This window comes from Musa acuminata, chromosome BXJ3-11, assembly GCF_036884655.1.
Source record: "Musa acuminata AAA Group cultivar baxijiao chromosome BXJ3-11, Cavendish_Baxijiao_AAA, whole genome shotgun sequence".
Classification (NCBI taxonomy): Eukaryota; Viridiplantae; Streptophyta; class Magnoliopsida; order Zingiberales; family Musaceae; genus Musa; species Musa acuminata.
Window position 1 is genome coordinate 11,118,209 of NC_088359.1, and position 72,089 is coordinate 11,190,297.

General features: G+C 39.3%; 2 protein-coding genes across 7 annotated transcripts; both read right to left on the minus strand.

The window, feature by feature from the left end:
• Window positions 1–18,289: 18,289 nt before the first annotated feature.
• On the minus strand, window positions 18,290–39,010 carry LOC135586371 (endoplasmic reticulum oxidoreductin-1-like). Of its 6 annotated transcripts, XM_065174456.1 has the most exons (14): window positions 38,565–39,010; window positions 38,341–38,472; window positions 29,199–29,405; window positions 28,978–29,108; window positions 26,076–26,331; window positions 25,848–25,958; window positions 25,358–25,476; window positions 25,137–25,241; window positions 24,850–25,052; window positions 24,652–24,775; window positions 23,746–23,922; window positions 20,338–23,660; window positions 19,586–19,639; window positions 18,290–18,900 (listed from the first exon to the last, which is right to left on the minus strand). In XM_065174456.1, the coding sequence occupies exons 1-11, from the start codon at window positions 38,800–38,802 to the stop codon at window positions 23,776–23,778; spliced, it is 1,773 nt and encodes a 590-aa protein (XP_065030528.1). In that variant the 5' UTR covers window positions 38,803–39,010; the 3' UTR covers window positions 18,290–18,900; window positions 19,586–19,639; window positions 20,338–23,660; window positions 23,746–23,775. The 6 variants fall into 6 exon arrangements, with proteins under 6 accessions (XP_065030528.1, XP_065030529.1, XP_065030531.1 ...); XM_065174457.1 differs by lacking the exons at window positions 38,341–38,472; window positions 38,565–39,010 and adding an exon at window positions 29,485–31,062; XM_065174459.1 differs by lacking the exons at window positions 28,978–29,108; window positions 29,199–29,405 and having other exon boundaries at window positions 23,746–23,916.
• Window positions 39,011–40,937: 1,927 nt separating this feature from the next.
• LOC103972769 (NADH dehydrogenase [ubiquinone] flavoprotein 1, mitochondrial) lies at window positions 40,938–47,566 on the minus strand. The gene is made up of 2 exons (XM_009387121.3): window positions 47,386–47,566; window positions 40,938–42,689 (listed from the first exon to the last, which is right to left on the minus strand). Exons 1-2 carry the CDS (start codon window positions 47,407–47,409, stop codon window positions 41,226–41,228), a joined length of 1,488 nt encoding a protein of 495 aa, XP_009385396.2. The 5' UTR covers window positions 47,410–47,566; the 3' UTR covers window positions 40,938–41,225.
• Between the last annotated feature and the right edge of the window lie 24,523 nt (window positions 47,567–72,089).

Sequence of the window (72,089 nt, forward strand, 5' to 3'; positions counted from 1 at the left end):
GTTAAGTTTCCAAAATCGATTTTACGTTGGAAATGGTTTTTATCGTACGAGAGATTTGACGAAGTTGACATTTTTATCCACTGCACTAATTCACCCCCCCTCTTAGTGTCGACCCTGATCACAATTGGTATCAGAGCCTCATTTTTCATATTTGGTTTAACACCCAAATTGAAATGACTCTTTTCGGTAACCAAGAGGGTCACTCTCTCATTCGTCCTCCCTTTTTCAATTGGACAGACTACACTTATTGGAAAACTCGAAAGAGAATTTTCTTGCTTTTGTTGGATTTGAATTTATGGCACATTGTCGAATCCGGTTTTAAAAGGTCTTCTCTTCCAATGAAAGATTGAAATGATTTGGAGAAGAAGGCATTTTCTTTAAATGCTAGAGCTATGAACGCTCTATTTTGCGCCTTAGACAAAATCGAGTTTAATCGGGTTTCTACTTGCGAATCGGCTTTCGACATATGGCACACTCTTGAAATCACACACAAAGGCACAAGTAGTGTTAAGGATTCTAAAGTTAATTTTTTAATGTATGATTTCGAGCTTTTTCGAATGAAGCCGAGTGAAACTATTGTTGACATGTACACCCGTTTTACGGATGTCGTCAATGGTTTAAAAGCTCTTGGCAAATGTTTTTTGGATTTTGAACTTGTAAACAAGATTTTATGATCACTTTCTAAAACTTGGGACCCTAAAGTAAGGGCCATACAAGAGATTAAAAACCTAAACAACCTTCCACTCGAAGAACTAATTGGGTCTTTAATGACCTACGAAATGAACAATGTGGCAAAAAGGGAACTCGAGAACAACCTTCCAAAGAACAGGAAGGATTTGGGACATAGAACATTTGAAGACCACTCAAGCATAAGCTCAAGTGATGGTGAACATGAACAACTCACTAAGAAATTTAAAAAGTTAATGAAACAAAAATTAAAGAACAAAAAAAACGAAACTACTTGCTTTGAACGTAAGAAGAAGAACATAAATTGGGATGAATCGAGATCCTCCGAAGACGAGGAGAAAATCAACAAAGGCGAGATGGCTAACTATGCCTTAACGGCATTCGACAATAAGGTAATCGAAACCCCCTTAATTTACTTTGAAATTACTTGATGCTTTCCATGATGCATTTTTTTTAGAATTATTTTTTCTTGAAAATTGCATGTTTAAAAATGAAAATGCAAAAATTAGGATCATGATAGTAATTTCGAAAATGATAATTACATGTTTAATAACAAAATAATTTTGGTTGAAAATGTCTCATGCTTAATGAAACCATGATCGATGAATATACTTTATGCTTAATGATTTCTTTGGCTTGTATACCTTATCATAATAAATGTTTGTATCATGCTTGATGATTTTTATGCATAAGGACTTGAAGTAATAATTTGAAATCATATGTCTTGGAATTGTGTTACACTTTTTGATCTTGATGATTTTTTATTTTTCCGTTTTAAACGTTGATGCATGGTTTTAACATAAGAACAAATATTTGAGCATGCTAATATAAAATATATCACACAAATTAAAACTAAAGAAGTTTAGATATCTTTAAGAATCATTCAACATTATATTCAACGAAACCAAGCTTGATGTCTTAATGAAAACGTAATGATGATTTGAAAGCATGCTTAACAAGTTTATATTTCGAACTTATGCATGATAGTTTTTGCGATCTTTAAAAGTTCTTTTTGTTTGGTGTTAATGAATAATGCATGGATTTGAAAGAAAAGAACATGCTTATATGAAATCAATCACTTAAAATGTATTACATAAAAAGGAAAATATATTATTGGATTTAAAATCATGAATCTAGTTATGTTATGAATTTTGTGAACCATGAAATTGATTTTGATGGTTTGAATTTAATGGGTTTTATTGAAATCACGATCTTGATTTCTCGAGATTTATAACTTGAAATCTTTAATGAATCAAGATTTCTTACTTTTTATTCTCTTGCATTTTGAGAAAATTTTTAATATGAATAATAAAAGTTCTTATGCATGAATTGAAATCTTTTTCTCCTACGTTTCCTTTACGATTTACTAAAGAGAATATCTTTTTCAAAATTCATGACTTAAAATTTCATATTTAATATATTTTATTATTTATCTCCTAAGATCTCTCTTTGAATATTTAAAGAGGAGAATTTTCTAGATGAATCATGATTTTAATGATTGAAGATTTGATATGCATGAATTGAGATCTTGCTCTCCTATTCTTTTTGCTATTCACTAAAAAGAAGACTAATTCTAATAAACAATGATATCCTATTTGACATCTTTTAAGGTTTATGATTTAAATTTTATTATGTAAAATTCCTTGTATTCATGAAATATTGATCTCATCACCCAACTAATTCTTCTTGATATTCTTTATGTGATGATATGAATGCATGAAATATTCATAAATTTGTAATGATGCATGCAATACTTATGATAATGATGTATTGCATATGATGTGTATCATGAATGCTTTAAATGATGAATGTTTGGCATCATGATCAAAATATTAATAAATGCTTAATATGCATGATATGCTCATAATGATGACTAATTTATTTGGTATCGTGTATGAAAAATGAAATGTAAGCTTTTTGAAATTGTGCATGTTTTAATTTGAATATATAATGATGCACAAATAAGATTGATACTTACCTTTGTCATAATTTGAATGTATGAAATAAAAGGTCTTCCCTTCTTTTTGACAATGACAAAGGGGGAGCAAAACATGCTAGAACGTAAACTTGCTACCTTGCTAATCTCAAAAAGGAAGCAAGAAGTGCTATCTTGCAAATCTCAAGAGAAGCAATGTTTGCCAAGTTACACATTTCAAAAAGAGGCAAAATAGTCCATCTTACACATCTCAAAAAAAATAAAATTTTGCTAACTTTTTTACGTGTAAAAGTTGATAGCTTGCATATTATAAATTTGCATACCAAAAGTGCTATCTTGTCTATCTCAAGATGCAAAATATGCTTACTTGCACTTTGCAATGGAAATAAAATTGTTAGCTCAAACATTACAAAGGAAGCAAAAATTGCTAGCTTGCAACTTGCATATTTCAAGAAGCAAGTGTTGCTTTCTTGAATCTTTAAATTTGCTAGCTTGTATGAAGTAGAACATGCTATCTTACTACCTTGCATATCTATAACTTGATAGCTTGAATATTCTAAGCATGATGTTATACTCGCTAAATTTTGTTAGCTTCAAATTGCATGATGATAAAACTTGATATTATGTTTTTCATGCAATAAGTTGAATTTATATCTTTCAAACACATGATAGTGGAACTTCTCCTTTTTGTTGATGACAAAGGAGGAGAAGTATGATCATGTTATGCATGATGACGTGTTGCAAATATTCATGATGAATATTTGCAATGACTTGAATTCGGCTTGAATTCAAGGTTCTATCAATATGGCATATTGATAGAGAGAGTTTGTTTAAACTCCGGGAGTTAAGGTTAACTCCGTCGTCGATTGGTTGTCATCATCAAAAAGGGGGAGATTGTTGAATCTCGTATTTTGATAATGAAACCAATTGATATGTATTTATATTTTAATATACATTTTGAGTGACGTAGGATGCTTCGATCAGGATGAGATAATTAAAGCAGGAAAAATCATGTTGGGCCGGAGGAACATGTCAGAAGATTGGACGTCGGGCTAGTGGATCGGTCGACGTATCGATAGAAGGCTTCGGGCCATGGATTCGGGCATCGGGCCAAGAAGAACGGATATTGCACCAAGAATATCGGAGTTGCAGAGTCAACTGGCCGATTGGGCAATAGGCCGCAAGAGAGGACGATGCGCCAAAGAATCGGACGAAGCGTCGAGGGACCAATGACATGCCGGACAACTTGATTAATGCTTAGTATTAATTGTCTAGATCGAAGTGTGTTTTTACATGTGTAGGATTAACTACGAGAGCAAGGCATGAAGCAAACTGAAGTCCTAGAGTCAAGGACGCGACATCGTTGGGAGTTTGAGAGTTCGTCAGAAGTCCGGACATTTGTCGGAGGTTCTGGCGGAACCAGCCGAGAAGTCACGGAGCTTGCCAAGAAGCTCATCAGAACTCGCCAATAAGATCGTCATGAAGTCTAGGAGCTTGCCGGGAGTCCGCCGGAACATTGCCAAGAGATCATCAGATGTTCGTCGGAAGATCGCCGGAAGCTCGCTGGAAGAACCAAGACTTACGGACATATTTAGCTTAGAATATGTTTTAGGAATCGTAGTTAGCACGTAATTGGGCTTGGATTTGGGTCAACCCAATTAAGGGCCAGCTAGGCCCATGTAATCACTGTATTGGGCCCAATAAGAAGCCCAAACAGTGCCTTAAGAAGACTCACCGTCGTGGCACAGTCTTTGAGACTATGTTAAGCGGTGGTATCGCTACTTTGGGCGGTTGTACCGCCCCTGGCAGGGTGTCAGGCGGTGGTACCGCTGTTGAATCTCGTATTTTGATGATGAAACTACTTGATATATGTTTATGATTTAATCTGCGTTTTGAGTGACGCAGGATGCTTTGATCAGGATGAGACAATTAAAGCAGGAAAATCATGTTGTGCCGAAGGAACATGTCAGAAGATTGGACGTCGGGCCGGTGGATCGGTCGACGTATCGACAGAAGGCTTCGGGTTGTGGACTCGGGCATCGGGCCAAGAAGAGCGGGTATTGTGCCAAGGATATCGGAGTTGCGGAGTCAACAGGCCGATTGGGCAATAGGCTGCAGGAAAGGACGATGCGCCGAAGAATCGGACGAAGCGTCGAGGGACCAATGACATGCCGGACAACTTGGTTAATTGCTTAGGATTAATTGTCTCGATCGAAGTTTTTATTTTTGTGTGTGCACGATTAACTACGATGAAAGAAAGACAAGCAGCAGGAGTTGCGCCGGAGTCAAGTTCATGATCACATTGGGAGTTCGAGAGTTCGACGGAAGTTCGGACGGTCGTCGGAGGTTCTGCGAGAACAGATCCGAGAAGTCCAGAAGCTTGCCAAGCGAAGCTCGTCGGAACTTGCCAAGTGGATCGTCGCAAAGTCCAGGAGTTTGCCGGAAGTCCACAGGAGCATCACCGAGGGTTCATCGGATGATCGACGGAAGTTCGCCGGAAACTCGCCGGAAGAAGCGATTGACGCACCGAAGCAAAGCTGCAGAAATTGTCTTAGATCTAATCGTAGTTAGCACGTTGATTAAGTTGGAAAATGGGAGGTGATCCCATTAACTTAATCTTGGGCCAATTGGGCCCGAATTCGGACTGGTTTGGGCCAAGTTTGGAGCCCAACCAGTGATCTGGAATAGTGCCAGGAGGTGCAACCGCCTAGGCCAGGAGGTGGCACCGCCTGGGCTAAGCCTCCCAGCGAGACTGGGCGGTGCAACCTCCCCAGCCGGGAGGTGGCACCGCCTGAGCTCAGTCTTCGAGCAAGACTGGGCGGTGCAACCTCCCTGACAAAGAGGTGGCACCTCCTGAGCTCAGTCTTCGAGCAAGACTGAGCGGTGCAACCTCCTTGACAGAGAGGTGGCACCACTTGAGCTCGGTCTTCGAGCTCTGCCAGGCGGTGCAACCTCTCCAGTCAGGAGGTGCAACCGCCTGATCCCGGAATTCCGGGATTTGATCGTTTTGAGCTCCAAATTTGAACTGGGTTGGGGCCTATAAATTCCCCACCCATTCAGCACTGAGACAGCATGAACTTACCCGAAATCTTGATCTTTTCAGTGGTTCTTAGAGCTCAAAACTGCTAGTTTTCCTCCTCCTTCTGTTCTTCAAGTTTGAGTTGTAAAGAGAGGAGAGAAAACATCTGTAAGGGTTGTCTCCTAAGCCCGTCAAAAGGAGTGAATCTGTAAGAGGGTAGTTGGCCTTCGCCTATTGAAGGAAGGCCTCTAGTTGACTTCGGTAACCTCATCGGTGGAGGAAGCCAAAAGTGGAGTAGGTCAAGACTGACCGAACCACTCTAAATCTCTGGTTTGCGTTTATTTTGAGCACTTTATCATTACTGCAAACCTCCTACATAGCTACTGCTCTCTGCGCTTTTACGAACGAGTTCTGTGTAGTTTACGTTCACGTCTTAATTCCATTTACAAACTGCAAACTGCTCTCTGCGCTTTTACGAACGAATTCTGTGCAGTTTACGTTTACGTCTTGATTCCATCTACAAACTACAAACTGTCTCTCTGCGCTTTTACGAATGAGTTCTGTGCAGTTTACGTTTACGTCTTGATTTCACTTACAACTGCAAACTGTCTTCTGCGCCTTTTTTTACGGACAAGGTTCTGTGCAGTTTACGTTTACGTCTTGATTTCATTTACAACTACAAACTGTCTTCTGCGCTTTTACGAACAAGGTTCTGTGCAGTTTACGTTTACGTCTTGATTTCATTTAGAACTGCAAACTGTCGTTTGCGTTTAGACGCAAACTGCGTTTAGACGCAAACTGCGTTTAGACGCAAACTGCGTTTAGACGCAAACTGCGTTTAGACGTAAACTGCGCTTAGACGCAAACTGCGTTTAGACGCAAACTGCGTTTAGACGTAAACTGCGTTTAGACGTAAACTGCGCTTAGACGCAAACTGTGTTTAGACGCAAACTGCGCTTAGATGCAAACTGTGTTTAGACGCAAATTGTGTTTAGACGCAAACTGCGCTTAGACGCAAACTGCACTTAGATACAAACTGTGAATCAGCTTGTGCATCATAATAGTTTCTATCGAACGAACGCAGCTTTCGGTTTTAATCGCTGTAAAATTTCCGCTGCACTAATTCACCCCCCCCTCTTAGTGCTCTCGATCCTAACAATTGGTATCAGAGCGGGGTATTTCTCATTTCGGATTTACACCCGAGAGAAATGGCTCTTCAAGAGGGCTTATCGATTGTTCGTCCACCGTTCTTTAACGGATTGGACTACACTTATTGGAAAACTCGAATGATAGTTTTCTTGATTTCTCTGAATCTGGATTTATGGAATATTGTTGAAAACGGTTTTCAACTTCCCTCCAAACCGATGAACGAATGGTCGGATTTGGAGAAGAAGTATTTTTCTTTAAACGCAAAGGCTATGAATGCCTTATTTTGCGCTTTGGACAAAAATGAATTCAATCGGGTTTCTTTGTGCGAAACGGCTTTCGATATTTGGCGCACTCTTGAAATCACGCACGAGGGAACTAGTAGAGTCAAAGACTCGAAAGTTAATATTTTACTGCATGATTTCGAGCTTTTTCATATGAAACCAAGCGAAACCGTTGTTGACATGTACACCCGTTTTACGGATGTCGTCAATGGTTTAAAATCACTTGGTAAAAGCTTTTCGGATTTTGAACTTGTTAACAAAGTTTTGCGCTCACTTTCTAAAACTTGGGATTCAAAAGTAACTGCTATTCAAGAATCGAAAAACTTGAACCAATTTCCACTTGAAGAACTAATTGGTTCATTGATCACATATGAAATGACGTGCAATGCACGTGAAGAACTTGAGAACCACCTTCCAAAGAACAGGAAGGATTTGGGACATAGAACATTTGAAGACCACTCGAGCATAAGCTCAAGTGATGGTGAACTTAAACTACAAATGAAACAAAAATTAAAGAGTAAAAAGAACGGAACTACTTGCTTTGAACGCAAGAAGAAGAACAAAAATTGGGATGAATCGAGCTCCTCTGAAGACGAGGAGAAAATCAACAAAGGCAAGGTGGCAAACTACGCCTTTCGACGCTGAGGTAATCAAAATGCCTTTAATTTACTTCGAAATTACATGATGTTTTAAATGATGCATTTTTCTTTTTCTTAAAAATTACATTTTTTTTGAAAATGCAAAAATATGATCATGCTTGTAATTTTGAAAATGATAATGAAAATTGCATGTCTTATGTTAATGCAAGATAGAAATCTAATGATTGTACACCTAGTGAGATTAAATCTTATTTATGTGCTTGAGAAGCAAGAATGTATATTTTGATGATTTTCATATTGCTTTTCAATGACGATACATGGCTTTTGTCTGGAAGGCTTGATATTTTTCATTGTCTTTGTTTGTTAAGTATGATGTATGATTTTGACATAAGAATAAAGATTTGAGATTTTAAAGTTATACATGATGATTTTTGTGATTGATGGTTTTATGATGAAATCCATTTCACGATCCTAAACGTTGATGCATGTTTTCATTTGACATAAATGAAAAGGCATGCTAACATGAAATCGATCACTTAAGATGAAACACTAAAAAAAAAAGGGGGAGAAATATATGAATTGATGCTATAAACACTATGCTATGATTATCCCATGCTTGCATCACCAAGAAATATATGATTGCTATCATTGCTATATGCCCTGTATCAAGATATCAAACAAAATCTTGCTTCACAGTTTTAGCATTGATATCTTACCATATGATGAAATGCTACAATTGATGAACACTTGAAATGTAATCCTCTATCTTATTGATTTTTCAATAAATCTATGCTTGTCATACATGAATTTATTGAATATAATTTTGAGGATGATTTCAGATTTGACAAATGCTTGATTCGTATTTACGACATAAGATACACTTTAAATATGAATCATGCATCAATCATGTTAAATGCTTCAATCATTTTCTATCTCTAGAGTTCTCGATTTTGATAAAATACAAGTGATAAATTCATTTATGATATCTTGTAAATCACTTGAATTATGAATGAGTTTTTTATGATGTGTTAAAAGAATCACTTAAAAAGAAAATGCTTTTCCCATCTTATCGAGATTAATGATTTCATAATATTGTGTGAATCTCGAAATTGATTTTGATGAAATAGTAATAACGTTATTCATGTTATGAATCTCAAAAATGATAATATGCTTCATGTGATAATATGAATACACGAAACACTTATGATATGATTTTTATACAATTCCGTGTATTCATAAAATATTTATCTCCTCATCCAATAACTTTTCTTGATATTCCTTATGAGATGAAATGAAATAATGCATGAAATACAAATGAGGAGTCATTGATCATGCATGGTAGGATATAATTTGACAAAATTGATACCATCATGATATGAAACATTTATGATTTGCAATTATGCATGCAATACTTGTGCTTTCTAATTATGATGTGATGTATTGCAAATGATGTAAATCATGATGAGTGCTAAGTTACACACTTTGAGAAGAAATTGCTATATTGAAACATTAATGTAATTATGAATGGTGATATGAAATTATGCATGTAATACTTCAACCTATGATAACGATGCATGCAATGATAAAATATGCATGATGAAAAATTGTCTTGACATTCATAACTTGATTATTCATCCTTTGTCATGATTTTGAAATCGTTGTAAAAGGAAAAAGAACTACAAAACTGTATTCTTCCTTTCTTTTTGACAATGACAAAGGGGGAGATAGCTAGTTTGCACAAGTCAAGAAGATGCAAAAACTTGATTGCTAACTTGCTTATTTCAAGAAGCAAAAATTGTCTTCTTGAAAATCACTATCTTGAATATCTCAAGAAGCAAGACTTGCAACCTGCACATTACAATAGGAAGCAATAATCATGAGCCTACACAAGAAAGTTATCTTGCATTTGCTTTCGAAGTTTTTGCTAGCTTGTATATTGCGAAACTTGTATATCGTAAAAATTGCTAGCTTGTAGTCTAAAGAGAAGCGAAAAGTTGCTATCTCAAAAGAAGCATATGTGCTATCTTGCCTATCTCAAGAGGCAAAAATGCTAACTTGCACATCTAGCAAAACTTGACAAATTTGCATATTTCAAGAAGCAAGAGTTGCCTTCTTGAACATCTCTAATTTGCTAGCTTGCATATAGAACTTGCTATCTTGAACATCTCTAATTTTCATACCAAGTGCTATCTTGTATACTGTAAAACTTGCATATCTAAAACTTGATAGCTTGAATGTTCTAAGCATGATGTAACATTTGCTAAATTTTTTGGCTTCAAAACTGCATGATGATAAAACTTGATATTATGTTTTTCATGCAATGAGTTGAACCAATATCACAAACACTTGATTGTGGTACTTCTCCTTTTTGTTGATGACAAAGGGGGAGAAGTATGTTGATGACATGACATGTGATGCATAAGTTTATGCATATGTTCATGTTGACGTGTTGCAAGTATTCATGATGAATATTGCAATGACTTGAATTCAGTTTGAATTCAAGGTTCTATCAATATGGCATATTGATAGGGGGAGTTTGTTTAAACTCCGGGAGTTAAGTTTAACTCCGTCATCAAGTGGTTGTCATCATCAAAAAGGAGGAGATTGTTGAATCTCGTATTTTGATGATGAAACTACTTGATATATGTTTATGATTTAATCTGCGTTTTGAGTGACGCAGGATGCTTTGATCAGGATGAGACAATTAAAGCAGGAAAATCATGTTGTGCCGAAGGAACATGTGAGAAGATTGGACGTCGGGCCGGTGGATCGGTCGACGTATCGATAGAAGGCTTCGGGCTGTGGACTCGGGCATCGAGCCAAGAAGAGCAGGTATTGTACCAAGGATATCGGAGTTGCGGAGTCAACAGGCCGATTGGGCAATAGGCTGCAGGAAAGGACGATGCGCCGAAGAATCGGACGAAGCGTCGAGGGACCAATGACATGCCGGACAACTTGGTTAATTGCTTAGGATTAATTGTCTCGATCGAAGTTTTTATTTTTGTGTGTGCAGGATTAACTACGATGAAAGAAAGACAAGCAGCAGGAGTTGCGCCAGAGTCAAGTTCATGATCACATTGGGAGTTCGAGAGTTCGACGGAAGTTCGGATGGTCGTCGGAGGTTCTGCGAGAACAGATCCGAGAAGTCCAGAAGCTTTTCAAGCGAAGCTCGTCGGAACTTGCCAAGTGGATCGTCGCAAAGTCTAGAAGTTTGTCGGAAGTCCGCAGGAGCATCACCGAGGGTTCATCGGATGATCGACGGAAGTTCGTCGGAAACTCGCCGGAAGAAGCGATTGACGCACCGAAGCAAAGCTGCAGAAATTGTCTTAGATCTAATCGTAGTTAGCACGTTGATTAAGTTGGAAAATGGGAGGTGATCCCATTAACTTAATCTTGGGCCAATTGGGCCCGAATTCGGACTGGTTTGGGCCAAGTTTGGAGCCCAACCAGTGACCTGGAATAGTGCCAGGAGGTGCAACCGCCTAGGCCAGGAGGTGGCACCGCCTGGGCTAAGCCTCCCAGCGAGACTGGGCGGTGCAACCTCCCCAGCCGGGAGGTGGCACCGCCTGAGCTCAGTCTTCGAGCAAGACTGGGCGGTGCAACCTCCCTGACAGAGAGGTGGCACCTCCTGAGCTCAGTCTTCGAGCAAGACTGAGCGGTGCAACCTCCCTGACAGAGAGGTGGCACCACTTGAGCTCGGTCTTCGAGCTCTGCCAGGCGGTGCAACCTCTCCAGTCAGGAGGTGCAACCGCCTGATCCCGGAATTCCGGGATTTGATCGTTTTGAGCTCCAAATTTGAACTGGGTTGGGGCCTATAAATTCCCCACCCATTCAGCACTGAGACAGCATGAACTTACCCGAAATCTTGATCTTTTCAGTGGTTCTTAGAGCTCAAAACTGCTAGTTTTCCTCCTCCTTCTGTTCTTCAAGTTTGAGTTGTAAAGAGAGGAGAGAAAACATCTGTAAGGGTTGTCTCCTAAGCCCGTCAAAAGGAGTGAATCTGTAAGAGGGTAGTTGGCCTTCGCCTATTGAAGGAAGGCCTCTAGTTGACTTCGGTAACCTCATCGGTGGAGGAAGCCAAAAGTGGAGTAGGTCAAGACTGACCGAACCACTCTAAATCTCTGGTTTGCGTTTATTTTGAGCACTTTATCATTACTGCAAACCTCCTACATAGCTACTGCTCTCTGCGCTTTTACGAACGAGTTCTGTGTAGTTTACGTTCACGTCTTAATTCCATTTACAAACTGCAAACTGCTCTCTGCGCTTTTACGAACGAATTCTGTGCAGTTTACGTTTACGTCTTGATTCCATCTACAAACTGCAAACTGTCTCTCTGCGCTTTTACGAATGAGTTCTGTGCAGTTTACGTTTACGTCTTGATTTCACTTACAACTGCAAACTGTCTTCTGCGCCTTTTTTTACGGACAAGGTTCTGTGCAGTTTACGTTTACGTCTTGATTTCATTTACAACTGCAAACTGTCTTCTGCGCTTTTACGAACAAGGTTCTGTGCAGTTTACGTTTACGTCTTGATTTCATTTAGAACTGCAAACTGTCATCTACGTTTAGACGCAAAATGCGTTTAGACGCAAACTACGTTTAGACGTAAACTGCGCTTAGACGCAAACTGCGTTTAGATGCAAACTGCGTTTAGACGTAAACTGCGTTTAGACGTAAACTGCGCTTAGACGCAAACTGTGTTTAGACGCAAACTGCGCTTAGACGCAAACTGTGTTTAGACGCAAACTGTGTTTAGACGCAAACTGCGCTTAGACGCAATCTGCGCTTAGACGCAAACTGCACTTAGATACAAACTGGGAATCAGCTTGTGCATCATAATAGTTTCTATCGAACGAACGCAGCTTTCGGTTTTAATTGCTGTAAAATTTCCGCTGCACTAATTCACCCCCCCCCCCTCTTAGTGCTCTCGATCCTAACAACCGCCAGTCTGGGCGGTGGTACCACCCAGCACTACACCTCAAGCGGTGGTACTGCCAGACCTGGGCGGTGGTACCGCCCAGGACAGTGTCAGTCAAACTGACACTGGGCGGTGGTACTGCCCGTGCCCGGGTAACCCAGGATGAGATATTTTTAGGCTCCAAGTTTTAATCAACTTGAAGCCTATAAATACCCCTCTCATCCCTTGTTAAAGCATACAAGCACAGAAAGTTTAAAAGCAAAGAAACGTTGTAGAAATCCCTTGTGAGAATCCTCCTCAAGTTCTAAGTGTTAGAATTCTGTAAGAGGAGTGTGAGTGCTTGTAAGGGTTGTCTCCTAAACCCAATAAAAGGAGAAGAGGGGTGTAAGAAGAAAGTTAATTTTTGCCTAGTAAAGCAAGATTGTTAGTGGGTGCCGGTGGCCTCGACGGAAGAGGAATCGGAGGAGTGGACGTAGGTCACAATTGACCGAACCACTATAAACTCTCGTCTTCTCTGGTTTGCATTTTATTTCCTATTATTACCTTACTGCAAACCCCTTCAATAGCTTACTGCCTTCAATATATTTACGTACGCTTTCAAGTTAAGTTTCTAAAATCGATTTTACGTCGAAAATGATTTTTATCGTATGAGAGATTTGATGAAGTTGACGTTTTTATCCGCTGCACTAATTCACCCCCCCTCTTAGTGCCGACCCTGATCCTAACACACCAAGCACACCTTGCCAAGAGAAGTGCATTTAGTGTGAAACATATTTTTTCGCACCCAACTTTCATCATCGGCCACATAAGAAAATTGCAAGCTACGTTGCAATACAATAGACAAACCATGATCTGCATAAGTAACCTCTTCCTCATCTTCATCATATTTTGGTTTATCGTCGGCTTCATCTTCTTCTCCATCACTATGATCTTCAACCAAAGTTACAATCATCCTATTTGGATAATCTAAAGCAATATTACCCAAAACAATACCATTTGAAGCATTTTCAGCCACTTAGGATAGTAGAATTTGGTGTTTTTTTGTTGCCAGCAGATTCTTCACCCTTTTCTTGCACTTTTGATATCACCTTGCTTTGGACAGTAGGCTTGGAACTTTCTTATTTATATAGCCTTCTTTTGAACTGTATCGAGAACTTTTTTTCAAACTTATGTTGCTTTTCAACTTTTAAAGCCAATTTGCTCATATCATTTAAAGACCAATATGGCTGCAGTTGAACCACTTTAGCAATCTCATATTTCGTACCTCCTAAGTATCTTGCAATAGTTTGCTCTTCCGGTTCCACAAACTCTCCTTTTAACATCATATTATCAAAATAGGAGAATTGTAACTTTGGTTGAAGATCATAGTGATAGAGGAGAAGATGAAGCCGACGACGAACCAAAATATGATGAAGATGAGAAAGATGTTACTTATGCAAATCATGGTTTGTCTATTATATTGTAACGTAGCTTGCAAGTTTCTTATGTGGCCGATGATGAAATTTGGGTGCAAAAAAACTTGTTTCACACTAAATGCACTTCTCTTGGCAATGTGTGCTTGGTGATCATCGACAGCGGCAGTTTTGAGAATGTGATTTCTTTGGAGATGGTGCAGAAGCTGAAGTTTGACACAATCCCTCATCCACATCCATACCAATTATGTTGGTTGCAAAAAGGAAATGACATCAAGGTAACTAAAAGATGTTTAGTTTCATTTTCTATTGGCAAGTATTATAAAGACGAAGTGCGGTGTGATGTTGCTCCTATGGATACTTGTCATTTACAGTTGGGAAGACCATGGCATTATGATAAAAGGGTGTTGTATAATGGTTATAAACATACTTATTCTTTTAAAGTGAATGAAAAGAAGATTATCTTAGCTCCATTACAATCTTTCGAAATCAATCCACCAAAAAGGGAAGTTAATGCTTTTATGTCTTATGGTAAATGCAAATGTGAATTAGACAAGGGTGGTCATGTTTTGGCCCTAATGGTAGTAGAGGAAAACGAACAACATAAGGAGATACCATAAATCATGAAATCAATCCTAGAGGAATTTCAAGATGTTATACCGGAAGAAATTCCACATGGCTCTGATACCAAACTGATACCGGTATGATGCAGAATGAGGGGGGGGGGGGGTGTAGTAGAATAGAATTCGAAAAAAAATCGATAGTACAATTTGTCGAATAAAAAAGGAGCGAATTAACGAAACAACTTTGATAAAAACAAAAAGTAACTCACCACTAAGTTTAAAATCACAATGGGATATAGAAAGTTCACCACCCAACGAAAATTAAACAAGGATACAGAACTAGAAAATAAAAGACTCGCCACTCAAGGACACATCCAAGGGATACAGAGTTTATGGGAGCACTCCAAGAGAGCTTATGCCAAAATATCATCAGTTTCTCGAATTTTATAGTGTACTCCTCCACACTAAGATCTTTTTGCTTGAAATCATGGATTTTGAGAAAGATCTTTTGCCTATAATTGTGAGGTAAATATTTTCTCTTCAGCTCCCTTTTCGTTTTTTCCCATATCACGATTTTACTCTTCCCCTCACGTTCTCTTTGTTTCTTCATATTTTTCCACCAAAAAGATGCATTCCGTCTAAGTTTGAGGGCCACAAGTTTGACCTTCTTTTGTTCTAGAGGTTCATAAAAATCGAAAATTCTTTCTACTGCATTAAGTCAATCGATAAAGTCATCAACATTTATTTTACCTTCAAACTCTTGAATCTCCAATCTTGGGTTATATTTATTCTGCCACTCGTCTTGGACTATATTTCTTGTTCGACATCTTCTAGACTCCCTTGGGAGAGGAGGTATATCTTCATCAGAAGTATATTCATGGACATTATTTTCATGCTGGCTTTGTCTACTTTGAAGTTCTTCGATTATTTCATTCTTTTCTTGTAGACTACGCAGCAATCTTCGTAGCTACAGCCTCAATGTCTTAGCATCATCTTCATGGTCGCTATCTTCACCAACTATATCTTTTCCATTCCGCCTTACCATGATCTGTAGCCTTTAGCTTTGATATCGGTGTGATGCAGAATGAGGGGGTGTGTAGTAGAATAGAATTCGAAAATAAATCGATAGTACAATTTGTCGAATAAAAAAGGAGCGAACTAACAAAGCAACTTTGATAAAAACGAAAAGTAGCTCACCACCAAATTTAAAATCACAATGGGATATAGAAAGTTCACCACCCAACAAAAATTAAACAAGGATACAGAACTAGAAAATAAAAGACTCACCACTCAAGGACGCATCCAAGAGATACAGAGTTTATGGGAGCACTCCAAGAGAGCTTCTGCCAAAATATCATTAGTTTCTCGGGAGCACTCCAAGAGAGCTTATGCCAAAATATCATTAGTTTCTCGAATTCTGTAGTGTACTCTTCCACACTATGATCTTTTTTATTAAAATTATGGATTTTGAGAAAGATCTTTTGCGTATAATTATGAGGTAAATATTTTCTCTTCAACTCCCTTTTCAATTTTTTTCATGTCACGATTTTACTCTTCCCCTAACGTTCTCTTTGTTTCTTCATATTTTTCCACCAAAAAGATACATTTCGTCTAAGTTTGAGGGCCACAAGTTTGACCTTCTTTTGTTTTGGAGGTTCATAAAAATTGAAAATTCTTTCTACTGCATTAAGTCAATCGATAAAGTCATCAACATTTATTTTACCTTCAAACTCTTAAATCTCCAATCTTGGGTTATATTTATTCTACCACTCGTCTTGGACTATATTTCTTATCCGACATCTTCTCGACTCCCTTGGGAGAGGAGGTGTATCCTCATCAGAAGTATATTCATGGACATCATTTTCATGCTGATTTTGTCTACTTTGAAGTTCGTCGATTATTTCATTCTTTTCTTGTAGACTACGTAGCAATCTTCGTAGCTACAGCTTCAATATCTCAGCAGCATCTTCATGGTCGCTACCTTCACCAACTATATCTTTTCAATTCCGCCTTACCATGATCTCTAGCCTTTAGCTTTGATACCGGTGTAATGCAGAATGAGGGGGGGGGGGGGTGTAGTAGAATAGAATTCGAAAAAAAATCGATATACAATTTGTTGAATAGAAAAGGAGCGAACTAACAAAGCAACTTTGATAAAAACGAAAAGTAGCTCACCACCAAGTTTAAAAGCACAATGGGATATAGAAAGTTCACCACCCAACAGAAATTAAACAATGGTACAGAACTAAAAAATAAAAAACTCACCACTCAAGGACGCATCCAAGAGATACAGAGTTTATGGAAGCACTCCAAGAGAGCTTCTACCAAAATATCATCAGTTTCTAAAGTTCTTTCTAAGCCCTAAACACCAACATAAGTACTAGTGCATGAAACAACCCTTCATGCATAGGAAATTTTGAAATTAAGTTTTCACGGCTGCTAGCCAACTCCTTTAATGCATTCCTTGGTTATGAAGAAATTATTCATAGCTGCTAACCAACTCCTTTAATGCATTCCTTGGTCATGAAAAAAAACACCTTGAAACAACTTTAACTTTGTACAGGGAATATGCTGATGAGCTATCATATTTGAGTGGGCTGAGTTGAAGATTACGAGGCATCATTGTTGGCTGAAAAAAAATATCATATCATAATCAAGGTTCATATGATCAGATTGTACTAAATTAGACACTCCCGTGTCAGAAGAGGAAGCAAATGAGGCATCTCTTCCTCCTTCGTAGTCGTCAATAACGCAAATGCCTCACTTGTCTCTTCTTCCTCCTCTGACGGCAATGTAGATGCAAAGCAATATCGAAGGAGAAAGAGGAGCTAGAGCGATGCGACACCGACGCAAATGCTTCACCTCCCTCCTTTTCCTCCTCCGGTGTCGCTGTAGATGCCTCACTGCTCTGTCACCTCTTTCTCCTCGTCGTCGATGTTCGAATTGACATCAACAAGGCTAACCATCGTGTCGTTCTCATTAACCACCACCAGAATAGCCACCGACAACAATACCATCCACCACCATCATTAAAATTATTTTTTTTTCTCATTGTTTTCGTGTCATTCATGCATGTGTTATTATATGTTGTATTTTTCATCGATTTTACCGATGATATTAGGATAAATAGGATTAGATATTTTACTTTTATAACCATAAAGATTTCAATATACATTTTTTAAATTTAGAGATTGAGATATTTAAGAGAACTAATTATATGAGATAAATTTTTAAAAGAAAATATTCTGATATCCTACTCAATCAATATAAATTTTAAAAGATAATATTCTGATATCCTGAGGATCATAAAAAGATAATTCTCTAGATATGCATTCATCTCTAAACTATTCAAAATAGACTAATTAGACTAATTTCCTTATATTTTTCATTGATATAAACATTGAAGAAGCCTTATCAAATATATCCTAACATAATTTTGCACCAAAGTCTAGACACAAAGGAATAATAAAGTCTACAGAATAATAAATTCAAGCATTCTCGATGGACATTCAATTTTCAGAAACGACAATATGCAACAATATTAGAGAAAGAGGTTAGGTTGTACAACGTTTGCTCCAATGACACTGCTCCAATGACACTAACAAATTGTGCCATATATTATTTCTAAAGTCCAATGTTCTGAAGCACAAAAGTAGTCTGGATTATCCAATGATACAAATGAAATGAAGACACCAATTTAAACTTTAGAAAGACAAAACCTTCACATTAAGCCACATCTAAAAAGGATTTTTATTTGAATTATTCTTTTCTGTAGCTGATAAGAAACACCTCTCTCAACACAAAAAGAAGCTTAAGCAGACATCAAATCTTCCAATATTAGAACTGTGCAGTAATGACAGTACAAAGAACCTTAAGACTGAAGTAGAACACTCTGGATCTAACTTAGACAAAGATAGTTTAGTCATATGACACTGAAAGCTCTCATTCATCAACCATTTTGGTAAGCTTAAAAACGGAGTCAATCTAAAACACAGACAACTCAAGGATGCTACAACTCAATAAAGAACTGGACAATTGCAGCATTGATGATAGCAATCATTTCTGCAGCATCTCCATGTAGCAAACCAGAAAAGGATTGGACGGGCGCTATCAAAGTCTAATGGCATCGGACCAGACAACAAAGATGAAAATATGTATTAATGAAGCAAAAGGTTGAAAGGAGTGAATAGAGTCCATATTCCATAATCGTATTCCTAATGCACCAAGCAATCTCATCCCTCTGCTGACGAAGCCGAGCAAGTTAGTCAAATATTAGAAGCTCTGGTAAAGGCAAACCGCCAGGTCCAAAGCACTACCAAATGTCCGACCAACTGCTCCTGTCAAAATAGACAAGCATCTGTCAGTTCATAAATATATTCAGCTCCATCTAGAACAATGTCATTAATGAACAAGCCATCAGGGCTAATTTTAACTCAACAGGGTTGAGAACTCCAGCTGCACCCAGGTTTAATTATATTCACTATCTCAGACTCATCCATAGTTTGGAAAAAAATCCTAAAAGAGGATGAAAGAGAAGCAACAAGTATGTTGAATTCTTTCAGGTGACAGAATAATTTCATCAAACATTTTTTATATGGTTTCTTTTCCATTTGTGCTCGTTGACTCACTCTTGCACTGCATAACACAAGCCCAAAGTTGGTCTAACCATATGTCAACACCCATGTCATGGATCAGTGGCACTTTCAAAACCTTTTTGGCAAGGTACGTTGTTACATGTGCCAGCATTGCCAACCAGTATGACTATCCAAAATCCTAAAGAAAACTGATTACCACTTTGGCTTGCACTCAATCTGTTACATTCATAAAATGGATTAATTTCCCAAGTAAAACTATTGACATATGAGAATACCAAGTTATAGTTACATTGAAACTTCATTTATTTCAAAATTGAAGCTCTAGCACATGAATATGAGTGTTCTATTCGTCAACCACAGCAAACAGCAAAACTGCTGTCAAATTAGTCCAGAATGATGCTTTGTACAATAAGAAATGGGAACTTACAAATAAGTGCAAGTTAGCCAATTTGTATTTCTCATCTTCACAGCCACAAGCAACCTGACAACCACACAAGCAATCTCAAATAAGTGAACTATCAAGTTCAGATTCACAGATGCTGTTCATTAATGTTTATTAACAGCAAGTCCAATAACTGGTTACAATATTCCATCTCCTTGAAATGATGATTAATCTTCAGTTTTATAAGTATGACCAATTTCCTTGTTAAAGCAAGGACTCTTATTGCTACCAGCGACGAATCAATAAATGTTTCCCTGAAAATTTTTCAATTAACATGACCATTGCCAAGAATTCTGGAGACAAATCTCTCAGGCCTTCTTAATTAACCATTCAGGTCATGTAATTCTTTTCTTGTTCATACTTCACAAATTAAAATGAATACCACAATGCCATTACCTAGCATCCCTCTGATATCATCTTATAAACAAAGTAAAAGCTTGATGGACACAATTGGCTGAATCCCATGAAACCATTCCATAGAAGTTCACTGATACCTTCTTTCTATTAACTTCGATCTTTGAATGATCCAAATCAATTCTGGCTCTATTGAAACAAAAGATTTTTTTTAATGTGGAAAATATCCATATCAATAATTATGATCTTACATATGGATAATTTCTTACCATCTTGAACATTCGCAACAAAATATTTTCTTTTTGTGTTGGTAAAAAAACATTTTTTTGAAGAGAGGGAGTATTTCACTAATCAAGTCACAGGTATCTGACAAAAACACTTGCCTGCCGGTTTAAGTTCTTGCGTGAATGAAATATTGTCTCATCATCTCCAACAGAATCCTTAAGCCCTTGATAAATGCACCAACAGCTATAACCAGTAGCACCATACTGTTATCACAGTGTTGCAGACCAAAAATCTTCTTGTGGATGTAAAGAACCAGCCAATTGAGTGACTCAGCTGAGTAAACCTACCTTACTTTGGATATGGGTAAGATATGGGTAAATGGGAGAAGGTTGTGAAGTGACTTTGACATCCACACACCCACTCAGATGAATGAAGGACCAACCTGGGTTTCAATAAGCATTTGCAGGTTATGGAGTACCCATCAAGGGTGCTAGTGCATACATACCCTAGGATGATCATAATCAGCTGCACCATACATCTTGGCACTGTGGAATGTGTAACCTGCCTGCCATCCAAGTCAACCACTTCATGTCCCATAATTCCTAGTGCCTAACAGAATATATCAGCAAGGACAACTATTTTTCTTTCAAAGCTCCCAAATCTGCACAAAAAGGAATTCTAAAATTTATCATCAGGCACAAAACCTCTCTGTAGCATTTCATCATGGAGACGAAATGCCTCTTTCAAGTTGTCAACTGCAACATGACCATTTATCAAGGTTGTATATGTAGATCCATCAGGTTGGACTCCTCTGCTGACCATTCTTTTAAATACAGAATCAGCCTCTTGCATCTCCCCTTGTTCACAAAATGCACTCAAAATTACATTATATGAGATAACATCAGGTGGCACCCCTTTGTTCTCCATCTTATTGATCAAATGAAGAGCCTTATGCATCTTCTCTTCTTTGACAAATCCATAAATGAGAGTGTTGTACGTAATTATATCAGGAATGACACTATCATCAATCATCTTTTCTAAGAACTTTTCAGCTTTTTTTGCATCGCCAGACCGGCAATAACCTTTAATAATCGAATTATATGTCACAACATTAGGTGCAATTCTATTTTCTACCATTTCATCCAGGAACCTAAAGGCTTCTTCCACCTGTCCTTTACTACAGTGGTTGTCTATTAAAATGCTGTAGGTAATGTGATTAGGAAGCATTCCCCTTCGACACGTGTCGTCCCACAACTCATTTACTCTTTCCATATTCCCTTCTTTGCAACAACCATCAATCAAACTATTGTAAGTAACAATGTCTGGTTTCAAATTGCTTTCTAGCATTTTATCAAACAGTCTTAAAGCTTTCTCCACTAAACCACCCTTACAGTATCCATCAATGAGAGTAGTGAAAGTGCAAAAGTCAGGGGAAATTCCTCTTTCTACCATCTCATGAAAAAGTTTATCAGCATCCGACAACCTTTGTTCTTTACATATGCCATTCAAGATTGTATTGTAGGTGACAATATCTGGCAAACAACCATGATCTACCATCTCATCACGCATCTTCAGAGCTTCCGTTATCAAACCAATCCGACAAAATCCACTGATAAGCATAGTGTAGATGACATTGTCTGGAACCAAGCCAATGGTCTTCATGTCCCCAAAATATGCAAGTGCTCGATACATATCACCTTTCTTCGAAAACAAGTCTATCACAGAGCTAAAGCTTACTATATCAGGAACAAGTCCACTACCGACCATCTTATCATAAATCCTCATGGCTTCGCTTGTGTTACCAATCTTACAAAACCCACTGAGAAAAATGTTGAATGTAGAAGCATTCGGCACCAAACCAGCATCCAACATTTCCCCCAGCAATTCTTTTGCTTTGTCATATAGACCATTCTTGCAAAACCCATTCAGAACAGCATTATAAGTCACGACATCAGGCTTTAGTCCATTGTCGCCCATCGATTTCAGCAATTGCAATGATTCTTCCAAATGCCCAGCGCGACAGTGTGCATCAATTAAAGTATTATGCGTTACAACATCAGGAAAAATCCCTCTTTTTGCCATCTCCAACAAGAACGAATTTACCTGGTCAAACCTTCTATCCTTGCAGAAGGCATTCACCATGATGTTCAAAGTGTAGATATTCGGATGGACCCCCATTTCGACGATCTCACCATAGATGTCCCTCGCCATGTCGACCCAATCCATCCGGACCAATCCAGCAAGGAGCAAATTGCAGGCGTTGACGGAGACAAAGAGGCCCCGGGCCTTCAACAAGCGGAACGCCTCCGCTGCCTCCCTCGGCTTCCTCGCCTGCACGTAGGTGCGGATCAAGAGGTCGAACACGGCCGAGCCGGGGCCCTCGCAGCGGTCGTAGCTGGTGGCCAGCGCAGCGACGACCTCCGCACGGGAGGCACTACGCCGGCGGACCAGCCGGAGGACGAGGGCCTGGGCCTCGGCGATGCGGCGATTGTGGACGAAGTAGTGGATCATGGTGCCGAGGGTCTCGGCGGGAAGCCTGAGGCCGGGCTCGCGACGAAGCCGGCGGAGCTGAAGCGAGAGAGGAGGCTCCAGGAGCGAAGGTGCGGGCGGAGGCCGTTCGGGAGATGTTCGCAGGCGAGCCGGGCTCGGACAAGGGCTCGCGCAGATGGAGCAGTAGAGGCGGGACATGAAGGTGGGCGGAGGGGGGCGGCGACATGGCGAAGCGGGGGCCGGCTGCGTAATTGGTGGTGAGGAAGAGAAGAGGGAGGATAGACGCGTCGGAGTGGAGGAGGTGGCGGTAGTGACGGCTTTGATTTGGATCGAGGGCTTCATGAGAGGAGAGAGAGGGTAACAAGCGTCTCGTCTTGTGCGTCAACCTGAGACCTATATATGGGCTTAAGCCCGGCTATCCTTATGGGCTTGCAATGGCTACCCTATATAATGGACTGGCTTTCTTTCGATACTTGGACTAGATTCCGGTTGGGTCACGACAACCAAGTTGAGTGCAACAAGCTTCAATTATCACGTCCCCAGATCCATTCGTTCTTATCTCGAACCAAACTCACCTGTCATTAACGATTAAAGATTAATGAATTATTACTTTTATCAAGAATATTAGCCAATGATTCACAGAAACTGTTTATATGATTGCAAGGATAAGACTATACACAAAAGTGTAAAAGATTTTTCACATCATATCATGAACATGATAATACAAAAACATTGCCAAAGACAAACAATTGAATCGTATACAGAATAATTGTGTTGAGCAAATTTGTTTCCTTTTTTTCACATAAAGTCTTATTTTATGATATTACAGCAGGAGTCATCTCCTGATCCCATAGTGCATCTTGATCACTAATATACATTGTCTCATTAAAGCTATCAAAGATGATTTCCTAAACCAACAACATCAAGTTTATATCTTTAAAGAAAAAGTGAAGGATCATGTCTGCATCTTCCGTCATGAAGTCGCGAAAACCTGGCAAGTCAGTAAGAGAGCAAATTGTTGAGAAACGTGAGGTGAAATAAGTTGGAAGAACAAGAGTGGATGGGAGAAGGCTCACCAGCATTAGACCAAGAAAATTCATATTTTACTACCAGGGAGTTTTGCCTGTAGGGGAAGAATCATGCCTTTCCATCTTCTCCATGAGAGGTCCCATGTCATGAACAAATTTTACAGACTGAGAGAGTCGATTTAGAAGGTTAAACAGTGCGATGACTTCATTTCGTTGCAGCTGCAGCTAAATTTCCAATAAGCTGACATCAGAACACATTAGGAAAGTACCTTGATATCTATCTTCAGATACTTCTGAACATTTCATAAGGTAAAGAGAGAAAGACATATCAGGGAAAAAAATAGTTAAAAAAGAATTGTTTTGAGTGAATATAAGGATTATTTCTTAAAGTTCAATTTACCATTTTGTTTTCGATTTATTTTCTATAGATTGACTCTTCCAAGGCTCATACTATGGAAGCCACATATGCTGACCCACGCTTTTCCAAGTTTAAGCTTCCGCCATGACTACTAGTATCAAATAATCAGACAATAGTAGTATGACTAGCTTCTCTCATGAAAAGATTCAAGAACCTAAAAGAATATATCTCAACTGTCAAGTTGCCAAACACAATAGTATAGGTTACCTTTAAAGAGATATAATTCATGTTTTTCAAGATGTTTAAACATATGCTTTAGAAATAAGAAGGCCGAAAGATAAAGAATAAACCAGTCATCACATAAGTCAATAGCAACCACGAGTAAGATCTAAAAATCATAAATATTAAATATAGATTCAACCACTGAGAGGATGCAGAAGATAATTCTTTTAGTTCAAGAAGAAAACAAACATATAAGCAAACAAACAGGAGAAAGAAATGTCATGGAGTCGAAGCTTCTAGAAAACCTTATATATATACACACAGACAAACAAATTAGATAAGTAAAAGTTGGCGAATAAAGGAAAGTAGCATACTGTCTTGTTTACATTGTTTTTGCCATCAACAAAGAATAGAACTTTCAAAGCTGTTGCTAGACCATTGACTTGAAGTTTTCCCCACAATCGGCATTTCTCACATCCCACACAGTTCATGATTGCACTGCAACACAAAATAATTTGTTTAATTTAACAAGCAAGTCCTCATGGTTAACATGTCAAATTTGCAATGCAAACCTGATGTTTCTGAATTGGTTCTGAATCTGCTGCAGAAGATCAGGCCCATTTTGACCTTGCCAGATATTGACTTCATCAAAAGGTACCCGACAAGCAGATAGAAGTTTGTTATTGTAGAGTAGCTGTCTCACCAATGACTGAGTTTTCAAATCTTCCACATGATTGCCAGTGTTGTATTCAGCTTGTTCCAAGTAATCTGCAGCCTGAAGCATCATAAACACATGAACTAATCTCTCTAAATATGGATCATTTAATTCCGATATTGCAGCAAAATGAGATTGACTTACCTTTGTCACTGCCCGCAGAACAAAGAGAAATATAAAATACAAATTTCTGACCCGATCTGGGTGTTTCCATACTCGATCATAAAGCATCTGAACATTTTGCCCCCACTGGGTTCATTCAGAAGAATGAACATTAGAGATTCATGGCTAATAAAAAGCATATTAAGAAAAATGGTTTTCTTTTCTAGCTAACTTATCGTGAAAGGAAGTGTACACAAAGATACCAAATTGGCAGATGAATCAAGGAGATACTCAGATGCTATGTGAACTGAAATTGAAGAATGCAACCCAGAGATTAATTTGTACATCACTTTCTTCTCATTGCACCATTCTTCAGAAGGATCTGGAAAAGAAAATTTTTGAGATAAAAAATATAGTACTAGCTAAAACTTATTTCAGTATGTAAACATTTTAACCAAAACTGAGCAATGCAACAAATTAGTTGATGAAAAATATGCATTCTCATGTTATATACAGAGAATTATCTAATTCATGAGAGTTTCTTCAGAAGCTTAAAATTTTTATAGAAGTTGAGGAATTCCCTAATTCAAGCAATTATTAAAGTTGAGTATGTACAGAAAAATAATGAAAAAAGGACTCGTAACTAATATCAGACAGAACATGATAAGTTCTACTTTATCTCGGTGTTAGCAAAATAAGATAACATTACAAAAATGCCAGGATACGGAGAAAAAAAGAGGACAGATGACTAACATTGTGGACAATTTTCCTTGTAAACAGCAGTCCATATCCTTTGAGCTGATGGACCTGCATAACCAGGGTATCTCTCAGGGTTCAGCTGGAGATTCACATATGTCATAGCTGCTGCAGAAAAATGCAATGCACCAACCAGATTCAAGTTCACAAAGTCAAATACCATGGAGGAGAACAACAACATCTAAAACAAAATGAAGTTAAGAGTAAACCAGAGCTGGTGGGTACCATCATCAGTTTCATCATCATATGTCCAAGGATTGTCAATCTGGATCCATCCTTTGAAAATTGTATCATCAAGGGTCCTATCCACAGCAGCCTGTGGTTTTCCCTCCTGACAAATCACATCGTCAGCAGAAAACAATCTGGATGATTTCTTAAAGGGCTCTGGAAACTCACTTTCTGGACACTCGCATACAGTACAATCCCGGAGATAGCACATCCCATCATCAGGCCAGAATGGGCAATCACACCACAATTTAACCTATCAAACCACCAATAAAACAACTTATTGAAGAAACAAGATTCAAGTTGCAAAACTCGAAGATATCGAAGTAGGGCATAACAACATTTTCCTCGGAAAAAAAGTACAGATGTAGAAAGTGATCAAAGAAAGATACCAGAAATATGAGGTCAAAGCTCGTCTACCAAATTAGACATCAGCAGTTTTGGTTGAAAAAAGGTTTCCTATTATGCTCAGATCTAAGTGCAAAAATAGGAATCCATTTTGTTCATTCAAATAGCCAAAGAAGTTAATTACAACATCTAACAAGCAAAATGAAATCAAATGTGCATTTTATACTAATTAGCTACATAAGTTTTCTTATAAATTTTGGTATAAGAAAATGGAGATACAAAATGTTGTCAAATTACTGCAAAATTGAGTATATCTGCCACAAATTAGTTCCGTACCAAAGTATACCAGTGTTCTTTAGGCAATGTATGCAAAGGAAGAAGATTATAGAAATCCCAAGTTGCATAGGAAACCTATAAAAGCACAATGCACCATTTTAACGAAATTTATCAACAGAGATAACTGAACTATATTGATGCATCTAAGGACCAGTTAGTGATATCCTTCCAATGCGGGGTTAGATGTGTCACGCAATTCCAATAAACAGTAGGTTTACCCACAAAATCAGCCTCCAATCCGTAACTACATCAGATATCCATCAATAATATCCAGGATAAGGCAGAAAAAGAAACAGAAGGATTATACAACAGTTAGGAATTCTGTGGAATATGCCTAATACAAGCCTAGTAACACTATGAGAAAGGTGAAAGCAGGGTCTGCCGTACCGAACTGTACCACCCGGTACGGGCGGTACGTACCGGTCTGAAAGGTTGTCGGTACACGGACCGCCTGTTACCGGTCCGAGTGCACTGTTACACTGTAGCAGTGCTACAGTACTCGGCACACCTGGATGTACCGCTCGGTATACCGTACCGTACTAGTACCGAGCCCAGGTCGAAATACCGGTACGATACGGTATTGCGAACCTTGGGTGAAAGCATGACTAAATAAAGCAAGTGGATAACAAGTATAGGAAAGCATGAAAGAAGGATGAAAGACAATTGTCTCATGAATACTATAGAGCTGTGTCGACTGGTGCTTGGCAACATCCATTTAAAGCTAATGCTTATAAGGTAGCTACAAGTCAAATTGTTGCAACCAAGGTCCGCTATACCGTATCGTACCGGAGTTTCGACCCGGGCTCTGTACGGTACGGTACGGGTGTACCGACCGGTATACCGAGGTGTACCGAGCGGTACACCCGATTTTACCGATTTATCCCTCCAAAATACCTGAAAATTAGAAAAAAAAGTTAGGATAGGGTTTTCAAGTTACAAATAAATATAGTAATAGTATAAGTTTAGCAAAATCAATGTAAATTAGGTAAAAATAGTATCACATATCTTTTTCAGGCTTTGAGGTAGTCTTGTTCGAGGTTCGTATTTCAGCCCGTTATAGATTGAAATATCTACAGAAAAATCAGTTGAATTGTTAGACTATTTTGTTACAATATAAACTCTAAAATTCAAATAAAATAAATTATCACATATCTAGATATATCTGATTGTTGTTCTACCACCAAAACGAACGACGGGCTTCCACGGGTGGTGGATCGGGGTCCTCGATCCGATACATATCAATATGATACGTTTGTTGGACCCAATCATGAAATTGATCTCATGACATAGTATATTGATACACCGTGTGCCATTGATGCATCAATGTGGTGCTGATCGTAGACTGATCGTCATGAATCATATTTGTCCGAGGCAGCTCTTGAGGCATATATTGGTGCTGTTCTGTATAATGTTGTTGCTCAGAGAAGGATGACCAACTATCACCATATTGTTGTTGCCCGTATGATTCTCCATAATACGATGAGCCTCTTTTTGTGTCTATATCATGTATGCTCTATCGTATTTGTTCATATTCATCCACTGCCTTCCCCTTCCGCGCATAAACTTGACCAGTACCTTATCGAGTTCCATGATCTGAATCTTGAGTGACATGTGTAAAATATTGCTCCTCAGTCCATTCACTACTCTCAAGTTGTGTAGACGAGACCAACGACTGCCCGGCATCACCGCCATCATCTGTCGAGGCACTGCTGTCCGTGTTGCTGTCATGTCTCTGGACCGAGCGAGAAAGAGAATGTGATTGTGAAGGTGTCTCGTCGACCAACCCGATTCTTTCCAACGATACAACTGATGCTACTGATGCTACTGCCTTCCCCTTTGCCTTTGCACGTTGGGGGGATGAGTGTGACCGTTGGGTGTCGGTAGTTCCTCGAGCAGTTTGACTCCTACCATGTTGTAATCGAGGGAGATTTTCCACCCGTTGGGGTTGTGCTTCTTCTTCTTCTATTGCCTCGGTGATAAAACGTGAAGGACACTGAGGATCTCCCGCCTCATCAAGTAGAAGATCCTCTTGGTTCTCTGCTGCTTCAATCCAATCTAACATTGGCTCTGAATCTTCGTTGTAGAATTGGAGGTCAATGGGATCAATATCTGATTCCTCTGGCTCCTTATCCAACTCAGCACATCGTAATTTTAACCGCATGTTATAATGGACATATACTAGTTTCTCTAACCGTCTGTAGGAGAGTTTGTTGCGGACCTTCGTATGAATCAATGCAAACGTTGACCAATTACGTTCGCAACCACTAGATGTTGCTGTTTGTGAAAGTACACGAATGGCAACCTTCCTTAAATGTGGTGCATCGCCTCTAAATTGTAGCCACCACTCGACTGCAAAAAGATATAAATAAGATTTTATTAGCATAACAAATAATTAACATTAAATATAATTGATAATCAATATGCATAACTTTTCCTTACCAGGATCCATAGTGTAACGACACGATACAGCTACAACGTTGGAGAATGAACCAACTGTTTCTCGAAATAATCGACCCTCCATAAGAGCATCGGCTGCCTCGGTAGTGTTTGGCAAGAACCGATATATAACATTTTGTAGTGTCGTTAGGAAATTATTTTGCGTTCCGAGAGCATATCGATATTGAATTGCCGGGTTTAGATAATACGCTGCAAAACATAATTTTGTTAGTATGATTTTTTATTATCTAAATAATAATAAATTAAATTATTCTGAATATGAATTTACCTGCATTATGGATATCTTGATCCATATGAACTTCGGTCCAATGATCAATGATTCGTACGTATTGGTCGGCCTTAAAATCATCTTTGAATGCTTTCCTAACCTCCTCTCTTGCTGAAATCAGCATATATTTAAGATACGGCATCTGTGGACGCTTGTCCATATCGACCTTACGGAGGACAATATAAAGTGGTTCCACACCTTTAATGATTTCTGCTATAGTCTCTCAAAATCTAGAGGAAAGAATGGCTTTTTCTGTCTTCTTTCCATCGCTCAATTTCGAATATCTTGATTCAGACCACTCTTGTGAGTTAGTCATTACCTTCAAGCCATGCCTTTTTTGCTGTAATGACTTTAATGTAATAAAATTGGTAGCAAACCGAGTAATTCCAGGTCGAAGTATCTCACCGTTTACATACTTTTGCATTAATGCGTGGACCCAATGATGATTATATATAAACTTTGTAATTGATTGTGCTCGAGCTACGCAATTCTTGACCGAATTCAACTCACCAATATCCTTCAGCATTAGATCTATGCAATGAGCTGCACATGGAGTCCAAAACAAAGTTTTTCTTTTTTCTATCAATTGCAAATCAGTCTTTTTGAAATTCGCTCCATTGTCGATTATTATTTGGACAACATACTGTGGTCTAATCTCCTCTACCATAGTATCCATCAAGCTCTCAATATATTTTGCATCTTGGATCTTTTCAGTAGCATTAACGGACTTATGAAATACCACTTTTCTATTGCAATAAACAAGAAAGTTGATGATACTCATTCTTGTTGGTCCTGTCCAACTGTCACATATCAATGTCACCCCATATTCGTCTCATTGCCTCTTGAAGGATTTGATCCAATCCTTTAGTTCTGCCACTTCCTCATCTAAGTACACGTCGTAAATCTCCTTCGGTGTTGGAGGTTGGATCCCCGTGCCAGACTTTTGAATAGAAGAGATCATGCTCTGATAATATGGACCTTGGGCTGTGTTGGCTGGAATCCTATTAAAGTTGAACCATTTTGAGATTGCCTTCCCAATATCCCGTTTTTTTTATTTTGTGTATGCATCGTCAATCCGTGTCTGTTTCGCTGTTTGTGGGGGATAGGCTTGCGGATCAATATCAACAATATCTGGTGCGGACCTCCTGCCAAGGCCTCTTATAAAACCACGGAGTCCACCATACCTCATGCTACTAGTTCGGCCTAACTGAGAAGGAGCAGTTGGTTGCCTCATGCTGGTTGACCTCTGGATTCCACTACTACTGCCATGCTCCAATTGTGAGTCAGGTCGTCGATGCCTCATTGCTTCATCGACCGTATGCTGATGCTCCAATGATGCACGAATCCCAACTATGAGATCCGGGTCGACTTCATCGCCGCAACCCTCATACCGATCATAAACTGGTACCTTTGGTGCCATGATCCTATCAAATTTAAATCAAATAAACTATAAAGTATAAACATATTAATTTGACCAAATATCGATCATAAATTACTAATCGCAACATTAAGTATTTTTATTAAATCATAACTAATCATATTTTATCATCATAAATATGTTACATGCATAAAAGAAGTATTAAAATAATTAGATACTCTAATTATGCGATTAATATAGTTAATTTTTCACTAATTGCTTCTCTTTCAACACTATAAACATAATAAACACCCTAATAGGTATTAAAGATATTGGATTGACATAAAATCGAACAAATTTTGATTAAATCATCATTAAAATGACTATTCGCAATATTTAATAACTTTAATAAAACATAATTAAACTTATTTTATCATAATATATATGTTAAACACATAAAAGAAATATTAAATATGTAATTTTAATTCAATATGATTCAAATTATGATAAAATCATCATTTATCTACACTAATTATACGATTAATATAGCTAATTTTTCATAAATTACTTTTCTTACACTACTATAAGCATGATAAATACCCTAATAGGTATTAAAGACATTGAATTGATATAAAATCGAACAAATTTCGATTAAATCATCATTAAAATGACTAATCGTAGCATTAAATAACTTTAATAAAACTTAATTAAACTTATTTTACTATCATAAATATTATTCATAAATATTATTCATGATGAAACACACTAATCATAATCTTAAATATCTTAATTACTCTCTAATTAAATAAAACGAATACATACCTCTTGATTAGAAAGTTCTTCCTCTTAATCTTCCCAAATTAGTCTCGATTGAATTTACAAATCGTTGTTTTATAGAGTTTAGGAGAGAAAAAGAAAGTTTAAAAGAGTATAATGAAATAGGGGAGAGAAGAATGGTTTAAATAGGAGGAGAAAAAGCTCCAACGGTTAAATTGACCGTTGGAACACTGTAGCACTGCAACAGTGCGGTAACGATCGATTTCGACCGTTATCGAGTGGTGTCGGATGGTAACGGTCGAAATCGACCGTTACCGAGTGGTACCGGGCGGTACCGAGTGGTGCCGGACGGTAACGGTCGAAATTTCGACTATTACCGCCCGATTTTGCCCCGTATCGCCCGATACGGGGGTTTTTGCTGCGTACCGCCCGGTACGGGCGGTACGCTTCGGTATGGCATACCATGGTTGCAACCTTGACAACAATACATTGAAGAAAAAAAATTCTTTGAATGCCAAGAGAGATAAGTTTAATTCAATGATTTAAAAAGCACTAGGTGCTAAAAAACGCTAAGATCCAAAAACGCCCGAGGCGCTAGGCGCTCGCCCGAGCGAAGCGAAACGCTAAAATATTAAAATATATAATATAATTAATAAATATAATTATTTAATAGTATTAAAATTAAAATAATATATTATTAATCTAATAAATATAAATACTATTATTAGTATACTGTTAACAGTATACAAAAGGAGAAGAAGAAAAAGGAGTGTAAGGGGGTACTAATTGAGAAAAGAGGAAGCGGTAGCGGCAGCGAGAGCGGGAGTGTAAGGAGGCAGCTGTCACGGACTTAGTTGGTTTTGCCTAAGTCGTGCGGCACTCTTGCGTATCCGTCCGCATAGGTCAGCCTCCCCGAAGCCTTCCATGGTCCCTTAGGACCTACAAAAGAGAAAACGGGTTAGAGAGAACGCCTCACTCGGGATCCACAAGCAAACATTCCAGAAAACACTTCATAGACAATGCAAATTATAAACAGACTTTACAAGCTCTGAATAGTTGCACAACAAAGGGTCAAAATGGTCCACTACAGACCGAAAATCTCTCACAAGTGTCAACATGACACAACCTTTATTTACAAGCCTAAAGCGGCCACCAAACCCAACTAAAATGGGACTATTAAGCCTTCGATCGTCCCTCTACATGTTGTGTAAAGAATGAACATACCAAAAGACACGGACATACATAAGCATTACATCAAACATCCTATTTAGAAGTTTGTCCGTGACATTCTCCCCCACTTATTCCTTCGACGTCCTCATCGAAGCCTTTGCCGACACTGCAACTCCTTACCTTTGTTGAGTCTTCAATCTTCTGCTCCAACTGCAATGCGCCTCCTGGCTCCCAACTGCTCTCCGCTGCTATTTTTGAGTAGTCCAACCTTTGATCCGTCATGCTGCTTCAACTCGCCAATGACTCTGACTCTAGTGTGGGGTTGGCTGAGTTGTGTTGATCCCTGTTGGTTCCTGCGGATCCTCCAGATGAAGGAAAAGACCATCCTTACTATGCGTCAGTCTCTCAAATGCCTCATGCTGCTTGAATTGGGTGGATGTTTGTTAGAGCTTTAACGAGCATTGTCTCGCAAACTTCTGAAGTTTTGGGTCCTTCCTCCACAAAATTTGCCCATTGACTCTTCTTTCACTTAGTTGTCACTTCCAAGTAGGTTCGCATCACTTCCGCTTTCGATTAGCATTTCGTTGGGAAATGAAGCGGACAATCTACTCTCAGTAGCACTGATCATCGTTGGTGAGGATTTGACCACTATTGCCTTCCATTATCTTCGAAGGGTCTTTGAACCTGTGCAGAGCTCCTTTGCTAGATAGATAAGAGAATTGGGGTACTCGGTTTCACCCATTCTCTTCAGAGTTGAGAAGGCAAAGGTAACCCAACTTCGCTTGCCTCCTCGAGGTTATACTCCATGCATCGAGTTGGTTACTGGCCTTCGTTTGCTCTTTGCTCACACTTCTGAAGCACTTGAAGTGTTTGCACTCCTTACGTTGAGTTAGTTACTGTGATTCACCTTCTCAATGCCATCGAACTTCTGGAATGCAGGAAGTTTTCACCCCAACTTGGAGTAATTCTCTAATAGATTTGGTCGCCTCTAGGATTGTACCGTCTTCTCCATCAACCTTGCCGCCTACTCCACTGAGTAGCAAAGGTACAGCACCACGTACTGCCTGCTTCGTTCCTTGGTCGTGCACTCTTGCATGACCAGAAGTCCTTCACTTTCGGCTATCTTGATGAGAAGCTCGTTGACACCGGTCTTACGAAGTTCCTTGGCTTCTGCCCTTCAGCCTTGTCTCGGTACTTGGAGTTTGCCTCTGCATGCTCCACCTTCTCGGCCCCTTTCACGATCAAGCGTTCTCCCTCCATGAGAGCAAGGGATCAATGACTTTCACGGAAGTCCCGCCTTTGCGGTACCATGGCGTTGCCATGCCCATGACCCTACTATCCGTCGCCTCACATCTGCATCCCTTTTCTTCACGATCAGTAGATATGTCTCTGTGGCACTCCTCCGAGTCCACCTCCATTCTAACTGATGCTTGATTTTGGGTAGCTAAATCCCTCTGAACTCGTCGTCGCTTCCTCGCTCCTTTCGACCCCCTGCTTCAACACCTCTGTGTTCTCCAAGCAACTCCCTTTGGTCGATGGAAAGACAGACTGCAACTCCCATGCATGGCCTCTGCCATCACGTTGTAGGATTTACACTGATTCTGTTCTCTTTAGCTTCCTTGGTAGTAACATTCGCTTACTCGACCTTGTCCTCTGACTTGCCGGGCTCTCTTAAGCGAATATGGGCTCTGGAGCAGTCCAACTCTCCAGCTGCTTCGATCATACCTCTGCATGATCAAGTCCCTCCCATAGGACTCACTCACTGGTACATGCATTCAAACTTTTTCCTTGGTGGAACACAGCCCCCATATGCTGATAACCAAGGCTTTCATCCGATGCAAAATTCGATGCACGTACGGAAGACTCGCCTCTGCGGTACTATGGCCTTCACTCCTTGAATCCATAGCCCTACTTGTCATCGTGTTGTTCACCGAAGTTGAGCTTCCAGTAGCTCCCGATCATACCTCCGTATGATATAGTCCCTCACGGGACTATGTCGTGTGTATCACATTGCCACGAACTGTTCCACCACGATCCGCTGCACCATGTCACCTCCTGGTGACATCTCTATTGCATTCTGATCCTTGTGGGATGAACTCGAATTGTGATCCCTCCATATGTGGCCTCTGCCAATACATCGCAGGGTCTCTTCCAACTTCGATTTTGTTCGCTCCTTTGGCGATCGACCTTCATCCACCCACTCTTGGGTCACACCTAGATGAAGCACCGCTCTAGGACAATCCATCGCCTAGTAGCTCCCGAAGTCCACCGACTTCACTGAAAATGGTGCACCATTGTCTGGATCCCGGGCCTTTGCCCCTACCAGCACAATCTCCGTTGCGCACCGCTTCCTGCCTAGTAACTTGACTAGCAACACTGTAGCATATTCTTCAAGAGTACCCGCCTCCGCGTCCTCTTGCCCCGTGCCAAGGCCTTTTGAACCCAACTTCGCCTCCGCAAGTTGAGTCGCCTTAGTTCCTTCATCAAATGCTTCTCTGAGGTAAGGTGCATGTGCCCAAAAACTCCCTTCGTCCTTGGCACTATGCAAGAAGAGTCCATTCCATCAGAATGAAGGACCCATGGAACAACATGATCCTGCTCTTGCCTCTGCAAGAGTTCATATCCTTGACCTCTATCCAAGGAAAGCATTGTGCCTCCGCTCCATGTTTCATCTTCTATGTTGGCTCCCTTCATGCGGCTTGGGTACTTCACCAAGTTACACCCAAGTTGCTCCGCTCCTCTTTTTTGCATTGAGTTGATGGTGACCCTCGCGCCCACTATTCCACGGGTTAGCCATCCCTTGAGTCCGATCTCCATATCGACTCCAAGTGTGCCTTCATTTATGTTGCTTTGGGTCACTCCCCCACTTAATCTCGCAATGTATCCACCAATGCACTCTCTCAAGCGAGATCATGCGACGACTCCTCGCCGCTTGCTCGGTCCATTGAGCTTCGTGGAGTTGTTGTTTGTTGAGGTACTCCTCCTCAACATGTGCGGTCCGTCCCACATGATTCTCCCTCTAGAGAGTCGGGACTTATCCCTCCTGGATAATTGTCCCGTTGGAGCAACATCTCTCTTCATTTCGGAGACCACCATCCCCTTGGACTACTCCGATTTGCTGAACAAACTGTGCATTGTTCTGCCTCTTGCAAACGCACTTGCTAGATTGCAACTCCACATCAATACAGCCCCCGCTACACCACTCAAGGCCTAGCAATATGTTGAACTCGTTACACACTTCAGCCTCCTACGGACGTATCCTTCACATGCCGAAGAGAAAGTTTCAATGCTCCATAGCGCCGAGTTTCGGTCGCCTTGGGATGGCTGCGAACATTCCATCGTCCGCATACAAGCCCATATTTGAGTACCGAATTCTTCGAGTTAGCAATTCCCCTCACCTCTGTGAGCTTTGCATAACTTTTTCGGTCACTGAGCAACTCGTTCTACCTTGCATGGCCTCATCCTTTACCACGCACCTCGCTTGTCTTGAGGACCATCAAGTATAGTTGTCAACGTTGAGCCGTAGCTCAAACTCAGCCATCCCAACCTTTGTGCACTCTGCATTCTTCCAAGCTTGCCTGTTCTCGTGGTGCCTCTTGCGCGAAGGGTTGGCCATTCCTCTGAATGTCAATCTCAAATGCCCGCTCGTCCGAGCGACTCCTTTTCCCTATATCTCCATGCTCGTTTTTCCCCCAAACAGTCGCGCGTGTGCTGACTGCCCTCAACGCAGCCCCGCTAGGTCCCCCACGTTTGTATGCCAAGAGTTTCTATGAGTGCTTGTCCCGCTCTGATACCATCTGTCACGGACTTAGCTGGTTTTGCCTAAGTCGTGCGACACCCTTGCGTGTCCGTCCGCATAGGTCAGCCTCCCCGAAGCCTCCCATGGTCCCTTAGGACCTACAAAAAAGAAAACGGGTTAGAGAGAACGCCTCACTCGGGATCCACAAGCAAACATTCCAGGAAACACTTCATAGACAATGCAAATCACAAACAGACTTTACAAGCTCTGAATAGTTGCACAACAAAGGGTCAAAATGGTCCACTACAGATTAAAAATCTCTCACAAGTGTCAACATGACACAATCTTTATTTACAAGCCTAAAGCAGCTATCAAACCCAACTAAAATGGGACTATTAAGCCTTCGGTCGTCCCTCTACATGCTATGCAAAACATGAACATACCAAAAGACACGGACATACATAAGCATTACATCAAACATCTTGTTTAGAAGTTTGTCCGTGACACAGCGACAGCGGGAGCGGGAGTAGCGAGCGGCGACAGTGGCAGCAACAGCGAGCAGTGGCAGTGGCGAGCAGCAATAACGGCGGTGGCAGCGAGCAGCGGCAGCGGCAGTGGGAGCAGGAGCAACGAGCAGCGGGAGCGGCGAGCAGCGGGAGCGGCGAGCAGCGGGAGCGGCAAGCAGCGGGAGCGACGAGCGGCAACAGCGATAGCGAGCAGCGACAGCGGCGAGCAGTGGGAGCGAGAGCGACAGCGGCAACGAGCAGGGTTAGGGTTGGGCAGCGATAGCTGGTATCGATTTTAGTTGGTTCGATTGAACCAACTAAAGCACTAGAGATCGGACCGGACCTAAAATCCTGGTTCAGTTGCCTGGTTTAACCCAAGCGCTCGCCCAAAGCGCCCAGCGCCTGGGCTCGGGCGAGCGCCCAGGCGGCGCCTCTTTGAAGCGTGCCGCCTGGAAGTGAAGCGAGGGGCTCGGGCCTCGCCTCGCCTCGCCCGAGCGCCTTTTTAAATCATTGGTTTAATTCAAAAGAAATTATAGCCTGCAATCAAATTTGTGGCAAGTTTCAATTAAGAAACTCATAATCCATGATAAGGTGAAAGATTTCACTAATACATAAGAAAGGAAAAACCACCAAATACGTTTGCAAGGAGTGGTAATTGAATTCTCAGAGCAGAAAACCAACAAAGACTTGGTTATTCAATGAGAATGGGCATTATGATCCAACCCAGAGCATAATGAAGGCTCCACAATTTTTAGTCCTGACGACATGTAATTATGCTTAAGACATGGTGTTCTTCCTTATGAATTAACATCACACATCTCATAAAGCAGCAACAGAACTAGTAATGTAGTTTCATTAGCACTTACGTATTGTTGTTGTCATGGATCAATAGTCACGATCCAGCCGGTTTAACAGACCCATTCACCTCGTTGAGTATGTACTAACATAACACAAAATCAAATTTAACAGACCCATTCACTTTGTTGAGTATGTACCAACATACTAACAAAATCAAATCATACACGTGAGATTCATCCAATGTTGACTTCATATTATGATGTGCTCCGTAGCCCCATCCATAAGTAATTCCATTTGGTCGAGCCCCTAACCCTATCAAACAATAGATCGACTCCTCTATTATTTGTCACGATCCAACCCGATGAGATAAGTAACCTATTAAATATGGTGATTCCGACCCAAAATGCACAAGCCAATTCATACTTTCACCCATTTCTGACATGGGACTAACCCAGGACGTTATATCAACCCTCACAACTCCAAGGGATCGGACCAAGAAATAAATGTACCTTGAAATAACGAAAGAAGGGAGTCTTCACGAGATCCTGTAGTATCGGATGCAGCACCAGCGCGTTCAGCGAATTCGCTGTCTCGTAATCGCAGCAACAATCCTCCACCAAGCCTGTGTAGCTTCTCGATCCCTACGACACCGTCGTCTCACACCAAATCAGCCCCAGTTGCAACAGAAGCCACCACAACCCACCAAAAGCCGACCTCCAACACGGAAACATACCGGGGGGCATTCGCATGAATTGGTAACGTAGGCAGGGATCTCGAGGGCGTTCCTGGAGCCGACGAAGATCGCGAGCGCGACGGCGGTCAGGGCTCCGACAGCCGCCCAGGCCCATCGCCGGCGGCTCTTCGCGCCCACGCCATCGCCAGCGAAGGTGGCCTCGCCCCTTCCCATCTGAACTCGAATTGCTGCTGCTGATGACGATCTCGCGGAAGGAGGACGAGAGGATGGAAAACATCGCGCGTGGTACCGATCGAGAGGGCGTATATATGCATAGCAGAAGAGTCGCTACAGATGGAGGAAAACGACGGCGGAGGTGTTGGGTTTTCCGAATTGCTCCGAGTGGAAGTCGTCGAGGGAGAAAGGAGGCCGGGGGAGAGACTGAAAACCGGTGGCGGAGCAATCACCGTTTTAGCTTTGGAGGGCCCGAGGTCCGTTTAGGCGAATTTTAGGAAAAAGACCGTCGATTTCGATACTTTTCAAACAGAATCCCTTTTTATAATTTTCCGCATATTACCTCTCTTTTTCGTTATTTCAATATTATATTCATCTTCTATTTCTTTAGTCGATTATTTGTTGGTCTGATTCCGATTCAATACATTGGAAAAGACGTGTAATAATATGCCTTTTTAAATAATAATTACTTATACACATATATTAAAAAATAAATTTAAATATATATTAAAAAATCTTTAAAAAAGAATATTCTAGAAAGCATAAAAAGACTATCTCTAAATATTAAAAGGTAATAGTTTTTGGTTTTAGGGTACTTTACTGTTCGGTTTAAAAACTTAAGATTTAGCAATTACACTATTTATTAAAGCCAATATAACTATCTCACTCTTGGGCTTATCTTAATCAAGGTGTATATTAACTACATCTATATCACGAAGATCGATCTCACAGAATTTGAGTAAAATTTAATCAAGTTACGATCAATTATAAGAATACTTGGAAATAATATAAGTACATTAATCCTAAGTGTTTCTGTCCAAAAATATACCCCAAATCTCCTTCTCAATAAGAATCTTGTAGAACATGAATAAATTTCCATCCGATCTAAGTCAATTAAATCAATTTTTTAATCTTATTTTCGAGTTTCTTTATGCAAAATATACTCAAATAACCTATTCATCATAAAGATTCTAATCATAAAAGACAGATAAAATTCCAGTATAAAAAACTCAGGACTGAATCGATACACTGTTTTTATAAATTAATCTATCATATGCAACACAAAAAAACTTAGAATTGCTTAGGAGCGACACATGCTTTTTCAATTAATTTTAAGTATATATTCTCTCCAAAATAGAAGTTTAGTGTGTGAAAACAAGATAACTTAACACAATGAAAAAGAAAGGAAATAAAAATCAATGAAGTAATAAAGAAAACTAAAATATTTTAAAGTTCATTGGTGTAATTTATTGAAGGAATATTAATATGAGCAAGATGAATGTACGATATAAATATTTGGAGGATGTAAAATTTAAATATTTGACTCGATGTATCAAAATTTAAAATGTTAACTATGATACTTTTAAACTTTGAAAGGTAGATAAATAATTCCGTTTTATCTTACATTGGCATATATATTAAATCTAAACAATGGTCTCATCATAAACCACTAACAACATATGAACTAGCCCCATTAAATACACCGAGGATCTTATTTTAAATTTGGTGCTCTCAAACCTATTAAGGTAGATCTGATTGAATATTTGCAATATGAACCATTTAAGGGAATGGGAAATGATTTTACTTAAGGTAAAATAAATTTCTTAATTTTGGTGCTCCTTATTGGTAAGAATTCTAGAAACACTGAGTTACTATTTTCTTTCACTAATATCACTAATGGAAGCTTCAATTCCTTAGGAAATTGATAAAAGAATACAATTATTACCTACGATTCAATATTTACGTATATAAAAATACAACTATAAATTGGAAATTTTAGATCATTTTATTATTATCTAAGATTTGAACATGTTTAATCCGCACTTCATCTAACAGTAGCAAATTTGTTGAAGCCAGTTATGACCTGAGAAGTGACCATGAGGTTTCACACTCTATAAACTATCATGCAGGAATAGAGCATCAGGTTTTAGACTCCACAGATAACATCAACAGTAAGCCATGAAGTTGTAACAAGAATGCTTGAGACAAGCTACAGTCAAAAGGATTCTGGATTGCTATCACATAATAATATATTATTCTTATTATGTTAAAGAAGTTCAGAACATGCTAAAGCAACAAAAAAGGCTCCAAATAATATTATTATGTTCTGCTGAAGGATTCTGGATTGTTATCACCAGACTGGACTAGATCAAGTTATCATCACTGTTATTTGAAATGTATACTAAAGCAGCCAAATGGTTTAGGAAAGTTGCACAGATTTTATTTCACTGAATTTAAAGTTTTAATGACACAATAAATGAATTCTCAGCTTGAAGGTAGAAAGGAAATTATTCCAGAACCTGAAGTTTCAGGGTTTTGGCCACGGAGCTGCATGAGACCTGCTCTAGGAAAAGCTCAGAAAAATGGTTCTGTTGCATCAAGGACAGTGTCCGAAGAAGCACAAAGGCTGCATTTTTCATACTGCAGTTCATTATTTTCGTACGTAAGCTAAAAAGTAGGCACTTCGACATGGTCAAACCAGAGGACTCAAGCAGCTGCAGCCTCCAAGAGCTCTTTCTGCGCTCTCTCCTTAATCCTCCTTTCTAGTTCTGGCCTAAAATGCCTGATAAGCCCCTGCACGGGCCATGCAGCAGCATCACCCAGAGCACATATAGTGTGCCCTTCAATCTGCTTTGTGACTTCCTGAAGCATATCAATCTCCTCCAGCATGGCATTCCCCACCTTCAACTTCTCCATAATCATCCACAGCCATCCAGTCCCCTCCCTGCAAGGTGTGCACTGACCACAGCTTTCATGCTTGTAGAAGTAAGACAGCCTTGCTATTGCATCCACAACATCTGTGGACTTGTCCATCACGATCACGGCTGCCGTACCCAGTCCAGACTGAACAGCTTTGAGAGCATCATAATCCATCAGGACATCATCACAAATGTGCTTGGGAAGGAGAGGAACAGAGGAACCTCCTGGGATGACTGCCAAAAGGTTGTCCCAACCTCCTCTAACACCACCACAATGCCTCTCGAGCAATTCCTTCAATGGGATGCTCATCTCCTCCTCCACCGTGCAAGGTTTATTCACATGACCAGAAATACAGAATAGTTTTGTACCAGAATTATTTTTCCGGCCAAAGCTTGCAAACCATTCAGGCCCTCGCCGCAAAATTGTGGGAGAAACAGCCACAGTCTCCACATTTGTTACAGTTGTTGGGCAGCCATATAATCCGGCATTAGCTGGGAAAGGAGGCTTCAGTCTTGGTTTCCCTTGTTTCCCTTCAAGGCTCTCCAACAATGCTGTCTCTTCACCGCAGATGTAAGCACCGGCACCATAGTGTATATGCACATCAAAATCATAACCTGATCCACAAGCATTCCTTCCCAACAATCCAGCTTGATATGCTTCTTTTCTAGCTTTCTCCAAAGTCAATCGCTCATTTACGTACTCCCCTCTAATGTATATGTAAGCAGCTGTTGCCTTCATACCAACTCCAGCAATCAAACACCCTTCAAGCAGTTTATGAGGATCATGGCGCATGATTTCTCTGTCCTTACATGTACCGGGTTCACTTTCATCAGCATTGACGACAAGATAAGAAGGGCGGCCATCAGATACCTTTGGCATGAAAGACCACTTAAGGCCAGATGGAAAACCAGCTCCTCCACGACCTCGTAGACCAGATTTCTTGATTTCATTAACAATCCAGTCACTACCCTTAATTACCAAATCCTTGGTTCTATACCAGTCACCCCGCTTCATGGCACCTTTGAGCAAAGGATCATGCAAACCATAAAGGTTGGTAAAAATGCGATCTTCATCCTTCAAACCACCAAAATGAGTCTTTTCTGGAGGTGGAGGTGGTGGTGGGGGCTGAGGTGTATTTCCTGTTGTTGCAGCTTGGGTGCTTAATGACCTAGAAGCAGAACTTAACCTCCAGCCACTGAAATGATGAACCAGTTCAGTCCTATATAGCAAACAAAGGTTCTTGATGGGTGCCTACAAAAAGCATTTGCACAAGTGAGGCAAAATATAACAAACTGCAATAGTGAATAAAAATAAAATGGTATTGCTGGAGAAAATGTACAACGATAGAGAGTATATGCATCACATGGCATCACACAAAATTCTGCCTAGGATGTAAAGAATCATTGAGAACTTACATAGGTGCAAATAGTAAATTATTCAGAACATCTTTTTCAAATGCATATTGTATCTTCTTTTCCAATCAGGCAGCAAACAAGCATTCAGAAACTAACAGATTAAAAAGAAAGTGGTTAAAAATTACAACTACCAGTAAATACCAAGCACCGATTTCAGACTACGATGATGCATCCTCCCTGGCTCATAGTGTCAGCAAATGATTGGCGATGTAAATGGGTATTTGGCTAAAGCCGAATGTGCCATGGCGAGTGCTTGACCCAGGAAGGTGCATGATGATGTAACACATGGCAAATGCATCAACAGGCACATGCTTGCCCGGATAGGTGCACATGGAACAACACATAACAAATGCCTTGCTGAGTTGTGGCTCACTAAAGCTAGGCATGTGTCATGGCAATAATTGCAGGATACATTTATCTCGAATCATGATGTCAGCTCACTAGAGCTAGGCATGTGTCATGGCAATCATCGCAGGATACACTAATCTTCAATCATGAAATTATTAATGAAAGTAAAATATCACAATAATTCAAGGTTAATTCACAAATACTTCATTCCTTTCTTTCTTATTCCCAAAATTCTAGTGATGCAGACCGTTTCAAAAGAATCAAAACATATCATAAAATTGGTACACAGATCTTTCAAAGGTTCCTTTAATACATGCTGGGGCCATCATAAAATTGCCTCCTTTCTCCTGTTGTACTACCTCGTTAAATCTACTGTGAGTGAATTTATGACACTTTCAAGCAAGAAATAGAACAATAATACAATTTTGCATTCATGTTAACCAAGCTCCTTCTTTGCAGAAGTCTTAATCAGTAGAAACCATAACCATTGCCTGAAAAACTTCATATAAGAATACTAAACTGGAACATAACTGGTCTAATTTTCAGTCAAAAAATACTGTGCTTGATCATTGCTTACAATACATAAAAAGATTAAACAAGATCAAGACCTACATTCCCAATTCCCTGTTGAGGCCAAATAACACCCTTTTTTTCCATATTACTCATCTGGATCATATCCTTCATATATAATAAAAGCCAATAACTCTTCCCTAATCAACCTAGTCTTAAAGTTCAACCATAAGCAAATCTTCCCCCACAAAAAAGGATACTGGAAGCAAGAATTGCCATTGGTGATGCTCCATGAAAAAGAATAAGAATTCAATTATAGCATGTGAAAATTCAATTATTGCATGTATGGGGTTCTCAAGAATTACATTCTTCAATAAGAATTTTCCTCCTCTGTTATGCACTTGATGATGATCAATTCTGTAGCAATTGAATTTTTTTTTTTTTTTTACAAACTCAAAGTGGCTTCCGTGAAGGATGGATGTTTTCATTTGATATTTTCTGTATCATATCTGAGAGGCTCTCTCATATTTTTGAGGAAAAAGATTATTTATGAAGGATACTCCAAATATAGATTTTCAGGTAAGGCCCTACAATCTCTTATATATGTTTGCAAATGATCTACTTCACTTTCATGAACCATATATTAGAAACTGAGATGACAAAAAAAAATGCTTTTCATTATAGCAGATGAACTGCTGATAATATTAAGAAATTTGAATTCATTTAAGTAAATTTATTCATTGATGACATTCAAAAGTTATTGCCAGCATTTTCAAGGTGAAAGATATGTGAACAACTGAGTATTATCTTCGGGCTCCACTTTCTGTTGGTAAATCAAAGTAACAACCTTTTTGATCTGTTGTTAATATAGCCAACAGTAATTTAAATGTAAAAAATCAAGTTACATATATATGGTTATTCTAGGAAACTGTAAAGTTGTCTACTTCACAAGTGCAACATTTTAATCCAATATGGAAATCACTATAAAAAAATTACAGGGATCAACAATATATTCCTTTCTTTATCTGTGGACAACTCATTAGAACAATCACTACAAATGCTGAAATTCATAAAAGGTTACAGCGTTTAGGTCTGAATCAAAAAACATATAACAGCACTTCTTCGACTGAAAATGTTCAGTGATTTGCTACTCTAGAAAAGAATGGGTTGTCCGTTCCTCAGCAATATAATCGTTTGGCAATTCTCTACGACAATGGCATCATTTAGTTATCAAGTGTCACTCTCCTTCCAAAATTACATCCAATTCATGTTTCAAATTCACCTTGTCATCTGAATATTCTTATCTTTCAGCAAAACCTTGCTGTTAAATCAGACTGCATTTCCATAAGGTTCTCTTTGTGCCTGTCCTTTCTTTTGCATATCCACAAGAAAGAGATCACAGTTATTGTACAAAGGAAAGTTGAAAGACACTGCCTACATGGTTATAACCATGAAAACAGTTTTTGATGTTTTAATATTCATGTTAATAAAAACCTTAAGTCATAGAATATTATAATATGTGTTGTTTTGTGTTCATAGAGTTAAGGAATGGCCTGCAAATTTTAGAGCAAGGTGAAGCATAGTGTGTCATCTTCATAAGCTATAGATGCATTATAGATACCGTTTTAACACCTCAAAAAGGCTTTCACTCTATATAATAACAATGCTAAAAAATCATTTACATTTTTTAAAACTAGTGACAAGTAGATTATGGCAGGATTAAGCAAGGCTTCAACTCAAGGTCATGAACCACATGAATTCTCTAAATAAAGTTTGGTGAAATAAAGACCCTACATAAAATTGATGAAAAATCTTTAGGGTTAAACCAAGACTTTAAAAAAAAATGAACAATATGATAAACATATATATCCATGGGCTGATGCAAATTATCAAAAAAATAATTAACTTATCTAAGTACAAAGGGCATTTTTGTACAAGCTCTACAATTATATTCAATACTATAAAGTGGAGTAAGATCCAACTAAGGGTTGTTATGAAAGGTTGTCTGCTGAAATGAAACAATATGCTAAATTCGACAGAAGTCCAATGATGACTATTACTCTAGTGAGAAAGAGGATGAACCTATGATGATCACGTGAGATGAAGAAAAAATTATTAATAGTTTTATAGTTTCAATCCTCTAATCTATCATGAAATAGACATTTGTTGACCTTTAAGTAAATATCATAAGATTCCACAATTCAAATTGGGATTTTGACAACCATGTTCTAGAAAATTATTCTTAATCGGTCTACTTACATGGATCCACCATTGCCATAATCATTCTTTCAACTTAAATAAATATGAGTTATATAAACTAACTAGAGGTTCATTCCAAGGAGACCTACTCTAAACTTTGCTTTTGTTGTTGTCTCAAAAATGCTGAATTCTAAACCTCATCGATCCATATTAAACTTAATAATGCACATAAAGCTTTTTGAAGTATTTCACTATGATTTTTATAACTTCCATAAATCTTTTCTGATTTTAATTTTTGCAAAAATACTGCATCTTTTCCTGTTAATTAATTTTGTTCGGCCTTTGTTTGCATTATCAGATCATACAAATCGAGCAAAATTACAAGGAGAAGGAATCAAGTCTCTTGCTCCATCATAAGGAAGAGCTGAAAAGGGTTCAGCTTCAGGCCGAAACTGAAGTGACAGATGTATTTGCAAGTTAGGCTTAATTTAATTGGTAGAGTAATATTAATTCATGCTCGTTGCTTTCTTACTAAGTGCACAATTGTCACCTTCATTTTAATCACATACAATAATTGAACATTTACTTTTAGATCTTATCTAATTTAAGTTATTTCCAACTATGCAATGCAGCAGTGCTACACTTTTTCATTTGCAGAATACAATGGTATTAATCTTGTTTCAATTGCATAGGGACATCTAATTTTAATTTCTTGGTCTGCACAATTGACAAACGATTACACACCAAATCCACTTTGGTGTTCCTCAACTACGATATTGCATCCAACCTTTGCAAGATCATTGTTTTTCAAATTTGGTCCACATGTACATAAGAAAAAAGATCACGTCCTCTAGAACTTCCACAAAATATTTTATTATCCAAAAATTTATCACCTTAGTGTTCAATCATAAGTTGACATAAAACATATGCCTATTCCAATGGAGGCTACCTACTCAAAAACCTTTCCGTGTTTATGATTCATTATGAGGCTTAAAATCGCAGGTGGTTGATATTTTACAAGAAATGGCGCAAGCTAGATTAGATATTCTCAATCTCATCCAGGGCCGAGGGGTACCAATAGGGCTGTAACGGATCAGATAGCAGCTTCATCCACAAACTTGGCATTTACCGATCCTGTTGCTGAGGCAGAGAACAAAAGGTGGAAGAAACGTAAAGGCATCTCGGAAATGCCAAAAAATCTCATCAGATAAAGTAATTAGATCATTCCTGAACTACCAAAATTCCAACCAAAAACAAAAAAGGAACACGCTGACTCAATCACATCAGAATCCCTAACTCCACCATCAACACCAAAAACCCCAAAATCTTCACCAAAACTCAGAACCTAGAACAGGATCAAGGAGCATCGCATCAGATTTTGAGAACAGAAGCAAAGGAATCAAAATCGTCAACCGATGTGATCCAAGTGAACCCAAAAAGAAACGAAACAGAAACAAAATCTGTGAGCCACTTACGGATCCACTTCCAATTGCCGACATGTTTGTCAAAAATAATGCGCTGCCCGCCTCACGCGATCAGTCGATCACTCCATGCAAAAGCGGATTGGCAATCGGAAGAGCGCAACTGGGATCGAAGATTGTCGTGAGGTAGAAACGCCCGGAGCACTAAAAGCTTCGAGTCGACCTCTCCGGTCACAAGGCGCACCTACCAGCTGAACCCCGTTAAATTGAACCGATGAAGACAGTGCCGATCCGATCGAATCCCGTCGGGTTCATTTTTAATTAAAGATAGTTATTAAAAGACCACGTAGAAATTAATGAACCGTGTGACGGTGAACGCCGAACCCGTCAAGATTTTGGTTCATTTACCCGGTCTTTGTGGTTTTTTTTTTTTTTTTTTTTGTTAGAAATGAGTCGGTACTAAAAGAGGGGGTGAATTAGTATAGCGGTAAAAATATCGATTCTAAAAATTTTTCGTATAATAAAAACTAAACTCAGAAGATAATTTGAAATTCAATGCTTATTCGTAAGCGTATGCGTAGTAAAACACAGTAAGAAAGACAATTTACTATAAAAGTAAATTGCAAGAAGAAAACACGAACCAGATTTTTATAGTAATTCGATCGTCGTGACCTACATCCACTATTGGTCATCTTTCAATAGGCGAAGATCAATCAACTTTTACAACTCGATTCTCCTTTCACCGGGTTTAGGAGATAACCCTTATATCCTCACTTACTCCTCTCTCAAACTATTCTAACACTTAGAACTTTGAGAGGAGTTCACACAAGGTTACAGTAGCGTTTCTTTCTTTTTCACTCTCAAGTCTTATGTATTTTAACCAGGGATAAGAGGGGTATTTATAAGCTTCAAGTTGATTCAAACTTGGAGCCTAAAAAGGTCTCATCCCAGGTTTTCTGGGTACGAGCGGTACCATTGCCTATGTTGGGCGGTACCACCGCTAGTTTTAGTCTGACACTGGGCGGTATCATCGCCTGATAAGGGCGGTGCCACTACCTGGCACCCTGCCACTGAGCGATACCACCACTCAGTCTGGGCGGTACCATCGCCTGTAACCTCTCGGAGACTATGTTTGGGCGGTACCACCACCTGACAGTGCTAACTATGAATTCTAAGACATTTACTAAGTTAAACAAGTTCGTAAGTCTAGTTTCTTCCTGTGAGCTTCCGGCGAACTTCCGACGATCTCTCGACAATATTCCAGCGGACTCCGGCAAGCTCCTAGACTTCACGACGATCTTCTTGGCGAGTTCCAATCAGCTTCTTTGGCAAGCTCCTGGACTTCTTGATCAATTTTGGCAGAACTTCCGACGAATGTCCGGACATCCGACGAACTCTCGAACTCCCAACGAAATCACGTTCTTGACTCTGGGGCTTCATTTTGCTTTATGCCTTGCTATCATAGTTAATCCTGCACACGTAAAATACACTTCGATCTAGACAATTATTACTAAGCATGAATCATGTTGTTCGGCATGTCATTGGTCCATCAACACTTCATCCGATTCTTCGGCGTATCATCTTTTTTTGTGGCCTATTGCCCAATCGGCCAGTTGACCTCCACAACTCCGATATCCTTGGCATAATATTCGCTTTTCTTAGCCTAATGCTTGAAACCGTGGCCCGAAGCCTTCTATCGATACGTCGACCAATCCTTCGACGCGACATCCAATCTTCTGGCATCTTTCTCAGGCTCAATATTATTTTTTCTGCTTTAAATGTCTCTCCCTAATCGAAGCATCCTACGTCACTCAAAACGCATAGCAAATCATAAACACTTATCAATTGGTTTTATCATCAAAATATGAGATTCAACGATCTCCTCCTTTTTGATAATGACAACCAATTGATGACGGAGTTAATCTTAACTCCCCCTATCAATATGTCATATTGGTAGAACCTTGAATTCAAGCTGAATTCAAGTCATTGCAAATTTTATCATGAATATTTATAACACGTCATCATGTATAACATGATCATACTTCTCTCCTTTTTGTCATCAACAAAAAGGAGAAGTGTAACTTTCAAGTGTTTGGATATTAGTTCAAATCGTCGCATACTAAACATAATTTTCAGTTTTATCACCATGCAATTTGTAAGCTAGCAAATTTAGCAAGTGTTACATTATATTAGAACATGCAAGCTAGCATATTTTATGTCATTTAAGAGCGTGCAAGCTAGCAAGTTTTCAAAAATAAATGCAACATAGCATTTTTGTTGAAATGTGCAAGCTAGCGATTTTTGCTTCCTTTTGCAATGTGCAAGTTGCAAGTTTTGCTTCTTGAGATTGGCAAGATAGCACTTTTGCTTTTAAGATGAGCAAACTAAAAAGTTTTGCCTCTTTTTGTGATATATACGTTTGTAATTTTTGCTTCTTTTAGATGTACAAGCAAGAAAGTAAGGTTTTACATCTTCTTGACTTGTGCAAGCTAGCTATCTCCCCTTTTGTCATTGTCATAAAGAAGGGAAGAATACAATTTTGTATCTCTTTTTTCCTTTACAATAAATTTTAAAGCACGACAAAGATAAGTAATCATTCTTATTTCAAAATGTCATAATTGAGATAAACCTTGAATTCAAATCAAAGCAATTTTAATCATGATTCACATCATATGCAATACATCACATACATCATCATAATAAAAAGCATAAGTATTATATGCATCATTCCAAATCATAAATATTTCACATCATGATGGTATCAATTTATCAAATTACATCCTACCATGCATAATCATAACTTTTCCCCCTTTTATCATTATAAACAAGAAAGAACAAGGGAAGAACATAATAATGTAAAATATTTCAATCATTTCAAGGCATACGTGCCATAAATACAAAGAAATCATATCATCAAAGATAAGACCACTTGAATACTAAAAGACATGATTCATATAGTAAATCTTCTTCTTTAAATAAAATACTAAGAATAAAAAATTATAGGTGTACAAAGAAGAGATCTTGATTCAAAAAATCTCAAGTAATTCCAAGAAACCAAGATCATGATTTTGATAAAACTCATTCAAATTCAAATCGTCAAAATCATCAAAATCTCAACATTTCTTTCAAGAGATTCAAAATGGCATAAATAATTTTATTGGTCTCTTAGTGAAAAATCGATAAGATAGAGAAAAAGAAAATTTTCAAGAAAAATGCTTTCCCCCTTTTATTTCAACTTATTGATTGATTTCAAGAAAAATGGCATAAATAATTCTTTTCTTTCAAATTCATGCATCATTCATTAACACCAAAAGGGAACTTTCAAAAGATCGTAAAAATTATCATGCCTAAGTTAGAAATATAAACTCGTTAAGCATGCTTTTAAATCATCATTATATTTTCATTAAGACTTCAAGCATTGTTTTGTTGAACATAATGTTGAATGATTCTTAAATATATCTAAACTTTTTTAGTTTTAATTTGTGTGATTGACTTTATATTAGCATGCCCAAATATTTATTCTTATGTCAAAACCATGTATCAACGGAAAGATAAAAAATCATCAAGATCAAAAAGTGTAACGTATAATTCCAAAACATATGATTTCAAATCATTACTTCAAGTCCTCATGCATAAAAATCATCAAGTATGATACAAACATTTTTATTCATTTATCATAAAACATGTAATTTTCATTATCATTTTTAAAATTACTAAAAAGATAAGCATGATCCCAATTTTTTACATTTTCATTACATTATTAAACATGTAATTTCAAGAAAAATAATTTTCTAAAATAAATTAATAATAACTCATGAAAAGTATTATGTAATTTTAAAGTAAATTAAGGGCATTTTGATTACCTCATCGTCCAAAGTCGTTAAGACGTAATTTGCCACATCGCTTTTGTTAATTTTCTCCGTTGATTTTCTCCTAGTCTTTGGAGGAGCTCGATTCATCTTTTGACAACTTCTTCTTGTGTTCATAGCAAGTAGTTCCGCTCTTTTTAAGTTTATTTTTATTCTTTAATCATTGTTTTATAAACTTTTTAAATTTCATGAGGAGTTCAAGTTCACCATCACTTGAGCTTATGCTTGAGTGATCTTCTTTTGTTCAAAGTGCTAATTCCTTCATGTTCTTTGGACGGTTATTCTCAAGTTTGTTTTGTGCATTATGTGTCATTTCATATGTCATCAATAAACTAAAAAGTTCTTCAAGTGAAAATTTATTAAGATCTTTTGTCTCTTGTATTGCGGTTACTTTCAGATCCCAACTCTTATTAAGAGAACGTAAAATTTTGTTTATAAGTTTAAAATCCGAAAACTTCTACCAAGTACTTTTAAACCATTGATGACATCCGTAAAACGAGCGTACATGTCAACAACGATTTCGCTCGGTTTCATTCGAAATAATTCAAAATCATGCATTAAAAGATTGACTTTAGAATCTTTAACTCTAGTAGTGTCTTCGTGTGTAATTTCAAGAGTGTGCTAAATATCGAAAGCTATTTCGCAAGTAGAAACCCGATTAAACTCAGTTTTATCTAAGGCACAAAATAGGGCATTTATAGCCTTTGCATTTAAATAAAAAGTCTTATTCTCCAAGTCATTCCAATGATTCATTGGAAGAGAAGACCTTCAAAAACCGTTTTCAATAATATTCCATAAATTTAAATCAAAGGAAAGTAAGAAAACTCTCATTCGAGTTTTCTAATATGAGTAGTCCTTCCCATTGAATAAGGGAGGACGAATGAGAGAGTGACCTTCTTGATAGCCAAAAAGAGCCATTTCTCTTGGGTGTTAAACCAAATGAGAAATAACGAGGCTCTAATACCAACTGTTAGGAATTAGTGCAGTGGTAAAAATATTGGTTCCAAAAATGTTTCGTACAATAAAAATCGAACTTGGAAGATAACTTGAAATTCAATGCTTGTTCGTAAGCGTAGGCATAGTAAAAGCACAGTAAGGAGGAAAAGGCAGCTTGCTATAAAAGTAAATTGGAAGAAGGAAACACGAACCAGATTTTTATAGTGGTTCGATCGTCGTGACCTATATCTACTCCACCGATTCCTCTTCCGTCGAGGCCACTAACATGCACTATTAACACTTAGAACTCGATTCCAATAGGCGAAGTCCAATCAACTTTTACAACTCGATTCTCCTTTTTCGGGTTTAGGAGATAACCCTTACAGCCTCACTCACTCCTCTCTCAAACTATTCTAACACTTAGAACTTTGAGAGGAGTTCATACAGCTGGCGAAGTCCACGATGGTGTCACCTCTTGGGTCACTGTTTGAGCCTTTTCTTTGGGCCCAACACAGTTCACACATAGGCCCAATTGGCTCCTAATTGGGTTGGCCCAATTTCAATCCTAATTATGTGCTAACTATGAATTCAAAGACATTTACTAAGCTAAACAAGTCTGTAAGTCTAGTTTCTTCCGACGAGTTTCCGACGATCTTCCGGCGAACTTCCGATGATCTCTCAGCAATGTTCTATCGAACTCCCGGCAAGCTCCTGGACTTCTCGGTCAATTCCGGTAGAACTTCCGATGAACTATCATGGACAAACTTCTAAACAGGATGTTTGATGTAATGCTTATGTATGTCCGTGTTTTTTAGTATGTTCATGCTTTGCACAACATGTAGAGGGATGGCCGAAGGCTTAATAGTCTCATTTTAGTTGGGTTGGTGGCTGCTTTAGGCTTGTAAATAAAGATTGTGTCATGTGGATACTTGTGAGAGATTTTCGGTCCGTAGTGGATCATTTTGACCTTTTGTTTTGTAACTATTCAGAGCTTGTAAAGTCTGTTTATAATTTACATTATCTATGAAGTATTTTTGGAAATGTTTGCTTGTGGATCCCAAGTGAGGCATTTTCTCTAACCCGTTTTCTCTTTTGTGGGTCCAAAGAGACCGTGGGAGGCTTCGGGGAGGCTAACCTTTGCAGACGGACACGCAAGGGTGTCGCACGACTTAGGCAAAACCAGCTAAGCCCGTGACAGATGGTATCAAAGTCGGACAAGTACTCATAGAAACACTTAACATGCAAACGTGGGGGACCTAGCGGGGCTGCGTTGAGGGCAGTCAGCATACGCGCGACCGTTTGGGGAAAAACGGGCATGGAGGTGTAGGAAAAAGGAGTCGCTCGGAGGAGCGGGCATCTGAGATTGGCATTCAGAAGAATGGCCAACCCTTCGTGCAAGAGGCACCACAAGAACAAGCAAACTTGGAAGAATGTAGAGCGCACAAAGGTTGGGGTGGCTAAGTTTGAGCTATGGCTCAACGTTGACAACTATACTTGATGGTGCTCAAGGCAAGCGAGGCACTTGGTAAAGGATGAGACCATGCAAGGTAGAATGAGTTACTCAGCGACCGAAAGAGTTGTGTAAAGCTCACAGAGGTGAGGGGAATTGCTAACTCAAAGAATTTGGTACTCATGCATGGGCTTGTATGCAGACGATGGAATGTTTGCGGCCATCCCAAGGCGACCGAAACTCGGCGCCATGGAGCATTAAAACTTTCTCTTCGGCATGTGAAGGATACGTCCGTTGGATGCTGAAGTATGCAGTGAGTTTAGCATGTTGCTAGGCCTTGAGTTATGCAGTGGGGGCCGTATTGACGTGTGTTAGGATCGGAGCGGCACTAAGAGGGGGGGGGGTGAATTAGTGCAGCGGATTAAAACGTTGGTTTCAACAAATCTTTCGTACGATAAGAACGAAACTTGAAAAGCTTAACTTGAAAGCGTATGCTTAAAGTTGCACAGCAAAGGTAATAAGGAACTAAAGCATGTAAGAAGGTTTGCAGTAATGTAAATAGCAATAATGAAATGCAAACCAGAGATCACGCCGATTTTAGAGTGGTTCGGTCAAATGACCTACATCCACTTGCGAGGCCCCTCTTCGATGAGGCTCCCACCTTCCACTAGCAAATCTCTTGAAATGGAAGGGCAAATACCCCTCTTACAACCTTTTACAAGTAGTTTAACCTCTTACAAATTTTCAGCAAGAAAGAAGGAGGAGAACTCTCTAGCAAATTGAAAACAAGAAAGGCAAAGACTCTTCTAAAACTTTTCTCTCAATCACTTGCTGCTCAAAAAGTTGTTTTCTCAGCTGAGACTTGAGGGGTATTTATAGGCCTCAAGAGGATTCAAATTTGGGCTCCAAAAATTTGAATTCTCTTATGTTCCCGATGCTGGTGGTGCCACCGCCCAGCCAAGCGGTGCCACCGTCCAGCGCTCGGGTGCTGGGCGGTGCAACCGCCCAGCCCAGGAGGTGTCACCGCCCAGCTCTCGGGTGCTGGGCGGTGCTACCGCCCAGCCAAGCGGTGCCACCGCCTGGCTTTCCGATTTCACTGGTTTGGCTTAATTTTAGCCCAAACCAAATCTGACTTTGGGCCCAGTTGGCCCCTAACCAGGATATAGGATTATCTCTTAATCCTAATCCTAATTACAAGTGAACTACATAACAAAAACACATCCTAAGCAAGCTTTCAACCGCAAATGTCGAGTCTTGTTTCGGCGAGCTTTCCGACGAACTTCTTCCGATGGACTCCCAGCAAGCTCCCGAACTTGTGATGACTTTAACGAGTAGCCGAGCCTTCTCGGTGATCTCCGTGAACCTCCAACGATCTCTTCGGCGAACTTCCGAAAATTCCGACAGGTTCCCGATTTCTTCTCGATTGGTTCCGGCAACATCTCCGACGATTCTTCGGACTCTTAAACGTCCATCGAACTTGACTCCGGTATACTTGCTTTGTGTTTTCTGGTTATCGTAGTTAATCCTGCACACTTAGCTCAATAATATGGATTAGATCAATTAACCCATCAATTGATTTTATCATCAAAATCCGAGATTCAACAATCTCCCCCTTTTTGATGATGACAATCAATTGATGACGGAGTTAAATATAACTCCCCCTATCTATATGCCATATTATGAGAAGATGAAAACACTTGAATTTCATCCATTGAATTCAAGCATAAACCGATAAGTTCTAACCGTAGAACTTATCGTTATTCTCATTAAGCAATAGTAAATGTGAAACTTCGATGAAAATCATAAGTAAAATGATATGGGACGATTTTTATTACGATAGGAGATAAAGATTTTCAACATGAATTTCATGATATAGATGTAAGGCATGCTTTCAATATGATCAATCAATCTTGTGATATTCTCAAGGATTTTGCAAGGCATTTTGCAAGGCAAATAAGACATTCATACAAGCTTTTGCAATTCATATAAGTCATGCTATCAAAATGGTACAAGTCATCACTTTTCTCCCCCTTTGTCATCAACAAAAAGGGAATGAGACTTGAAGCACATAATTTGTGATTATAACATTGATCATACAAAAATTTTATCATCCAAAATTAAGTATGCTAAAATATTTATGCCGAGTTCATCATAAAGGAAAATTCAACATTCATCCATTTTATCAAATCTCTTCTTTCTATAATAAAAAATTGTAGGTGTACAAGGAAGAGATTGTGATTAAAAATTCAAGTAGTAACTCCAATAAGTCAAGATCATAATTCGAATACAAACTCATTTAAATTCAAATTGTTAACTTGAAACTCATAATCAAGCCATCAAAATCAATTTCGAGATTCACAAAATATCATAAAATCATTAATCTTGATCAGATGGGAGCGGTGTTTGACGCAAGATAGGATAAGATAATTTAACAAGTCATTTAGAATCGAAAGAGAAGGATCAGATTCACCGAGGAACGGAGAGAGAATGAAAAACTTTACGAAAAATCCATTTAAACACGTTTATTCTTTGAGACAATTTAACATACCTAATTCCCTTCTAATAAATTCAAATTGGTCTTCGTTCAAAGCTTTTGTAAATATATATGCTAATTGATGCTTTATGTCAATGAATTCTAGAACAACATCATTGTTAAGGACATGATCGCGTATGAAATGATGCCTAACGTCGATGTGCTTAGTTCTAGAGTGCTGAATTGGATTTTTAGTAAGACATATGACACTAGTATTATCACATTTTATGGGAATGTTTTTAAAGTGAATTCCATAGTCTTCTAATGTATTTTTCATCCAAACAACTTGTGCACAGCATGCACTTGCAGCAATGTATTCGGCTTCCACCGTAGATAGTGCAATTGAATTTTGTTTCTTGGAAGTCCAAGAAACAAGTGCATGTCCTAAAAATTGGCATGTTCTAGATGTACTTTTTCTATCTATCCTGCATCCGCCAAAATCGGCATCTGCATAAGCTATTAAATCAATTTTTTTAGATTTTGGATACCATAGTCCTAGATTTGGAGTTCCTTTAAGATACCTAAATATTCTTTTAACACTTTTAAGATGAGATAATTTAGGATTTGATTGAAACCTAGCGCAAAGTCCTACACTAAACATAATATCCGGTCTAGTCGCGGTGAGGTAGAGTAGACTACCTATCATTCCCCTATATGTTTTTTGATCAAAATTTTCACTATTTTCATCCATATCTAACTTAGTTGCAGTACTCATAAGGGTGTTTATTACTTTTGAATTATTCATGTTAAATCATTTTAACAATTCTAATGTATATTTAGATTGGTTAAGAAATATACCATCACTAAGTTGTTTGATTTGTAATCCCAAAAAGAAAGTTAATTCACCCATTAAACTCATTTCAAATTCATGACTCATACATTTGGCAAATGATTCACATAGTGATTCATCCGAAGAGCCAAAAATAATATCGTCAACATAAATTTGCACAATAAAAAAATTATTTTCAAAATATTTAATAAACAATATAGTATCAACCTTGCCTTTAGTAAAATTATTTAAAATAAGAAAGGAACTAAGCCTTTCATACCAAGCTCTAGGAGCTTGTTTCAAGCCATAGAGGGCCTTAGTCAATTTGAATACATGGTTAGGAAGAAGAGAATTTTCAAATCCGGGAGGTTGTTCGACATATACTTCTTCGGAAATAAAACCATTCAAGAAAGCACTTTTGACATCCATTTGAAATAGTTTAAAATTATTACTACTAGCATAGGCAAGGAGCATCCTTATGGCTTCTAATCGAGCCACGGGAGCGAAGGTTTCTTCGTAATCGATACCTTCTTCTTGGTTGAAACCTTTGGCCACTAATCTAGCCTTGTTTCTAATCACGATACCATTTTCATCTTGCTTGTTTCTAAAGACCTATTTAGTACCAATGACTAAATGGTCACTAGGTCTAGGAACAAGCTTCCATACCTTATTCCTCTCAAATTGATTCAATTCCTCTTGCATTGCAATAACCCAAAAATCATCTTTTATGGCCTCGTCAATGCATTTAGGTTCAATTTGAGAAAGGAAGGCGGCATTAGCATAAAAATTCTTGAAAGAGGAACGAGTTTGAACCCCTTTTGATGTATCTCCTATAATTAGCTCCTTTGGATGAGCATCTATATACTTCCATTCCTTCGGTAAGGAAATTTCGGAAGAAGGTGCATCCAAGTTGCTATTTTGATAAGGAGGTTCATTTAAATTCAAATTATCAAAACCAAGATCATCATCAAAATCATTTTTCTTTAAATTAGAAATTTCATTAAAAACTACATGAATAAACTCTTCTATTACTAACGTTCTTTTGTTAAAAACCCGAAAAGCCTTAGAAACAGAAGAGTAACCAAGAAAGATGCCTTCATCGGATTTAGCATCAAATTTTCCTAAGACATCCCTTTCATTCAAAATAAAGCATTTACAACCGAAAACTTTAAAATAGGAAATATTTGGTTTTTTTGTTATTCCACAATTCATAGGGAGTTTTTGATAAGGATGGTCTTATTAGGACTCTATTCATGATGTAGCAAGCCGTATTTACGGCTTCGGTCCAAAAATACTTAGGTAAACTATGTTCATTTAACATAGTTCTTGCCATTTCTTATAGGTTTCTATTTTTTCTTTCAACTACTCCATTTTGTTGGGGATTCCTCGGAGTGGAGAAGTTGTGATTGTATCCATTAACTTCACAAAAAATTTGAAAGTCACGGTTTTGAAATTCGCCACCGTGATCACTCCGAATTGATGAAATCATGAAACCTTTTTCGTTTTGAGTGAGTTTACAAAATTTAGAGAAGCACTTGAAGCAATCACTTTTGTGGACTAAGAAATAGGTCCAAGTGTACCTAGTATAGTCATCCACAATACAAACACATATTTACTTCCTCCTAGACTTGTTGTGTCAATTGGTCCGAATAAGTCCAAATGGATCAATTGTAGTGGTCTAGTGGTGCTAATTTGATTTTTTGGTTTGAAACTAGTTTTTATTTGTTTACCTAGTTGACATGCATCACATACTTTGTCCTTAGTAAACTTCATATTTGGAATCCCACGTACTAATTCTCTAGATGAGATCTTAGATATTAGTTTCATGCTTGCATGGCCTAATCTTCTATGCCAAAGCCAAGCATCATCATTTAGAGCGGAGAAGCATATTTCATTACTTAGTTCATCAAGGTTGATGGTGTAGACATTATTTTGTTTTAATGCAATCATAGTCAAGTTATTGTTTGGTTTTTCGATAATACACATATTTGATTCGAATCTAACGATATAACCTTTATCGCATAGTTGACTAATACTCAAGAGATTATGTTTCAATCCATCAACTAGTAAAACATCATTAATGGAAAAACTAAATTTGTTACCAATAGTTCCCTTGCCAATGATTTTGCCTTTGTTGTTGTCTCCGAAGGTGACGTACCCTTCTTCTTTGCTAGTGAGCATAGAGAAATGAGATGGATCTTCAGTCATATGTCTTGAGCATCCACTATCGAGATACCATCTCTTGCTTCTAGCTTGTGGGTTTGTCTATAAAAGAGGATGACTTTTAGGTACCCATTTGATTTTGGGTGCCTCAAAAATTGATCCACTAACTTTGTTATTTATTATTGAATCCTTTATAGTCCCTTTAGGAACCCATATTAATTTTTGTGAACTAATTTTCCTAAATGGACATTTGTAGGCAATATGTCCGGATTTGCAACAGAAGTTGCATTTCATATAAGAGGAAACATGTAATGTAGGTCCTTTTATGAAAGTGGTAGGATTTTGATGTAATCCTTTTACAAATCCAATTCCATTTCTATTTGCGACGTGACCCTTGTGTGCAAGGATCATATCTAATCCTTTGCTACCAACCTTAAACTTGTTTAAGGTTTCTTTAAGAAGCAAATTTTCATTTTTTATTGCTTCTAAATGCTCACACTTAGAGCATGGAGGAGTTTGAAGACTATCAAACTTATCTTGTAGTAAAACATGCTCTTTCTTTAAGATACTTAACTTCTTGCTAACAGTTTTACATTCATCAAATAATTCATGAAAAGCGATAGAGAGTTCTTCAAAAGATAAATCTTCATTAAATAAATCACATACCTCTTCTCCTAAAGCCATTAGCGCGTAATGAGCAACTTGCTCGGTGTTGGACTCATCTTCTTCGGACGCGCTTAAATCATCCCACGTTGCCTTGAGCACCTTCTTCTTTGATGTTCTCTTTTTGGCTTGAGGACAATCGTTCTTGTAGTGTCCCGGTTTTTTACATTCATAGCAAATCACTTGGTCCTTCTTTTGTTCAAATTTATTTTTTGTATTATTTTTAAATTTGTTCTTTCTTAAATATTTTTTAAATTTTTGAGTCAAAAGTGCAATGTCATTGTCACTGTCCTCATCACTTGATGTTCCTTTCAAGTGGTCTTCTTGTGATTTGAGTGTCATATCCTTCCTGTTCTTTGGAAGGGAGTTCTCGAGCTCGTCATGAGCTTGACATATCATCTCATAGGTCATTAGAGACCCAATGAGTTCTTCAAGAGGGAATGCTTTAAGGTCTTTGGCCTCTTGAATAGCCGTAACTTTTGGATCCCAACTTTTAGGGAGGGATCTTAAGATTTTAGTTACTAGTTCAAAGTTAGTAAAATCTTTACCAAGAGCTTTGAGTCCATTGATGACATCCGTAAACCGGATGTACATGTCTCCGATGGACTCACTTGGTTTTATTCGGAAAAGTTCGTAAGAGTGCACAAGGATGTTGATTTTGGACTCTTTCACTCGGCTAGTGCCTTCATGAGTGACCTCAAGAGTTCTCCAAATATCAAAAGCCGAATCACAAATTGAAACACGATTAAATTCATTTTTGTCTAGTGCACAAAACAAGGCATTCATAGCCTTTGCATTTAAAACAAAAACCTTCTTCTCCGATTCATTCCATTCGCTCATCGGAAGAGAAGATTTTTGAAATCCATTTTCAACAATAGTCCAAAGCTCGAAATCCATAGAAATGAGGAAGATCCTCATCCGAGTCTTCCAATAAGTATAATCCGACCCATTAAACAAGGGTGGACGTGTGATAGAATGACCCTCATGCATGCTGGAGTAAGCCATCTCTCTTGGGTATTAAACCAAATATGAGAGTGAGCCTTGCTCTGATACCAATTGTTAGGATCGGAGCGGCACTAAGAGGGGGGGGGGTGAATTAGTGCAACTGATTAAAACGTTGGTTTCGACAAATCTTTCGTACGATAAGAACAGAACTTGAAAAGCTTAACTTGAAAGCGTATTCTTAAACTTGCGCAGCAAAGGTAATAAGGAACTAAAGCATGTAAGAAGGTTTGCAGTAATGTAAATAGCAATAATGAAATGTAAACCAGAGATCACGCCGATTTTAGAGTGGTTCGGTCAAATGACCTACATCCACTTGCGAGGCCCCTCTTCGATGAGGCTCCCACCTTCCACTAGCAAATCTCTTGAAATGGAAGGGCAAATACCCCTCTTACAACCTTTTACAAGTAGTTCAACCTCTTACAAATTTTCAGCAAGAAAGAAGGAGGAGAACTCTATAGTAAATTGAAAACAAGAAAGGCAAAGACTCTTCTAAGACTTTTCTCTCAATCACTTGCTACTCAAAAAGTTGTTTTCTCAACTGAGACTTGAGGGGTATTTATAGGCCTCAAGAGGATTCAAATTTGGGCTCCAAAAATTTGAATTCTCTTATGTTCCCGATGCTGGCGGTGCGGTGCCACCGCCCAGCCAAGCGGTGCCATCGTCCAGCGCTCGGGTGCTGGGCGGTGCAACCGCCGAGCCCAGGAGGTGTCACCGCCCAGCCAGGCGGTGCCACCGCTTGGCTTTCCGATTTCACTGGTTTGGCTTAATTTTAGCCCAAACCAAATCTGACTTTGGGCCCAGTTGGCCCCTAACCAGGATATAGGATTATCTCTTAATCCTAATTCTAATTACAAGTGAACTACATAACATAAACACATCCTAAGCAAGCTGTCAACCGCAAACGTCGAGTCTTGTTTCGGCGAGCTTTCCGACGAACTTCTTCCGATGGACTCCCAGCAAGCTCCCGAACTTGTGATGACTTTAACGAGTAGCCGAGCCTTCTCGGTAATCTCCATGAACCTCCGACGATCTCTTCGGCGAACTTCCAAAAATTCCGACAGGTTCCCGATTTCTTCTCGATTGGTTCCGGCAACATCTCCGACGATTCTTCGGACTCTTAAACGTCCATCGAACTTGACTCCGGTATACTTGCTTTGTGTTTTCTGGTTATTGTAGTTAATCCTGCACACTTAGCTCAATAATATGGATTAGATCAATTAACCCATCAATTGATTTTATCATCAAAATCCGAGATTCAACAACATGGAGTCACAATCTAGCAAGTGTGTTTGCAGGAGACAAAACAATACGCAGTTTGTTCAGCAAATCGGAGTAGTCCGAAGGGGATAGTGGTCTCCGAAATGAAGAGAGATGTTACTCCAACGGGATAAATATCCAGGAGGGATAAATCCCGGCTCTCCAAAGGAATAATCATGTGCAACAGACCACACATATTGAGGAGAAGTATCTCAACAAACAACTACCCCACAAAGCTCAATGGACCGAGTAAGCAGCAAGGAGTCATCGTATGATCTCGCTTGAGAGAATGCATTGGTGGATGCATTGTGAGATCAAGTGGGGGAGCAACCCAAAGCAACACAAATAAAGGCACATTTGGAGTCGATATGGAGATCGGACTCAAGGGAGGGCTGACCCGTGGAATGGTGGGCGCGAGGGCCACCATCAACTAAATGCAAAAACGAGGAGCGGAGCAACTTGGGTGTAACTTGGCGAAGTACCCAAGTCGCATGAAGGGAGCCAGCATAGAAGATGGAATATGGAGCGGAGGCATAGTGCTTTCCTTGGACAGAGGTCAAAGACATGAACTCTTGCAGAGGCAAGAGCAAGATCATGTTGTTCTATGGGTCCTTCATTCTAACAGGGCAGACTCATCTTGCATGGTGCTAAAGACGAAGGGAGCTTCTAGGCACATGCACCTTATCTCGGAGAAGCATTTGATGGAGGAACTAAGGTGACTCAACTTGCGAAGGCGAAGTTGGGTTCAGAAGGCCTTGGCACGGGGCAAGAGGACGCAGAGGCAGGTACTCTTGAAGAATATGCCATAGTGTTGCTAGTCAAGTTGCTAGGCAGGAAGCGGTGCACAACGGAGATTGTGCTGGTAGGGGTAGAGGCCCAGGATCCATACAATGGTGCACCACTTTCAGCGAAGTCGGTGGACTTCGGGAGCTACTAGGCGACGGATTGTCCTAGAGCAATGTTTCATCTAGGTGTGACCCAAGAGTGGGTGGATGAAGGTCGATTGCCAAAGGAGCGAACAAAATCGAAGGTGGAAGAGACTCTGTGATGTATTGGCAGAAGCCACACATGGAGTGATCACAATTCGAGTTCATCTCACGAGGATCAGAATGCAATAGAGATGTCACTAGGAGGCAACATGGTGCAGCGGATCGTGGTGGAACAGTTCATGACAATGTGATACACACGACATAGTCCCATGAGGGACTAGATCATATGGAGGTATGATCGGGAGCTACTGGAAGCTCTACTTCGGTGAACAACACGACGACAAGAAGGGTTGTGGATTCAAAGAGTGAAGGCCATGGTACCGCAGAGGCGGGTCTTCCGTGCATGCATCGAATTTTGCATCGGATGAAAACTTTGGTCATCAGCATATAGGGGGTTGTGTTCCACCAAGGGAAAAATTCGAATGCAAGTACCAATGAGTCCCATGGGAGGGACTTGATTATGTAGAGGTATAATCGAAGTAGTTGGAGTGTTGGACTGTTCCAGAGCTCATATTCGCTTAAGGGAGCCCGACAAGTCAGAGGACAAGGTCGAGTAAGCGAACGTTGCTACCAAGGAAGCTAATGAGAACAGAATCGGTGCAAATCCTACAACGTGATGGCAGAGGCCATGCATGGGAGTTACAATTTGTCTTTCCATCGACTAAAGGGAGCTGCTTGGAGAACACAGAGGTGTTAAAGCAGGGGGTCGAAAGGGGCGAGGAAGCGACGACGAGTCCAAAGGGACTTAGCTACCCAAAATCAAGCATCAGTTAGAATAGTGGTGGACTCGGAGGAGTGCCACAGAGACATATCTTCTGATCGTGAAGAAAAGGGATACAGATGCGAGACTTCCGTGGTACCGCAGGGCATGGCAGTGCCATGGGCATGGGCATGGCAGTGCCATGGTAGTAAGGCCATGGGCATGGCAGTGCCATGGTAGTAAGGGATACAGATGCGAGACTTCCGTGGTACCACAGAGACATATCTCGGAGGTGTTAGTAGGGCCATGGGCATGGCAGTGCCGTGGTACCGCAGAGGCGGGACTTCCGTGAAAGTCATTGATCCCTTGCTCTCATGGAGGGAGAGCGCTAGGTCGTAAAAGGGGCCGAGGAGGTGGAGCATTCAGAGGCAAACTCCAAGTACCAAGACAAGATTGAAGAGCAGAGGCCAAGGAACTTCGTAAGACTAGTGTCAACGAGCTTCTCATCAAGATAGCCGAAAGTGAAGGACTTCGGGTCATGCAAGAGTGCACGACCAAGGAACGAAGCAGGCAGTACGTAGTGCTATACCTTTGCTACTCAATAGAGTAGGCGGCCGGGTTGATGGAGAAGACGGTACAATCTCAGAGGCGACCAAAACTATTAGAGACTTACTCCAAGTTGGGGTGAAAAATTTTTGCATTCTAGAAGTTTGATGGCATTGAGAAGGTGAATCATAGTAACTAACTCAACGCATGGAGTGCAAATACTTCAAGTGCTTTAGAAGTGTGAGCAAAGAGCAGGCGACGGCCAGTAAACAGCTCGATGCATGGAGTATAACCTCGAGAAGGCGGGCGAAGTCGAGTAACCTTTGCCTTCTCAACTCTTAAGAGAATGGGCGAAACCGAGTACCCCAATTCTCTTATCTATCCAGTAGAGGAGCTCTGCACAGGTTCAAAGACCCTTCGAAGATAATGGTGTTGAATCTCGTATTTTAATGATGAAACCACTTGATACATGTTTATGATTTAATCTACGTTTTGAGTGACGCAGGATGCTTCGATCAGGATGAGATAATTAAAATAGAAAAAATCATATTGTGCCAGAGGAACATGTCAAAAGATTGGACGTCGGGCCGGTGGATCGATCGACGTATCGACAGAAGGGTTCAAGTCATGGACTCGGGCATCGGGCCAACAAGAGCAGGTATTGCACCAAGGATATTGGAGTTGCGGAGTCAACTGGCCGATTGGGCAATAGGCTGCAGGAGAGGATGATGCGCCGAAGAATCGGACGAAGCGTCGAGGGACCAATGACATGCTGGACAACTTGGTTAATTGCTTATGATTAATTGTCTCGATCGAAGTTTTGTTTTACATGTGCAGGATTAACTACAATAGAAGTAAGACATATAGCAGGAGTTGCACCGGAGTCAAGACTATGATCACGTTGGGAGTTCGAGAGTTCGACGGAAGTCCGGACGGTCGTCGGAGGTTCTGCGGGAATAAATCCGAGAAGTCCAGGAGCTTGCCAAAAGAAGCTCATCGGAACTCACCAAGTGGATCGTCGCAAGTCTAGGAGTTTGCCGGAAGTCCACAGGAGCATCACCGAGGGTTCATCGGATGATCGACGGAAGTTCGCCGGAAGCTCGCCGGAAGAAGCAATTGACGCACCGGAGCAAGTTGCAGTAAATGTCTTAAGAAATATCGTAGTTAGCACGATGATTAAGTTAGAAATGGGAGGTGATCCCATTAACTTAATCTTGGGGTAATTGGGCCAATGACATACCCAAATTGGGCTGAATGGATCAGCCCATTCAGACCGAGATTTCTTAGCCAACGGTGGGACCGCCTAGGTCGGTGGTGGCACCGCCTAGGGCTCAGTCTCCGAGCTAGGCTGGGCGGTGCAATCGCCCCTGACAGGCAGTGGAACTGCCTAAGCTCGGTCTCCGAGCTCTGCCAAGCGGTGCAACCGCCCCAATCAGGCGGTGGCACCGCTTGGGCTCAATCTCCGAGTGAGATTGGGTGGTGCAACCGCCCTTGTCAGGTGGTGGCACCGCCCAGAGGCTCAGTCTCCGAGCTCTGCCAAGCGGTGCAACCACCCCTGACAGGAGGTGGCACCGCCCAGAGGCTCAGTCTCCGAGCTCTACCAGGCGGTGCAACCACCCTAGTCAGGCGGTGCAACTGCCAGACTCCGGAATTCAGGGAGATGACAGTTTTGAGCTCAGAATTCAAACTGGTTTGGGGCCTATAAATACCCCACCCTTTCCTACATGAAAGGGCATCGAAAGCTTGATCTTACTCTATGATTTTAGAGCTCAAAAGTGTTGTAAAGTCTAGAAGTTCTCCTCCCTCTTTTCTTCCAAGTTTTGATCTTTCAAGAGAGGAGAGAAAATTCTGTAAGGGTTGTCTCCTAAGCCTATCAAAAGGAGTGAAACTATAAAAGGGTGGTTGGCCTTCGCCTATTGAAGGAAGGCCTCTAGTGGAAGTCGGTGACCTCGTCGGAGGAGAAAGCCAAAAGTGGATGTAGGTCAAGATTGACCGAACCACTCTAAAATTGCGGTGCTCTCTGGTTTGCATTTCTTCTTGCTGCTTACCTTACTGCAAACCTCCATATGTGCTTTACTTCCTTATTACTTTTGTTGCACTCCTTTACGAACTCGCTTTCAAGTTAAGTTTCCGAAAATGGTTTTACGTCGGAAACGATTTCATCGTACGAACACAGTTTTAATCGTCGAAAGTTTTTCGCTGTACTAATTCACCCCTCCCCCCCTCTTAGTGTTCTTGATCCTAACAATTGGTATCAGAGCCCGGTATTTCTCATTTCGGATTTACATCCGAGAGAAATGGCTATTCATGTCTTTCAAGAGGGTTTATCGGTTGTTCATCTACTGTTGTTTAACGGATTGGACTACACTTATTGGAAAACTCGAATGAGAGTTTTCTTGATTTCTATGAATTTGGATTTATGGAATATTGTTGAAAATGGTTGTCAACTTTCCTCTAAACCGATGAACGAATGGTCGGATTTGGAGAAGAAGTATTTTTCTTTAAACACAAAGGCTATGAATGCCTTATTTTACGCTTTGAACAAAAATGAGTTCAATCGGATTTCTACGTGCAAAACGGCTTTTGATATTTGGCGCACTCTTGAAATCACACACGAAGGCACAGGTAGTGTAAAAGATTCTAAAGTAAATTTTTTGATGTATGATTTCGAGCTTTTTCGAATGAAGCCGAGCAAAACCATTATTGACATGTACACCCGTTTCACGGATGTCGTCAATGGTTTAAAAGCGCTTGACAAATATTTCTCGAATTTTAAACTTGCTAGTAAAGTTTTACGATCAATTTCTAAAGTTTGGGAATCAAAAGTAATGGCAATACAAGAAACAAAAGATTTAAATATTTTTCCACTTGAAGAACTTATCGGCTCATTGATGGCATATGAAATGGTGTGCAATGCACATGATGAACATGATGAACAAAACAACCTTCCAAAGAACAGAAAAGATTTGAGACATAGAACATTTGAAGACCACTCGAGCATAAGCTCAAGTGATGGTGAACAAGAACTACAAATGAGATTTAAAAAATTAAAGAACCAAAAATTTAAGAACAAAAAGAACGGAACTACTTGCTTTAAACGCAAGAAGAAGAACACAAAGTGGGATGAATCGAGCTCCTCCGAAGATGAGGAGAAAATCAAGAAAGGCGAGGTGGCAAACTACGCCTTAACGACATTCAACGATGAGGTAATCGAAACCCCCTTAATTTATTTTGAAATTACTTAATGATTTCCATGATGCATTTTTTTTTAGAATAATTATTTTTCTTGAAAATTATATTTTAAAAAAAATGAAATACAAGAATATGATCATGCTCATAATTTTGAAAATAATAATGAAAATTACATGTTTTATGTTAATTGAATAAAATGCTAGATTTAAATCTAATGATCATATGTATGTTTTTCTTAAGAAGAAAAAAATATGTATATTGATTATTTTTTATTTTGATTAAAACCATGCTTGATGTCTTAATGAAAATATTAAGAAGTTTAATATCATGCTATATGTGGTTAAGAAGTAATAATGTGTATCATTGTTATTTCTCGAGTTTGATTGAATGAAATCATGTTTGATTTGAAGAAATGCATAATGATATAATATTAAATATTTTGATACCATGATTGACAATTTTATGCATGAGATTTTAAGTTATACATGATGATAAGCATGTGTTATTTTCATGAGTGTATTTGAAAAACATATGGCAAAAATTTGTCCGAATGCATGAACTTATTAAAATCATTTTTCGGACGTTCTTAATTCATTCACTTAATTGCTATGATGAGAACTTTACACTATTACATGCCTTAATAATATGTTAGAAATTATGTGTTTTGGATACAAAAATTTTCATGATCATGAGCATGTTTTGTCTTCATGATTGTGTTTGAAAATCTATAGCAAAACCATGTCTGAATGCATGAAAGTGTTAAATTTCATTTTCAGATTTTCTTGATCCTAACAATTCATTTTTAAAAATCTATTGATCTTGATTTGATGATTTAAATGAGTTTTATCTTGATTTTTTGAAATTTATAAATTGAGATTTCTTATGCTCAAATCAAGATTTTATATGCATGAATTAATATCTTGTTCTCTTACAAGATTGAATTAACTCTATCTTTTTCATGATCTCCTAAGAATTCTTTATGTTATTTATTTAAGAGGAGATTTGTTAAAATGAATCATGATTTCTCTTGATTTCTCGAAATTATAACTTGAGTATTCATTTTATAAATCAAGATTGTTTATATGTTCTCTCATGACATCTTTTAAGGCTTATGACTTGAATTTTGTTATGTAAAATTCTTTGAATGAATGAAATACATCTCATCACCTAATAATTCTTCTTGATATTCCTTATGTGATGATATGAATACATGAAATATTCATTAATTTATTTTGATAAGAAGTTTCGATCATGCATGGTAGGATGTAATTTGACAAAATTGGTACCATCATGATGTGAAATAAATGATGATTTGGAATCATGCATTAATAATGATTTTATGATTTGGTATGATGCATGTAATGATGAAATATTCATGAATTTGAAATGATGCATGCAATACTTATGACAATGATGTACATGATGTATTGCATATGATGTATATCATGAATGTTTTAAATAATGAATATTTGGTATCATGATCAATATGTTGAAAAATGCTAAAAATTTTAATGTTTGAGTATCATGGATGATATGCTCATTAAAGATGATTGATTTATTTTTTGGTATAGTGCATGAAAAATAAGATTTTTGAAATTGTGTATGTTTTAATTTGAATATATAATGATGCATAAATAAGATTGATACTTACCTTTGTCATAATGATATAAGGGTTTTCCCTTCTTTTTGACAATGACAAAGGGGGAGCAAGAATTTCTAGTGTGAACATCATGAAAAGAGGCAAACTAGCTAGCTTGCACAACTCAAGAAGAAGCAAAACATGCTAACGTGCACATCTAGCAAACTTGCATATTTCAAGAAGCAAGAGTTGCTTTCTTAAACATCTCTAAATTTCTAGCTTGCATGTTCTAAAATGTTGTAACATTGCTAGCTTGCAAGATGTAGAGCTTGCTATCTTGAACATCATAAGAAACAAAAATTACAAAAGTGCTATCTTGCCTATCTCAAGAAGCAAAACATGCTAACTTGTGCATCTAGCAAAGTTGACAAAATTTACATATTTCAAGAAGCAAGAGTTGCCTTCTTGAACATCTCTAATTTGTTAGCTTGCATGATGTAGAAGTTGCTATCTCAAAAGAAGCAAAAGTGCTATCTTGTAAAACTTGCATATCTAAAACTTGATAGCTTGAATGTTCTAAGCATGATGTAACACTTGCTAAATTTTCTAGCTTCAAAACTGCATGATGATAAAACTTGATATTATGTGTTTCATGCAATAAGTTGAATTAATACTACAAACACTTGATTGTGGTACTTCTCCTTTTTGTTGATGACAAAGGGGGAGAAGTATGATGTTATGCATAAGTTTATGCATAAGTTCATGATGACGTGTTGCAAGTATTCATGATGAATATTGCAATGACTTGAATTCAGTTTGAATTTAAGGTTCTATCAATATGACATATTGATAAGCGGAGTTTGTTTAAACTCCGGGAGTTAAGGTTAACTCCGTCATCAAGTGGTTGTCATCATCAAAAAGGGGGAGATTGTTGAATCTCGTATTTTGATGATGAAACCACTTGAAATATGTTTATGATTTAATCTATGTTTTGAGTGACACAGGATGCTTCGATCAGGATGAGATAATTAAAGTAGGAAAAATCATGTTGTGTCGGAGGAACATGTCAGAAGATTGGAAGTTGGGCCGATGGATCGGTCGACCTATCGACAGAAGGCTTCGGGTCGTGGACTTGGGCATCAGGCCAAGAAGAGCGAATATTACACCAAGGATATCGGAGTTGCAGAGTCAATTGGCCGATTGGGCAATAGGCCGCAGGAGAGGACGATGCGCTGAAGAATCGGACGAAGCGTCGAGGGACCAATGACATGCTGGACAACTCGGTTAATTGCTTATGATTAATTGTGTTGATCGAAGTTTTGTTTTACATGTGCAGGATTAACTACAATGGAAGTAAGACATGCAGCAGGAGTTGCACCGGAGTCAAGACTATGATCACGTTGGGAGTTCGAGAGTTCGACGGAAGTTCGGACGGTCGTTGGAGGTTCTGCGGGAACAAATCCGAGAAGTCCAGGAGCTTACCAAAAGAAGCTCGTCGGAACTCGCCAAGTGGATCATCGCAAGTCCAGGAGTTTGCCGGAAGTTCGCAGGAGCATCACCGAGGGTTCATCGGATGATCGATGGAAGTTTGCCGGAAGCTCGCTGGAAGAAGCGATTGACGCACCGAAGCAAGTTACAGTAAATGTCTTAAGAAATATCATAGTTAGCACATTAATTAAGTTAGAAATGGGAGGTGATCCCATTAACTTAATTTTGGGGCAATTGGGCCCTTGACAGACCCAAATTGGGCCAAATAGATCAGCCCATTCGGATCTAGATTTCTTGGCCAGCGGTGGCACCGCTTGGGTTAGCGGTGGCACCGCCCAGGGCTTAGTCTCTGAGCTAGGCTGGCGGTGCAACCGCCCCTGACAAGCGGTGGAACCACCTGAGCTCGGTCTCCGAGATCTGCCAAGCGGTGCAACCGCCCCAGTCAAGCGGTGGCACCGCCTGGGCTCAGTCTTCGAGCGAGACTGGACGATGCAACCGCCCTTGTCAGGCGGTGGCACCACCTAGAGGCTCAGTCTCTGAGCTCTGCCAAGCGGTGCAACCGCCCCTGACAGGAGGTGGCACCACCTAAAGGCTCAGTCTCCGAGCTCTGCCAAGCGTTGCAACTGCCCCAGTCAGGCGGTGCAACCGCCAGGCCCCGGAATTCCAGGAGATGACATTTTTTAGCTCGAAATTCAAACTGGTTTGTGGCCTATAAATACCCCACCCTTTCCTGCATGAAAGGGCACTGAAAGCTTGATCTTACTATGTGATTTTAGAGCTCAAAAGTGTTGTAAAGTCTAGAAGTTCTCCTCCCTCTTTTCTTTCAAGTTTTGATCTTTCAAGAGAGGAGAGAAAATTCTGTAAGGGTTGTCTCCTAAGCCCGTCAAAAGGAGTGAAACTATAAAAGGGTGGTTGTGCTAGTCATAGGTGCCCAGCAAGCCAATCACGTGAGTGATGGCACGTGTGACTTGATACATAATCTTTTTGCTTATTATATTTTGACGTATATCACTTTATAACTATTGCATATATGTATATATATATTGTGATGTCCTTGGATTTGTGCAATGGGAATCGGATCGTGATGAGATCACGATAATGAGATCGATTCACCTTTAAACACATATCCTAAATAATCCCGGTCATAGATTACTCGAGAGGGACATCGTGATAACCGGACATACTAGTGTATTGTATACCCGTCCATATGATGGATGCAGTTGGTCTCATAGCTGCTCGTATAGGGACACTAGGGATACAGTACAGGTGCTCATTGGAGAATGAGTTCACTGATTGATCCGCTTACGGAATGCTGGATAGTTGATGATGCCTTATTGTCAGACAGCGATTTCGTAGTCCTAGTGGTATATCTGGTCCTTAGACTTGAGACACCAATGATGTCCTGTATGAGTGCTCCACTCTTTGATACCAGACTTATAGGTTTGGCTGTCTCAGATCTAGTACAGGAGGTCATTGGGAGTGGTAGTCGACCTTACGAGGGCTATTGAGTGTCGATAGAGGATCATCCACTCTTGGCGTCATGAGAGAAATATCCCATGTGTTCTTGCTTAGAAAAATCCCTGGCCAGGGTCATTCGGGTTGAGAGAGAAAGAGTTCTC

Coding starts and splice junctions, on each gene's coding strand:
- LOC135586371 (XM_065174455.1), bottom strand. CDS start 23,011: ATGAAGCCCTCGATCCAAATCAAAGCCGTCACTACCGCCACCTCCTCC.
- LOC103972769 (XM_009387121.3), bottom strand. CDS start 47,409: ATGTCGGCAATTGGAAGTGGATCC. Junction 42,690..47,385: donor CGGCAATTGGAAGTGGATCC/GTAAGTGGCTCA, acceptor TGCTTTTTGTAG/GCACCCATCAAGAACCTTTG.